The following is a 72,089-nucleotide window of genomic DNA, read 5'->3' on the forward strand; positions in this document are numbered from 1 at the left end:
TGGTTACACTGAATGCCTCCAAGAGCGGTCACATGAAGGCTTGAATGGTCCATCGCTCAAGGGTTGTACTGAGTGAAGTAAATGGATCCTGTAATTAAGACCGTCTTACCCACGTTTCCGGTAAATGTAGTGACCACAACTATCGTAATGCTATGTATTATACATTAAATTTCGTACCATATTATATGTATGTCTTCAAGAGTATCCTTTGGAAATCTGTACAAGGCAAACGCACCGGGAGAATATTACGTGATGGTATGGTTGCTACCCGTACTAGGAATTATGATATACCAAATTCGTCTGATATTATTACTTGGTAATGAAATGAAAATCCACAGACTTTTTCCAGTCACTCGACTGCGTCAGGAATTGAATGAAGCCTCCATCTAGCGGCGATTAAGAAATTTGCCGGCTGCCAAAGCCTGTCACACTCCTCTGGAGCAATAATTAATTACTGGCAGATTTATCTATTATTTTTCGTGTCAGAAGTACAAAATATGAAGCATGGAAGCATGGAATGGACACAAGTACACAAATATGTGTTGATCAATTGATTTCCAACAGTTCTCGCCCAAAAATTAGCTACTTCGATAGCACTTAAATTAGCTTGAGTCAAACCATTCATTGTACATTTGGATGGGCACAACGGACGACATACGAGATGTTGTGTTGTTTTGAAATTCGCCCCAACCTCATACAACTGTCTTGGTTGGAAAATGCCACTTATATGAGTTGTTCCTTGTCCTTGAAACTTCAGCTCGCAGTCTGTTCAGGGCCTTGGCCAGTTCTCTGTGTGGCCAGGAGGTAGGGATTCCTTCGGTTACATCCATTCAGAAAATTACTAGTTGTCTCCTTCCAAATGGCAACTGTTCCTTGTAACGGTTATAGGAAAGGTCTTTCTCGATCGTAATCTCCTTTCAGCAGGTGATATCCATAGAGTGGCTGTGAGGTCATAGTAGATGATTTTTCCTCTCATTGTTGGCAGCCATTTCTCTTCCGATACCAGATTACTGAGATGAAATGATGTTGGAGAATATTGCTGGAATGAAAGATGACAGGGAAAATCGGAGTCCCCGGAGAATGATAAGCGGAATGAATTACAGTACCTTCGACGGGTTCCTTCCTTACTAACTACTGCGTCCTACATCTGTTCTAATCTGCTTGTCATATATATACCCTGGTCTACCACTATCGTTCTTACCACCTGCACTACCCTCAAAAACCAACTGCACAAGGCATGGTTATCTTTAGATGTGCCCTATCATTCTAACTTCTTCTGGTAAAATTTAGCCAAAACGGTCTCCTCTCACCAGTTCGATTCAGTGTCTCGTCATTCGTGATTCTACCTATCCAACTCACTGCCAGAATTCTTCTGTAACACCACATTTCAAAAGCTTCCATTCTCTTTCTTTCTGTGCGAATTATCGTCCATGTTTCACTTCCATACAGTGCCACGCTCCGGACGAGGGTGTTCAGAAACATATTTCTAATTCCTACATCAATGTTTGAAGTGAGCAAATTGCTTTTGTTAAGAAAGAGATTCTTTGCTTGTGCAAGTCTACATTTTATATCCTCCTTACTTTACTATCGTTACTTATTTTACTACCCGTGCAACAATATACATCTACTTCCTTAGAGACTTTATTTCCTAATCTAATATTTTCTGCATCGCTTGAATTTCTTTGACTTTACCCCATTACTTTTGTTTTGGACTTATTTATTTTCACCTTGTACTCCTTACCCAGGACTGTCTATACAATTCACCAATTTCTCTACATCCTCTACAGTCTCAGATAAAATAACAATATCATCAACTAATCTCAGGATTTTGATTTCCTCTCTTTGGATAGTGATTCCCTTGCCAAGTTCCTCTTTGATTTCCTTTACTGCCTCTCTTATATAAACATTAAAAAGGAAAAGAAAGAAAAGCTTAGGAAAAGAACAGTAGAGAAAAATGGCAAAGCAAGGAGGCAATAAAATGTACCATACAATATAATTAAATTAATATGACCGAAATGTGAGGAGAACTAGTTAAAGACAATGCAAATTCGTGAGAAGTAAAAGTATGGGATGTGGGCAGAAGACAATATTGATTCTATGAAAGAAAAGTGCATGTGGTGATAATTTGGATTTATTGCCTTTTCCAAGGTGAATTTTCGTAATGGGACAAAAGTATGGCAGCAACACTCGATGTTTTCTTGCATTGGGGCATCAAAGTGTCTGAACAGTTCGTGATAAACGTTAGAAATGATGGTTACATTTCTGGGGAACAATTCATATAGCGCGATGTCATGTTTGTCCAACCAAATAGTGTGCGATTTGATAATAGTTATATGCTAAATATATAAATAAATATATGTTTAAGCCTTTCGGAGTTCTATGTGCAGGCAACTGTTAAAAAAATTCTCCCCGAGAGTCCTCTGTCTACAGTTAGATTAGAGATATCCTTTAGTTTAACATCTTTTAAGTTAAAATTAATTAAAAGTCTAACCCTTGTCACCCTGTTCTCACTCTTCTTATTCCCCCCTAGGTAAGCTATCCACCTCCTTTCAGCGTACATGACCCCACCACCTCAGCTAGGTCATACGCACTACTTCACCCATCGAGTTTATTCCTAAGTTAGCCTTTTCAGGTCAATATCTGAATACATGTGTTGTTTACAGTGGACTCGATATTCTGCCATGAACTAGAGGAAGTTTTTTACTTTCATAGGTCTGTCTCAGTCTCGTCTTCGGCTTTGAAAATAAGGAAATATCTGAAGGATGACCGACGGTAGTAGCGCCATTTATTTTACAGCGAGTCCCTGCCATAAGGTAAGACGGCAAAAACACCCAGCCCCTAAGCCAGAGGAATTAACTAATTGAAGTTAAGATCATCAACATATCTGGGATTGAAACACGGGTTCCGTTGTGCCTAAGGTCAGTACGCTGACCATTCAGCATGGAACTGGACAATTCGTGGTGACCGACCTGGATTTTAAGAATACCTACGACTAGATGGATCCAACCGCCTTTATCAAAATTATGAAAGAATTTGACTCGTTCAAAGGAACAAGTTATTATTAAACAGACACCAATGGGAATTTGGGGGAGAATTTAAAATTTAAAATCAGGTCGTGGGTTCAATTCTCGTGTCGAAATATTTATGAAAGGAGATCTCCACATTCAGAAGTTGACAATAGTCCTGAGGTTCACTCAACCTACACCAAAATTGAGTACCAGGTTAGCTGCTGGGTACAAAGGTGGCCGAGCGTAGAGGTGACCACATTATCCCACCAAGTACTGAGGAACCAATCAATTTCGAAATCCTCAAATTATAACAGGCATTACCACATTTACTACTACATATGCGTGAATGAAACACGGGTTCCGTTGTGCCTAAGGTCAGTACGCTGACCATTCAGCATGGAACTGGACAATTCGTGGTGACCGACCTGGATTTTAAGAATACCTACGACTAGATGGATCCAACCGCCTTTATCAAAATTATGAAAGAATTTGACTCGTTCAAAGGAACAAGTTATTATTATTACTACATATGCGTGGGCTGTTACAATGACGTTGTAGATTTTAACATCACCGATTACATATCCATGTTGTCTAGTTCTGCTTCATTTAATAAGCTAAGTGATTCCTTTCAACCCTGTACGGAGATGACTTCGCTTTCTTTTGCTTGGTTTATGTACAAACTAATTTGGTTATAAGGAAGTGTGGTGTAGCTCGTTCTTCCCTTATGAAGCGAGAGTAACATTAATTCTAGGGGTTCTGAGGAATCGTAACCCTAATGTTTATGCAAAACTCATAGCACAATCGTTGTGGAGGATAGACTATATCGTACTTCAGTAAGTTTGCATTCTATTCTATTACTGCCTAAAAATCCCGAGTCTACTCAGGCTATGTGTCATCATAATCCTCCTTTGAATGATAGGAAGTCATGATTTACGACATTCCTTACAATTATCCCAGTTAAAACGGAAATTTGAAAAAAAGGCGGAATATCTCGCTATTGCGCCGCGTGGAAGAGGCTACACAGTGGACAGCGTTTCAGTTAGAACGCTGTTCTCACAATCTTATCACGCTTCAATCTAAAACTTTTGGCCCGCGCTAGCTCGAATAACATGCGACAGGATTACTACTCGTAGATGAAATCGAACCTCTTTCCCATCCCTTTTCATTTCCTTCCCCAATCTAAATCTCACACGTACGTTGCCTCGAGTCGTGTTTGAGAGAGAACTCACTACTTCATAATTCGCACGCGCGCTCAAAGAGCTCACACGTACTTGACTGCAATGGCATCATCCAACAACATTTAAATAGCATAGGAATAACAGTAAATTTGCTGTTAGAAAGGGGCATAACTATTTGGTACTTTAATAATAATAATAATAATAATAATAATAATAATAATAATAATCGAATGCTTAGCTTTTGCGGAGCCGGCCCCGCGGTGTAGGGGTAGCGAGCCTGACTCTTACCTGGAGGCCCTGGGTTCGATTCCCGTCCAGGTCAGGGAATTTTACCTGGTGGTGTTGGTGATCTGTGGGCTGGTTCGAGGTCCAATCAGCCTACGTGATTACAACTGCAGATGTATCTGACGACGAGATAGCGCCCCCGTCCAGAAAGTCAATAATAACGGCCAAAAGGATTTGTCGTGTCCACCACATGACACCTGCTCATCTGCAGCCCTTCGTGCTGAGCAGCGGTCGCTTGGTAGATCAAGGCCCTTTGAGGCTCTTGTGCCTTGGGGTCTGGTTCTTTGTGTTAGCTTTTGCATATGATATATCAATAATGACAGCTAATTTTAAAACTGCAACAGAAGAAATGAATGTGCTGCAAGAAGTAGAAGAACAAAGAGGCTTCCCGACATCCTTTGAAAAGTTGGAAGTAACGTGAAATATCAAAGACTGCACCAACACCAAATATGGAACAATACCTTGGTGATTCAATCAAACTGAGTAGATACCAAGACGAAAGTCACCGGGCGAGTTGGCCGTGCGTAGAGGCGCACGGCTGTGAGCTTGCATCCGGGAGATAGTAGGTTCGAATCCCACTATCGGCAGCCCTGAAGATGGTTTTCCGTGGTTTCCCATTTTCACACCAGGCAAATGCTGGGGCTGTACCTTAATTAAGGCCACGGCCGATTCCTTCCAACTCCTAGGTCTTTCCTATCTCATCGTCGCCGTAAGACCTATCTGTGTCGGTGCGACGTAAAGCCCCTAGCAAAAAAAAGACCAAAGTCAAATAGAAATACATACAAAGAAAGCCTAGTCAATCAAACAAAAAAAGTGAATAAATGCTGGAATATATAATGAAATGTACCATATCCCCCACTCGGACGATCATTTTTGCTTCTCCTGTAAAACTGACAAAAATGTATATGTGACCTTTCAAATATAATCGATCCGATTAGGGGACAAGTTAAATGGTGTATAGAACTTTTAAAATCCTCTAATGTATTGCAACATGTGCTTGGGTATATAGTTAACAGTACATGTAGGTGACCAGCCAGTAAGTTGGCTCGCAATATAATAACAACAATACCGGTGAAAAATCAACCGTAAAGAAAAAACAGTTAATCGGTTTCTATTTATTTCCTCTTGTTATTCTTTTGAGACGTGACAATTGCTCTATACTATGCAATTGTTATCCTACTGGCGCTATTTGTAAAGAAGAAGAGGAGGTCAGAGAAGTCAAATACCTGGGTGAATGGATCCAATCCAACGGATTCGGTAAAGAGGCAAACAATTCAAGAGCCAGAAAATTATATCTGGTCTACAAGCAAACACAGAACAGGTATGACAATTGGACAATATCTTACAACGCCAAAATAAGATATAATTCGGTACTAAAACCGGAAGGTTTGTACACTCCGACTGTCTTATTTTAAATACAGAAGGAGAGTTGCTAGAGCTCGAGCAGAAGGTCAAGAAAATTCTGAGGAAAATTCCGGGACCGCATGAAATAAAAATGAAACGGCGTATATCTTTTAGTGCCAGGAGTGTCCGAGGACAAATTCGGTTTGCCAGGTGCAGGTCTTTCCAATTGACAACCGTAGGTCACCTGCGCGTCGTGATGAGGATGAAATGATGACGAAAACGACACATACATCTATCCCCCGTGGCAGCGGAATTAACCAATTATGGTTAAAACTCTCTACCCTGCCGGCAATAGAACCGGGGACCTCTGTGACCAAGGGCCAGCGTACTAACTATTTAACCATGGAGCCGGACCTGGGACCGAAGAAGACTACTGACAGGTCTTGGAGGAAAAAGAGAAATGAGGTGCTCAACACAAGTACACTTAAAAGATCATGGACACAATGCGGAAAGGAAGGCTGAAATTCTAAGGACACCTTATAAGAATAGATGAAAAGGGTCTGATCAAAAAGATCTTCAGATACATCATGGCTTTAAAGGTCACCTCGTAGTGGGTAGAAGAAGTTGTAATTACACATTTTTGTTTTTGGTAGTGGCTTTACGTCGCACCGACAGAGGTAGGCCTTATAGCGACGATGTAATTACACTAAAGACCGTCCACAGTAGAAGACAGTTCTAAAATCATTTAAAGAGAAACCACTAAACAGGAGACGCAAACGGATCATTTCCCAACAGGAAAGAAAGCTCAATAATAATAATAATAATAATAATAATAATAATAATAATAATAATAATAATAATAATAATAATTGCTTTGCGTCCTAATAACTACATTTACGGTTTTCGTAGACGCCGAGATGCCGGAATTTTGTCCCTCAGGAGTTCTTTTACGTATCAGTAAATCTACCGACACGAGGCTGACGTATTTAAGCACCTTCAAATACCAACGGACTGAGCCAGGATCGAACCTGCCAAGTTGGGGTCGGAAGGCCAACGTCTCAACCATCTTGTCCACTCAGCCCGGTGGGAGAGAAAGACGATAAGTGAATGAATGAGAAGAGAAGAGAAGAGAAGAGAAGAGAAGAGAAGAGAAGAGAAAAGAAATAATAATAATAATGGTATAAACACTTTAAAATAAAATTTCTCTGAAAACCGTAAAAGAGTAGTTACTGGGACGTAAACCAAATAGCATTATTATTATTATTTTTATTATTATTATTTGATTGAACTGACTACCTATCGTGCTGTTTGTTTCACCTGAATTGAGAGTTCACCGGGCGACGATGTCTCGGAAATCCATTGGAACTTTCTCCATACTGCCCTATCTGTCGTTGTTTTTACAGCGCGAGCGTTCGTTGGTTAAACCATGATATATTTACGTCTTTTTTTTAGCCAATCGTCAGCGGTGGAGTTCGATGACCCGAACAGGACTGATGGTGGTGCGGACTGTAACACATGGGCTGGCTTTAAGGGAACCTTCTACTGGATGGCTGTTCTCTGTTCCCGTCAGACTAGCGCCTTGTTTACACCCGTCTGGTGAATGCACTTAAGAGCTACTGTAATACTCCATGTCTAACCTGCTGGAATTGGAATGAATGATATATGAGGATCTTGTAAAACAGAGACCTACCTCTAAGTATCTTAGAGACGGTATTATAACAGGTATCTACTTTAGTCTTATTACTATTTAGCGACACAACAAATAAGACTACGTAGATAATGGTATGCTAACTGAACTCATTTACCGCATTCCTTCTGAAGGGTTATGTTTTAAATTGTTTTAGTGAACTTGCGTAAATCTACTTGAATGAAAAATAAATGATAATGAAGAAAGCATATATTGTATCCACTTAGACTAAAATAATAATGATAACAATAATAAAAATTATACACAAAATTACCTGGGACGAATACGACAAAAATCGATATTAACAAAGTGCTACTATACTACGACAGTACAGCACATTCTTCACAACTTTCCGCAGTGTTCTTACAGAGTGAGGGCATATGACGCTGTTGATCGTGATTCGCCCATCAGATGTGAGCTTTAAGCCTTGTTCATATCCCTTGGTGTTATTCGGCGGGAATAGGCTATGTCCGGATTGCCAATATTAGGACTTTCGGGACAAAGGCTTTGAACCACCCACTACTGTCACTGATTGTTCGGTCTTCTTCTCTATACTCATGAGCACTAGTTACTAATGACCACTCGGTTTATCGCTTATCAAAGCAAACATGTCAACAACCACCACCACCACGACTAATTAGTTCCTTACCACGACGACGGTACAATATTTCCTCGTCAGGAATACTCGTGGGTGACGAATTGGTTATAGAGATCTAAATTCATAAATATCTCCATTGTAATATCTCTTACGGTAAGCATGTATTAGGTATAAAAGAGTGAAGTGTGCTGTTTGCTCTCTGGCAGCTACCACGTGAGAGGTGGAGTACTTCAGGGATCAGCCCTGTCCCCGCTGCTCTTCACATTTTTTATGGATACCATCCCATGTGACCTGTATGAGAGTGTTCATTAGACTGTACTTTATGTCGATGACATCCTACTCGCAGCTTGATCCAAAGATGAACTTCGGGACTGTATTCAAAGATAGAGTGAACCCTTAAGCCAACCTGGGCTGCGTATAAATGTTGAGAGGATCGAGTATCTAGAAAAATACCCGAACATATTCGACGTTCCAATCTAGAGTCAAGACCCAGAGAAAACTGACTGCTTCCAATATTTAGTATCCCTCCTGAAGGAGGACGCTGCCATTAATCTGGATATACGAGTTAGGGTTAATACAGCATGGCATGGATGTAGGGGAGGCAGAGGAGTACTGTATGATAGACGTATACCAGTCCACCTCAAACAAAGGTGCACCACTCTATAGTCCGGCCAATGGGGCACTGTATGGTTCCTTTAGCTGGCTGGTCATCGAAAGCGCTGAGCGCCCTGCGCTTACCACGGAGATGGGCTCTTGGAATTTCACTGCATGAAAACATAACCAATGACACGATCCAGCAGAGGATGGGATTTGTTCCTATTCAAGACAAAATGAGGGCAGGGCGCTTGAGTTGGTACGGCCATAGCATGAGAGCAGCGAATGGTACAACCACTCATGATACATACAACTTTACTGTCGAAGGTATGTGCCCACCTGAAATGCCAAGGCAACGGTGGCAAGACACCCCCAGCTCCTAACATAAAGATAGCTCATCTGACACCGACCATCGCGGTTGGTGATTTAAATTACCGTTCGTCGATCCGAAGGGCGGACCATGCGCTTGCGGGAAACCGCTAATTTGTAGAAAAAGAAGAAAGAAAGAAAGAAAGAAAGAAAGAAAGAAAGAAAGAAAGAAAGAAAGAAAGAAAGCAAAGTTTGGAAATTAAATTGTCCACAATTACTGATTTGCTCGTGGACAGAACTAATATTTCCATAGATTCTTGGAATTTCGTAAAACCTTGAACGATTGCTAATGATCTAGGAAAAGTAAAAGGTAGGAAATTGTAATTTGCATAATTTTTGCTATGTTTAGTGTTTCGATAGAGGTAACTGTAATGAACACATTTGACATTTCCTGCTTCCTCTCTCTTGTCATTCCTACATCACTGTATAGTAATCAAATAACATATAGTCGAGTAACTCAGCACTTAAATACCGAGTTTTGAGGAATCCTGTTGTGTAGTTTTCTAGTGATGTAACAAACAAACAAAATAAATGAATGAATGAAGAAACTGACAAGCGATATAACAATCAAACAAACGTATATTCAAGCAAGTGAACAAACAGATGAACAAAAATTGGAAACATTGAACAAAAACAATCAAACGGATATCAAACATGCAAACAAACACACGAACAAAGAAACAAACGTCAAATAAATAAAAAAACGGGGAGAGGGACGACCAAACAATGTAACAGATACAGATATAAAAAATCGAACTATCTGACTGAGTAGCTCAGAGGGTACAACCCAGAACTTTTGAGCTCAAGTTGACAGGTTCGATCCTGGCTGAGTCCGGTGGTGCGTAAAGATGCTGAAATACGTCAGCCTCCTGTCAGTAGATTTACGGGGACTTGAAAAACCTCCTGCGAGAAAACGTTTTGTCATTTGAGCGTCTCCGAAAATCCCAAAACTAGTAAGTTGAATGTAAAACTCTATCGAAATTTAATTTCATTTTCGTTGACTTTTCTATACCTAGCACGAGGTAAAAACGAATAATGAGACAACATTTGAGGTATGCTAGTTGCTTTACGTCGCACCGAAACAGATAGGTCTTATGGCGACGATGAGAGAGGGAAGGGCTAGGAGTAGGAAGGAAACGGCCGTGGCCTTAATTAAGGTACAGCCCCAGCATTTGCCTGGTGTGAAAATGGGAAACCACGGAAAACCATCTTCAGGGCTGCCGACAGTGGGGATTTGAGGTATGAAGGCAACGTTTCCTTTCCATGGTCACAAAGTTCCTATATTCTCGTACAAATTTCATGACATTCGGTCTCAATTTTTCAATACTTTGCTTTAAAACAAATGCTTCCATTTAATAATAGTATTATTTGTGTATGTTATTAGACTTAAACACTCACTATGTGAGAGAATAGTATTCCTCTATGTCTGCTCTATTATCTTCTTCTCCTTATCTCGTTACATTTCCTCCCACGGGTCGGGAGTGAGATAATTCTATTGACTACATTCATGAGCTTGTACGGTGGTGTATTGACTCTGAGAAGACATTCCACAGCTACTTAATTATACCATCTGTAGTGAGAGAAACAAACAGGGCGTGTCTAAGAGCCTTATGACTGCTTTTCACAATGTGTTTCCTCCGCACACAACGAGCACCATGCAGCCATAGACCTACATCTGCCATATCACAGTTGTCTACAGGATATAATTAACGGAAGAATGAACAAGTGGTCGTCACGTAATTACTTCCTTTAAATTCGTAATATATTAAATATATAATATTAAATGACACCAGTGAAGACGATATCATCCACGTTTCCCTGTTAAACAGGTAGTTCAAGAATGTTTTTTTTAATGTTCAGAACAATTCTTTGCAATAGGGTAGGGGTCCTCATACTATGAAAAACGTAAAATTTCCTCCATTGTGCCGTAATTTGAAGAGCTACAGGGCCTGGAAAGATTCTAAATTGTAAGATTTGGGTAGTTATATCAAACTAAACAATAAATTTCGAAAATCACTTCCGGTCTAAATGCATTTCCGGAAAAACGGCCTAAAATTGCTTGTTTCTTTACTTCTTTTCTTTTCGATTCTTGCTGTAATGTGTTCCTTGCATCAGTACCCTCAAGAGTTTTCTATTTCTGAAAACTGTCCACACCTAATTTAGTTATAACGGCTTAAATGAAACTCTGCATCGACTCACATTGGCGCTCGTAGTGGCGCTCAAGTGAAACAATGCATTGACGCACATTAGCGCTCGAAGTGTTAGAAAAAGGCAAACTGATAATCTAATCGACAGGATAACTATGATTAATAAAAATATTGTAATTTTTGGGAATAAATAAAGAACATATTCTCATACTTTATTATATTTTATTTACCTAAAATTCGTAGCTCATATCCCTAGGGTGATTTCAACACTGAGTTGCTTGCGTGAAGGGCTATAACTGTGGATTTTTTTACAATTGGCTTTACGTCTCACCGACACAGATATTTCTTATTTCTAGGATTGGACAGTAAAGTGTTAAGAGTGCGAGGGAAGTGGTCATAGCCTTAATTGAGGAGTGTTTGCTCAAAAGATGTTATTTCCACTTCCAAAAATGATATTTTGTCCACATGGATTACATCAGTTGAATATTATCGATTGCATGAGCAATCCAGACCAGGAAGATATAATTCCTTAAAATTTGTGCCAAACACGTGTGTAGATATGTTCCGTGTGTGTTTTATTTTACGTTTCTTGCGTTCTCACAAGTTTCTTAAGGTGGAAATAGCTCCAGCATTAGCCTGGTTTGAAAATGGGAAACCCAGGAAAACCATCTTCAGGGCTTAGGAAAGTCGTCGAGGAAATTCGCGAGATATTAGAATACGCAACTGACCGAAACAGGCCTCACTCTCTCTCCTATACTAAAAGTATTGATTGCGTTAAGGTTTTGTATCGCAGGGTCGTTTCGTATAGTGGTCGGAGACAACAAGGGTTAATTTTCTGTCGATTGTCAAGTAATCAGTGATTCTAACCTCCAAATTCGTTATATAGTGTAAGATGGCCTGTGACATGGGGAATGCTATTAAATTTCCCTGCTAATTTTTCCCATGTGTCCTCCTCTTACACAGTCAGCCTCCCTGCATTCAATAATGATTTAGTACTTGGTGACTAATTCAATAAGAAATGTTTTCTCTAAAGCAGAAAAATTCATGCCGCTATTTCTCTTCTGAAATTCCTCCATTCTTCGGTCACTGCAATAATTTCTGTCACGATTACGAACGAATACTATCTACCACGGAAGTGAGGAAGAAAACAAAATTCCGCGCAAGAAATAAGCAAAGGAACCAAGCAAGGAGTGAGTTCATAATCTCTGATATTTAGTCACCGTCTCCTTGATCGGTACGGCAGTTGTTTCCGACGTGCATTAATACGGTATCAGTTGACCCACTGCCGAAATAGCATGGTGAAACGCGTGGCTCGTAGTCTCAAACTACGAATATAATATGCCGAGTCTACCCATCTTTCACTCTCGCACAGCAAATTTACTCTGAAAACAGACCAGTATAAGGATAATTTTGAACACATGTTTTTTCTTACAGTAAGTACGAGATCAGTACAGCATGATTCGATTTCATTTACTATACCACGATCCTGTAAGAATACACATCGTAGATATCAAAATAATCTAACTGTTCCAGTTTTATATTTCTTATATTTCAATCTATTCTCCTTGCGTTTACCCAACTGACGTTGCCCTAGTTTCAGAATGAAAATTTTATTCCCATACTCGCTTCACACAAAGGAATCATAATCTCTGATATTTAGTCACTGCCTCCTTGATCAATCTATTCTACTAGCATTTTCCCAACTGACATTGCTCTAGTTTCCGAATGAAAACTTTATTCCCATACTCGCTTCAACAGTAGTCTTGTGTCGACAATCTAGCCCAGGAATCAGTGAGAAATCCGGTATAAAATAATCAAGAATTTCAACCAATAACAGCTACTTATCGCCACAATTTTATCGTCTTAGTTTCATCATTTTATTAGTTTTCTTCAACAATACATTTGATCACAAAACACACAATCAACACGACGTAACTATATTATTCTGATGAAGCCGACAAAAGACATATTGGCAGATTGTTGCTTAATGAGTTTAGGTGGAAAAATGAAACACTTCTCTCTTTCTGAAAGCTTTGTCCTCTGGATATGTTACAGACAAATTCTGGTTTAACTAAATTAGTATCGATATATATTTTATTTTTAATATTCAATCACTTTTGTACCATTACTTATTCCTATGGCCTAGAAGTTTAGGCATCAATAAGTTAGAGTGCAATCTAATTAGGTTAACAGAAAGTGTCGCCCAGCCCGTTTATCCGGGATGTAGCGAGAGTAACATACTTTGTAGGAGTCTCAATAGGCTATACCCCTAATAATTATGAAAACCTGACATCAAAACTCTTGTATGGGCTAGAGTACACTTGCTACTCGTTTTGGTAAGTTCTTATTCCAACCTATTAATAGACGCATACCAAATGAGGGTATCAGTCATTAATCCCAGTAATGTTTCCTGGTCCTAACTCTCATTTGAATAGTTCATTTATTTTAAATATTTGTGCATTTATCCATGACAGATATTCTGTGGGTTGTCGGAGCAGTGAACCTCGGGTGACAGTTCATTTATCATTATTGTTGTAGCTGGGATAGACAAGTAATGGAGTTTGAAGAAAAAGTTCTGTTTTCATCGCATGTTTAAAAGTGGTCGGGACTAGCTCAGGGAGAAATTGACGAGGGACTTGAAAATTCGGACTGTGAATTTAGTTGTAAATTGCATGAAAGTTCATCCTGTAAAACTGAATATATCGTTTAACCCGCCGTTGGTCGAGCCTAATGGACGAACGCGGATGGTCGAGGGTGAGCGCGGTGTTCACCTATCGTCCTTCGTGAGATTTTCTTAACTTTTGTAGACTATTTTTACTTTGTTACTTTTTGGGAAGATTTATCTATTCTATTATTCTATTCTTAAGCTGCATACCGCTTTCTTACTATTTGTTTAGCGTCGCACCGACACAGATAGCTCTTATGGCGACGATGGGGTAGGAAATGCCTAGGAATGTGAAAGAAGCTGTCGTGGCCTTAATTAAGGTACACCCTCAGTATTTGCCTGGTGTGTAAGTGGGAAACCACGGAAAACCATCTCCAGGACTGCGGACAATTGGGCTCGAGCCCACTATCTCCTGGATGCAAGTTCACAGCTGCGCGCCCCTAACCTCACAACCAACTCGCCCGGTAGACCGCTTTCTAGATCGTTATATGAGGCTCTTGTGTCTTTATAAGCTCTAGACCGAAGTTTTTAAGGAATTTTCTTCTTGAAAGCTTTTCTCCAGTATTGCAGTTCATAATGATTTTTGAATTTATTCCACCAATGTAAAGAAAATATTCTCAAAGTAAAGGACACTAAATAATAAATAAAAAGCATCTGTACCTCATAACCAAATTAAATATTTCAGGTTCAGTTGCGTCATTTGCCCAAACATCTAATATGCTTACGTGGGAAGATTTCATCACCCCAGCCAGATAAAGCCATCCCATAAGGGCTTTAATTTCTTCTAGGTTTTATCAACCACATCTGATATATGCATGTGCGTTACTCTAAATTTCTCATCCGTACATTCGTATGGTAAGTTATTTCTTCAAGAACCGACTGGATAAAAGTGGTTACATACTTCGGTAATTGTCTTTGAATTCTTGGCCTTCTCTGTCACTCCTGGAAGGTGAAATACGATGCTCCCCCTTGGTCTGCGTCTGCACAGATATGGTACATGGATTATCCACTGTGTCGTCTTGTCATGGTCAGTGTAATAAGGCCCAAAAGTAACGGCAATTCCTTCCTCTTTATCTTCTTCAGCATGTTGTTCACTTCGCTATTGTGGTCAATATTTCCAACTTCACCTACGTCGGAGAATCATCAGAAGAACTGTTACCGTTCTGAAACATATTCTCTTCATGGTCCGGTTCCTCTTCAAGCCAATTGGTCATTTGATATTCATCATTTACAATGTAAGAAATGTAAGAATGTAAGAAATACTGAATCTGAAATATGTAATTTGGTTATGAGGTACAGATGCTTTTATTTATTACTTAGTGTCCTTCACTTTTAGAATATTTTCTTTACATTGATGGTAGGTTAGGGTTCTTCTGCCCGAAGGCAGATCCGAACCTCCGCAGAGGTGTTCCTGAGCCGGAGTTTACGTGCGGTAGGGTGGCCAGTTCCTTTCCGCTCCTCCATTTCCTTACCCCCACCAACAGCGCGTGGCAACCCATCCAACTCCTGACCACGCCCAATGTTGCTTAACTTAGGAGAACATTCATCATCATCATCATCATCAACTGTTTACCCTCCAGGTTCGGTTTTTCCCTCGGACTCAGCGAGGGATATCACCTCTACCGCCTCAAGGGCAGTGTCCTGGAGCTTCAGACTCTTGGTCGGGGATACAACTGGGGAGAATGACCAGTACCTCGCCCAGGCGGCCTCACCTGCTATGATGAACAGGGGCCTTGCGGGGGATGGGGAAGATTGGAAGGGATAGACAAGGAAGAGGGAAGGAAGCGGCCGTGGCCTTAAGTTAGGTACCATCCCGGCATTTGCCTGGAGGAGAAGTGGGAAACCACGGAAAACCACTTCCAGGATGGCTGAGGTGGGAATCGAACCCACCTCTACTCAGTTGACCTCCCGAGGCTGAGTGGACCCTGTTCCAGCCCTCGTACCACTTTTCAAATTTCGTGGCAGAGCCGGGAATCGAACCCGGACCTCCGGGGGTGGCAGCTAATCACGCTAACCACTACACCACAGAGGCGGACTAGGAGAACATTGATGGAATAAATTCAAAAATTAGTATGAAATGCAATATTGGAGAAAAGTTTTCAGAAGAAAATTCCTTAAAACCTTTGGTCTAGAGCTTATAAAGTCCCAAGAGCCTCATATAACTACATATAAAACTGGACAAATAATTAGAACTGGGTAATTAATCTAAATAATTGTAAGATTTTGACAAGCTAAACACAAAATACGAAAATCGATAATCAAACAAAATCAGTAAAAATGTATAACGCGGATGGTCTGCGCTCACTGGCACGTAGTAGTGTACAGTTCAGTGGCACTGAAGTCACTGAAGATGATTCAGTTAGGTAGTGACAAATCTCCCTCACTCAGATATTCCAACGAATAGCTACTCATAGTTACACGTCACTACCTGCAGTTACGGCCTTTTACGGGAAAATTAATTTGAAAGTGAGCACCGCCTTCACCCGCCGGATTAAGAAGCCCCTACTGGAGAGGTAAACTAGTGAATCCGAAAAACTGATGAATGCACGGAAATTTTCCTTATTCCTTGAATGATTTTTAACAGTGTTTACAACTTTTTGGAAATCACACAAGTTTTAAGGTATAAAACATGTGTTATAGCCTTTTGGTAGAAAAATGGAATTTCCTAGATTCGTAGCCACCCCGTAACACTAGAACAAAATAATTTTGATACTGTCTTCCTACTTTATTGATCACATGTTATGAAAACCTAACAGAAAAAGAGAAACGCTGAATTCGCTACAGCCCCGAAGGGCTATGGCCTACAAAGCGACCGCTGCATGAAGGCCTGCAGATTATGAGGTGTCGTGTGGTCAGCACGACGAATCCTCTTGTCCGTTATTCTTGGCTTCCTAGACAACGGCCGAAATCTCACCGTCAGATTGCTCCTCAACTATAATCACGTAGGCTGAGCGGACCTCGAACCAGCCATCAGATCCAGGTAAATATTCCTGACCTGGCTGGGAATTAAACACGGGGCCTTCGTATGAGAGACAGGCATGCCAACCCTACACCTAGAGACCGGTACGTTGAATTTCCAGATCATGAACATTCAAAATAATGCTCAGCTTGTTTGGTTGAACGTAAGAAAAATGCATGAAAATCGTGAGGTCAGTTGTTGACCCCCGCCATTGGTGTTTATGATGTAACACTTCGCATTGGTAAGGTACTCTTAATACATAAACACCGGGGGTCTGCATATTTCACATTAGAATTACTCAATAAGTAATGAAAAATAGAAAACAACTTCAGCTCCTGATAAATTCTGGATGTCTCGTCATATTACTACAAAAGAATCTATCACTCTATAGAGCTGAGTATTGTATTAGTAGCATCAGATCTTGATCTACTAGAAAGAACAGACGAATTGCTCAAGTGATCGGGTTCTGCCATTCATTTAGGATTCATGCAGCTAATCCAGAATGAATCCTCATGTCTCGTTTAGTAAATCCTTAACGCAGCTCGTTATCTCTGCACAGCGTGCAGCTAACGAACTGCCCCAGGCAGCACGACAACCCGCCATCCCAATTACAAACACTCTCGTGTCATCAATAATTACAGCCCGAAAAATTCCGCTGCACTCTTTCATATTTCATGTGCTGTTATCAGTCACATCCAGCGTAAAATTTAGAAGGGAATGATTGCTGTTTCTATGATGCCTAGTCTATGACAGATAACAACTCGGATGTATATTCTTAAGTATTCATTTTTGACAATTACAGAAGCCTGCCTTCGGCAGTCAAAATTACTACGTATACAGTCAGTGGAAATTATAAATGGACTATTAATATATCTTCTGAATAAACCTTACACTTTCCGAGTTTTATATGGCATTCGAATGCAATCAAAACATATATTGTAGTATTTCCTTACATATCATACTGAGTGCTCTTGCTGCTCGGAGCTGTCCTTTGACGTCTATGGATTTGTGTACTCTTGATAAAGCTACATACAACTGTCCAAAACGAATCGCTATCAACAGCGTCAAATACCCTCACTCCATATGAGCTCTGCGAAGACATTGGGAATTTAATCCAGCCTTTCGGCACGCATTCTAGTGATTAGAAATTGCATACCATCACCTACCCTCCCCTGCCGGCAAACATTCTGATGGTAAAAATATTTTCAACGAACGGGATTCGAACCGGCTATGTTTGGTGTCAGATCATACAAACTTGACGCGTTAACGCGTTAACACCAGGTGCGCCGCTATATCTGACGTTTATCGATAGAGATGAACCCCAGAATGGAAATAAAAAATTAATTTCGTTGAAAGATCGTATTTTTCACTTAACAGTTAAAGTAAGATCGTCATCATTGCATTGTTCTTGTAACAGATAACTGGTACCATTTTAAGTCTCTCAAATATATATGTGGAAGGCAACAGAAGCCCAGATGTTCGTCATAACGATAGATATGCGACAACGACTTACCTGTGAAAAACGGATTCTTCGTTCTTCATTGTAATGTATTGTATTGTATTCTTGTAAAGAAGACATAACAATCTATAATTGGTACAAATGTCATCTATTGGAACCTTCTCGTTTTCTCAATATCGTGAATGGCAGACAGAATTAGGGATGTTATATATACGAGGGTCGAGTCACAAGTCATGGCAACTATTATTTTTCTCGCGAACAGTAGACAACACGGAAAATCTAAGATATGCATTTGGAAATATAGGGCATGTACTTATGCATAGTGCCTGAAGACACTTTCTGACTTCAGGATATTCTCGTTGGAAAGTGGCAAATTGGTAAACATTGTTTTATTATGGTTGTTGTTGTTTAAATCGTTAGTCCATAGACTGGTTTGATGCAGTTCTCCATGCTACCCTATTCTGTGCTAAACTTTTCATTTCTACCTAACTTCTGCATCCTATATCTGCTCTAATTTGCTTGTCATATTCATACCTTGGTCTACCCCTACCGTTCTTACCACCTACACTTCCTTCAAAAACCAACTGAACAAGTCCTGGGTGTCTTAAGATGTGTCCTATCATTCTATCTCTTCTTCTCGTCAAATTTAGCCAAATCGATCTCCTCTCGCCAATTCGATTCAGTATCTCTTCATTTGTGATTCGTTCTATCCATCTCACCTTCAGCATTCTTCTGTAACACCACATTTCAAAAGCTTCTATTCTTTTTCCTTCTGAGCTAGTTATCGTCCATGTTTCACTTTCATACAATGCCACTCTCCACGCGAAAGTCTTCAAAAACATCTTTCTAATACCTATATCAATGTTTGAAGTGAGCAAATTTCTTTTCTTAAGAAAGCTCTTCCTTGCTTGTGCTAATCTGCATTTTATGTCCTCCTTACTTCTGCCATCGTTGGTTATTTTACTACCCAAGTAACAATATTTATCTACTTCTTTTAAGACTTCATTTCCTAATATAATATTTCCTGCATCACCTGCCTTCGTTCTACTGTACCCCATTACTTTTGTTTTGGACTTATTTATTTTCATCTTGTAGTCCTTACCAAGACTTCGTCCATACCATTCAGCAGCTTCTCGAGATCTTCTGCAGTCTCAGATAAAATAACAATATCATCGGCAAATGGTGCAGACAGCAAATACACAAGACTGCATACAAAGGACAGTCTCCACTGGTTACTGACCTTCGAAATAACAACTCAAGGTTTCCACTGAGTCCATGGACACTGGACGGCCTGGACTAGGCAAATCGGCAGTTTATATTCTACCCCGTTTGAACGTCTCCATCCACCTCGCCACTGTTCTATAGGACATGGTATGCACACCTAATGCTTCCCGCAGCTCTGCATGGCATTGGTGTGCATTTCTACCGCGGAGAACTGATATTTTAATATACGATCTTTGCTCCTGCTTGTTGACTTCCATTTTGTGACGCTCTCACTCACACACTGAACGTGGGGGCATGTTTAGACCCACACTGTTGTTTACATACACCATCTAGTGGCATTATACGCAAGTACATACCGTACGTCTCCAAATGCATATCTTAGATTTTCCGTGTTGTTTCCTATTCGCGAGAAAAAAAAATAGTTATGACTCTACCTACGTATATACTGTATATAGATGTGTATAAATACTGAAAGTAAAATTCCATAAGATACAGAAATATATAATGTGGTGGGCTGTGATTAAGCCACGGATGCACGTATTCAGGGCGTAAAAACGTCACGTGTGTGATGGATGGCTGTTACAAATGAGGAAATGCGCTGCTACTGAGCATGCGCGTGACGTCAACACTGTCGCCTGTGCAACTCAAGACAAGTGCTCCTCTCTTATCAGCCATACTATACAGATGTAGAAGGTCTTATGCTCCTATTTACATATCACCAGGGATGTTAAGAGATCAATATAGATTCAAACGATAATTACGATGGCTATCGTGCATATATAAGGTGTATCAGAACTATGCCGACAAAAAATCAGGGATGTCCTTCATGTTATGTTAATAGGGAATACTTTCTCTGACATAGGGTGGGAGTCAGGGAGGGCATTCGGCCATTGGGGCATACCGCTATCAGCGCCAACCAAAGGAATTTAGCTACAGGTCACGAAGAAGGATAGTAAGACAACAAGGTAACAACGTGTGATTCCGGAAATGAAAAGCGACAATTTGTTGACATTTTCGTGAAATGAACATTTTGTAAAATTCTTATACAGCAAAGGGTAAAAAAAAAAAATCTATCAATGTATGTTCTTTCATCCAATTTTCCTACTTCTTTCCTCCACCTGGTTTTATACCTCCCATGTGGTTTCTTCCTCTCTGGAAGTATTTGCGTTTCTACCGTTTGTTTTCAAGAATTCTCGTATTCTGAAGTCGCAACGGATCCATTGAATTCTCAGCTTCTAATTTGAAAATCAGGTTGTTGAATTGCCATACATCAGTCGGAAAATTAGAGTCCCTGTGGGCAGATAGTTACGCACAGTCCATATCATTAGACAGCCTCGAAAACTGACACAAAGCACGATAGTGTTGAGGAGGGATAGTAAAAATAATTGCAGAAGTCTATGAGCAGGTAAGAGTTATTTCATTTCTGCGAGGAATCGATTCTTAATTTGTTTTCTGTTCTATGTGACATTTTAGAAGAACTCGCAGAGGCAGAAGCTTTGCATATACTCTAAGCTTTAGCTAATGTATTCTTTTGAGGACTGTATGTTAAACATATCCTCCTAATTCTCTACGTTTTCCATTTTCCCTTCCATTTCCCACTGAGATGATGATAATAATCCCCGACCGTTCGAGCACAAAGGCCTACTTTAAATGCTCTCTCCACTTTCTCTACTTAAGCTTGTAATAATGTCTGTTACACAGAGCTGGGGTTATTTCTTTATTCTTAGTGATTGCTCATTTCCATGCATAGACGTTTATTTATTAGGTTTACAGAATTCTTTCACACAATTGATTAATTTAATGTGAAATTTCAAGCTTAATTAATATTGTGACAACTTGTATTTTCATAACAATTTTTTGTTGCTAGTTGCTTTACGTCGCATTAACACAGATAGGTCTTATGGCCACGATGGGACAGGAAGGGGCTAGGAGTGGGAAGGAAGCGGCCGTGGCCTGAATTAAGGTACAGCCCCAGCATTAGCCTGGCGTGAAAATGGGAAACCACGGTAAACCATTTTCAGGGCTGCCGACAGTAGAATTCGAACCTACTATCTCACGAATACTGGATACTTGCCGCACTTAAGCGACTGCAGCTATCGAGCTCTGTTTATAACAAATTATCAAGAATAAATGTAACTAACATTACAAATTTTCCCGTATCCACTTTTTAAAAGTTCCCTTCGTAAAAGGTCCTTCTTAGTTCACAAGACGCAGCGCCTGTATCATACATGTTGCAGAGTTGCGCAGGTCCAATAAGAATTCCTCTTCCTCTTCCCATTCGTGCCGGCGCCCAAAAAAGTTCAGCCCTCTCGCCCTTACTCTTCATACTTTGTTTTTGTTGTTGTTTTGGTCATCAGAGCATAGTCTTGCTTGATGCAGCTCTCCATGTCATGCTACACTGTGCTAACCCTTCGATTTTTTACGTAGCTACTACATCCTACATCTAGAAAAGCAAAGTCACCATCGTACAGGCCATGAAAGCCCTTGGAGGAGTGGAAGGTAAAGGATTCCACCATCGTTAACCTCGGCACGTGATAGGGGTAGAATGGTTAGCTCTACGCCCGGCCGCCTTTGCCCCCAGGAATTAACCTGATAATCATTTTTGGTGTAGGCTGAGTGAACCTCAGGGCCATATGCACCTCCGGAAGTAGAAAACTCGTTTCTTAAATTTTACAGCTTCCTGACGGGGATTCGACCCCACGTCCTTTTGGGCGAACCGAGCACACCTTTACCGCCTCATATCCTACATCTACTCTAATATATTTGTCGTATTCATTGCTTAATGTACACCTACCGGTTTTACTCCCTCCCTACATCGCCCCAAAAAACTGACTGAAAAATTCCTCAATGTCTAAAAATGTCTTCTATCTGTCTTTTGGTATCGAAAAAATTCGCCAAATTGCTCTCTCTCCTCTCATCAGTTCGATCCAGTACCTATTCGTGATACCATCTACACATCTCACCTTCAGAATTCTTATGCAACACCGCATTTTAAAAGATCCCATTATAATTCTTTCTTAACTACTTATTGTCACATTTCACTTACATATAATGCAATGTTCCGAATGAGCAAATTTCTCTTCGTAAAAAGGGTCTTCCTTGCTGTAGCTAGTCTGCACTTTATGTCCTCTTTACTTCCGCCATCATCGGGTGATATGGCTGTGCGATTAAGGCCGCTCCACTGTGAGTTAGCATCCGGGAGATAGTGGGTTCGAACCCCACTAGATGGTTTTCCATGGTTTCCCATTTTCACACCAGGCAAATGCTGGGGCTGTAATTTAATAAAGACCACGGCTGTTTCCTTCACACTCCTAGAATTTTCCTATCCCATCGTCGCTATAAGACCTATCTGTATGGGTGAGACTTAAAGCAAGTTGTAAAAAAAAATTCTGCCATCGTTAGTCATTATACTATCCAAGTAACAATATTCATCTAATTAATACAAAACATTTTCTAATCTAAAATTTGCTGCATTAACTGATTTCATTCGACTGTATTCCATTACTTTCGTATTGGATTTATTTTCATCTTGCACTGCTTCTCAGAGACTCTATTCAAACCATTCAGCAAATTCTCCAGATCTTCTGTGAACTCAGATAGAACAACGATATCGTCGGCAAACCTCATAGTGTATATTTCCTTTTCTTCGACTTGGATTCCCTCACCGAATTTCTTTCTTATTTCCTTTACTGCCTGTTCTGTATAAACACTGGAAAGGTGAGGGGGAGAAGAAACTGCAGTTTTGCGTCTCACAATCCTGTATTTATGCTTCTTTTTCAAAGCCCGCGATTCCTATCACTTCAGACTGATTATTTTAGGGATTATTAGATAATCTGATTCCAATCAAATTCAGAAAGTCTAATAACTTGATACAATCCACATTAATGAAGGGATTTTCTATCTATGTGAATGCCATATACGTGGACCTTTCCTCTTAATTTTGATCCTGTAATGTCCCGAATTGCTCCACGCGTTTCTAAATTTCGCCAATTTGATCTTTTTCAACTCAACTTCAACTTGTCGTTCCATTCAGTTGTAAACAAAAACATACATGGTAATTTTGACACCGCTGATATCCTAACCCCACATTCACTGACACTCCTATATGTTCATGACGTCTTTCTGACCAAGGAAGACGGTAAACTCTTGAGGAACATGATCAAGATAAAGTGAACTGTGGCTAAACGCCATGAAAACCGAACGCATGGAGTGTAGATCGTGGACACCCGGGACTATCCCTGCGGGCAACCTCGTTATCAATTGCGTTTACCAATACAGAATACTTAGCTCTCTGATCTGTTCAGAAGTTGTCACGCTGCTTGACGCCGGCTCATGTCTCAGCACGAGCTGGCTGAATTGCACGCATATGTATGGAGTCCTGTTTGTTCGCTATATACCTATCTACCTGAAGGACAAGGTTTACAGGAGCATCGTGCGGTCAGTCTTCCCGCATGGTTCTGAATGCTAGCCAGCTCTGTTAAACATGAACAAGCTCTACACACTAGGAAAACGCACATTCTGCGGTCGGCACTTGGCTTCGCATAAAGTGAACAATAACATCCAAGTTTGAATTTCGCCCATTGTGGAAATGATGTGTGAGGCTCGTTTAAGCTGGTACCATCATATCTTACGTAGTAACGAACTATTAGTCGCCAAGACCGTCCAGTACCTCAATCCGATGAATATCGATCCTGCAGGACCAAGTATGAACACCGTCGTTTAAATGAAATAGTGTGACACCCTGCCGTATAGGCAAATCGTCAAACGCTTCTGTGAAGCAGTATTGTATACTTCAACGAAGTCTGAAGGGTCTGGTCGAGTATGTTCGGCAGTTTCTGTCTGTGTTAACTCTGTCCCTTCAGGTAATTCCTATGTTTGCCTTAAAATCATTGCACCACCACCAGTTTTAAATCTTATTGTGGGTGAGGAAATGAAAATATGTTTTTGAAATATTATTATTATTAAACTGCACTCGTACAGTTGTCGTCCGTCCTGTAGCACTATACGGGGAGAAATGCTGGCCAGGATGTCAGAGCGGAATTTGGGGCGGCTCTAATTATTGACAAAATGCAGGAGGATCGTCTTAGATGGAGTATCCGTGGTTCCGGCGGCAGCGCGCCGGCCTCTCACCGCTGGGCTCCGTGGTTTAAATCCCGGTCACTCCATGTGAGATTTGTGCTGGACAAAACGGAGGCAGGGCAGGTTTTTCTCCGGGTACTCCGGTTTTCACTGTCATACTTCATACACTCTGCAGTATCATTTCATTTCATCTGTCGTTCATTAGTCATTACCCCAGGGGAGTGCGACAGGCTTCGGCAGTCGGCACAATTCCTATCCTCGGCGCTAGAAGGGGGATTCATTCATTCCATTCCTGACCCGGTCGAATGAATGGAAACAGGCTGTGGACTTTCATCGTCTGAGATGGTAAGGTTACGTACTGCAGAAGTATTACCTCAGTTTCAAAGATGGCACTAGATTTGAACCCTGAACACTGTCGACCACGGGGACAGCCAAGGAAGAGATGGCTTGACGCACTAAGGGAGGACGTGTGATATGCGGGCGTTGCTCCATTTAACGCCAAGGATCGGAAGCGATGGAAGAGCAACTGCTGATAAGCGGACCCTGCAATTATGCGGGATAAACCCTAGGGAGAGGAAAAAGAGTCATACACTAGCCTCCTAATATTTCAATACTGGTGGATCCAAAGATGAAATAAAACGAAGGATCGAAATACCAAAGATAGCAATGATCTATTTGTGAAAAATTTGGAGAGATGATAACATCACCATCATACAAAATAGAAGCTCGTTGAATATCTATTCGTCTCATTTTTATTTTATGGTGCAGCAACGTGGACCATCCTGCAACTTGATCGTGGATCAATAGAAAGTTTCAAACTGTGGTACTTGAGGAAAATTGTGAGGATTTTTTGGGACAAATCATCGCACGCACCTGTCAATTATGAACCAACTTCAGATAAACGTTCGTCTATCACGCAACATCCCTCCGTGGATCATGCGCTATTTTGTTAATATAACACGTCAAGCAGTTAGTCTTCAAACGTTGATTGTTAAGGGCCAAATTCGAGGAACCAGACCATCAGGACGACTACGAAAGCGATGGATCGACATCAGAGTTCAATCGGATTTACCACGCCGATAAAGAAGATTGGTGGAGTATGGTTCATCACATAGATGGTTGAACTGTGATTGTCAAAATTCTTCAATTCATTTGTTATCACAATGAGAATAGAAGAAATGCATTATTTAAACCATTTAAACAATAACAGATCCCCAGGTTGACATTAATGTTGGACTAACAAGTTAGGAACGGTAATATCCTATTAAGTAAATCTATATCGTCTCCTAGAACCAATGTTACGTAAGAACAAAATTATAATCTTACGGCAGAAGAAATGGAATGGCGTATGACTTTTTACGATTTGCTTTACGTCGCAGTGACTCAGATAGGTCTTATAGCGACGATGGGACAGGAAAGGGCTAGGAGTGAGAAGGAAGCGACCGTGGCCTTAATTAAGGTACAGCTCCAGCATTTACCTGGTTTGAAAATTGTAAACCACGGAAAACCTACTTCAGGGCTGCCGACAGTGGGGTTCGAACCCGCTATCTCCCTAATACTGGATACTGGCCGCACTTAAGCAACTGCAGCTATCGAGCTCGATCGTATGACTTTCAGTGCCGGGAGTGTCCGAGGACAAGTTCGGCTTGCCAAATGTAGGTCTTTTGATTTGACTCCAGTAGGCGACCTGCACAACGTGATGAGGATGAAATGATGATGAAGACGACACATACACCCAGTCCCCGTGCCAGTGATATTATCCAATTAAGGTTAAAATTCTCTACCCTGCTGGAATCCTGGAATCGAGCCCGGGACCCCTTTGACCAAAGATGAGCACGTTAACCAGAGGAAAGTAAACATATAACTGTAAGAAGTGTTCAGAAGGCTCAGAATTTCGTCGTTTATGACAAAATAGCTCAACTAATTTGTACGTAAGAAAAACAGAAACAGAACCGCAGCATTTGGCAGTATTCCGTTAGCTATGATATGTTGTTTCATAAGCGCATTGGGAAAGACTGGTCAGCTATGAAATGATTCTTCGAGTACAATCGTCGCAGTATGTTCGCTGATCGGTTGAATTCGAACTGAATCTAAACCGTTCATGTATGCCTCTAATCGGTCCCATGGGCGACCTAAGAAGCAGTAGCCTGATCGGTTAAAGGAAGACATGCGGTATTCCAATGTCTCCTCGTGATGCCCCTGATAGCAACTAACACGGAAAACAGCAGACATTTCCACACATCGGAATAATCGCTAATGAGTAGGAGGAGGAAAACTAGAATGGGAAGAAAAACGCTTAAACGGTCACAGACCGCGTGCATCCATTAAACCACGAGCATTTTTTTGTAAATTAAATTCATTTTACCACTCCTCCCCTCTATAATCAGAATTATTTCGCTCGCGAACAATGAAAGAGCGGAGCACATAGAAGCTTTCTGTTGTTCCTGGTCTTATTTGTGCTGCGAAGTAAGAAATATGGCTCATTTGGAAGGTGTGTGTAAAAATACAATTTTTGACCGTGTTGAAGGAGAACGCTACAGTCATATTGAAAACTCTAACATAAGTGTTCAGTGACTGTACGATGGTGTGATCAAAGGTTTCCGACTTTTTAAAGAAGACTTGGTATCTCGCCTCCTGGACGATCTGCCACAGTGACACAGCATATTTAACTGAATAGACGTGTTGACACTGACAGTATCGATAACACTACTCAGATATTAAAACTATGACAACTTGCCTGTACGTTGGTCTGAGACAAACTCAGAATGTTTCGCCTGACTTGAAATTGCTGTGCCTCATCACCGCACCGATTCAACTGACTTCGCCTCATGTGACCTATTCCGCTTTGCATCGATGAGGAAATATCTGAAGGGACTTCATTCTGCATTAGCAAATGAAGAAATGGCAGCTCCTCTGGGAGTAATATAGAAGTTACAAAAGATTGTTTCGAGCACTGCTTCCACAAGCCTTGCCAACTCCGTCAAAGTTGCGTAACAGTAGCCCGAGGATATTACATTTAAAGTCATTGTACAGGTGTTTCAAAGTATTCACGATAAGGGACTATACGCTGACTCTCTGAAGTCCTATATCTTATATGAGATTATTTTATTGCTCTAAGAATATTTTCATCATCATCTGTTTACCCTCCAGGTTCGGTTTTTCCCTCGGACTGAGCGAGGGATCCCACCTCTACCGCCTCAAGGGCAGTGTCCTGGAGCTTCAGACTCTTGGTCGGGGGATACAACTGGGGAGTATGACCAGTACCTCGCCCAGGCGACCTCACCTGCCATGCTGAACAGGGGCCTTGTGGAGGGATGGGAAGATTGGAAGGGATAGGCAAGGAAGAGGGAAGGAAGCGGCCGTGGCCTTAAGTTAGGTACCATCCCGGCATTCGCCTGGAGGAGAAGTGGGAAACCACGGAAAACCACTTCCAGGATGGCTGAGGTGGGAATCGAAACCACCTCTACTCAGTTGACCTCCCGAGGCTGAGTGGACCCCGTTCCAGCCCTCGTACCACTTTTCAAATTTCGTGGCAGAGCCGGGAATCGAATCCGGACCTCCGGGGGTGGCAGCTAATCACGCTAACCACTACACCACAGAGGCGGACAGAATATTTTCAAACATTTGTAAAATAACCACACTATAAAATTATATTTTTTTATCACTGTATATCTTATCATCAATGAGAGAGCTACCTCTGTGCATCAGTGGTAGAGTGTCGGCTTCCGAATCCCAAGATAGTGGGTTCAAACCCGGCAGAGGTAGTCGGATTTTTGAAGGGCGGAAAAATTTCCATTCGACACTCCATGTCGTACGATGTCAGCAGGTAAAAGATCTCTGGTGACACATTTGTTGTTTACCCGACAAAATTCATTAAATCTCAGCCATAGATGCCCAATAGAGTTCCGGTTTACTCGGTCTGCCATCTAGTAGGCCTAGAGTAAAACGGAACGTCGAAATTGACGAGCAGAAAGCCAGATGGCGTCAAATTAAAATGTCTGCACACGGTAGCTGAGGCCATACGATTATTATTATTATTATTATTATTATTATTATTATTATTATTATTATTATTATTATTATTATTATTAGTAGTAGTAGTAGTAGTAGTATCACATGAGAGATATGGTTTTACATAATAAGAACTAAGGTGGTACCATTGTACGCTTAAGTTGTCCAAAAACGCAATTTCATTGGCTATTCTCATTGCTTTTATCTTTGGGCCGATGACCTTAGATGTTAGGCCCCTTTAAACAACAAGCATCATCATCATCATCATCATCATCATCATCATCATCATCAGCGTGTATCTTTAGACTTCGAAAATATCTGACTTATGAGTGTAGCATGAATGTTTCATACAAAATAATTTACCTAGTATGGACATAACCGTTCTGCCTGACACATGTCATGTATGGTTAATATCTAACAGCATACTACGTCCTTTTTGGAATTGGCCACTCAATTGATGCTATAATCATAATTATTATTTTTCACTTATTCTGGCACGTAACAGGATTTTAGAAACCAGGAGGTTCTTTGAAGACATCTCATCAATCATACAACAGTAAAATGTACTGATATATTTGCTGCAATTTGTGTAGCGTAATTTGACAAATATTTCCATTTATCCAAAAATCAATCATTCTTGTCAAAACAAATAAACCTTTATTCTTCTGACTTGAAATTAAGCTAAATCACTTGTACATTTATCTTTATCTCTCCGAAGAAATACATGTACAAATGCAATGTTAATAATACATTTTAACAAATGGGCATTTTTTAATTATATATAGAAAATGAACAGCTCGGTTCATTAAACTAAGCATAATTAACAAGAATATTACGCATATGTTTATACCAATTTATTGAATCATTCTGGAAGCTTAGTCCGGCTTCATGGCTAAATGGTTAGCGTGCTGGCCTTTGGTCATAGGGGTCCCGGGTTCGTTTCCCGGCAGGGTCGGAAATTTTAACCATAATTGGTTATTTTCGCTGGCACGGGGACTGGGTGTATGTGTCGTCTTCATCATCATTTCATCCTCATCAGGACGCTCAGGTCGCCTACGGGCGTCAAATCAAAAGACCTGCATCTTGCGAGCTGAACTTGTCCTCAGACACTCTCGGCATTAAAAGCCATACGCCATTTCATTCATTTTTTTCTGGCAGCTTAAATTATGGGAGTTACACAGATGTCTACGAGTAAAGTGCCTATAATAATTGATACAGATACACACTTCTTCAATATTTAATAAATAAAAAAAAATATATAAATATCCCTTAAGGAAATTTTGTACACTGGATATGTAAAGTAGTTTTCAATGAAATGGAGCTACATTGAGATAATTCTAAGATTGCAAGCAGTTTTTGAATATTCTCTCATAATATTTCTGATCGTTGTGATTAGGCTAACAGTATTATTCAAAACAAAACATCTTGTAACTATAGGTTCCTCTAGCAATCAGACGTAAGCGTGAGTAACAAGCATATTAAACGCGAGGAAACCGTAAGCTTGGCTTTGAACTGTCACAATTACAACCCTCTCCTTTAAATGGTCTTCAGATGAATATCTCTCCGCATTAGGTAAAGGCAAGTGGACTTTCAAAGCCACTAACAGAACGAACTGTCAGGCGGTGCGACGCTGTATTCCAGGGGCTCCAGCAAGATAGACTGTTATAGCTCCTGCGTGGTTTCTGTCACTTAAGGTTGTTAACGACAAACTGGGTGACCCGGAGTGAGTTTAATACCACGCCACTCCAATGTTACAATGCTCTTGTGTTCTTGTGGCCATTTAGAAGCTGGAATAAACCATATAAATAGAAACAATAATTACTACTTACTCCTCTTCTTCTACATTATCTTATTCTACCACTTCTCCCTACACCTGTGGCGTTGCGGATGAAAACCATGTACCGCACATGTGGATATGGCCCTGTTTTGGGGCCAGATGCCCATCCTGATGCCAACCGAATGTCGAGAGACGTGATGATTATTTCGTGTTTCTGTGGCGGTTGGTAGTGTGTGAGTCCTCTGAATATATGCGTGAGAGTGTGTTGGAACAAACACAAGTACCCATTCCCCAAGCCAGAAAAATTAATCAGACGCATGTCCGTGGCCTTATTTAAGGGACAGCTCCAACATTTGCCCGGTGTAAAAGTGGGAAACCGCGGAAAACCATCTTCAGGACTGCCGACAGTGGGTTTCGAACCCACTATCTTTCGAATTCACCGCGCAGCCACTTGCTCATTCCTACCATACTAGTGAACGTTCGTGTTTACCTTGTGTCACCCATGGTACTCCGTCGAGGACACCCGAGACCCTCAGGGTCTCCTTTCAAGCGATGACGGTGTTGTAATGACACTAGTAGACGAATAAGCTTGATAGGAGATTTCAAAAGTACGAAAGATGAAAATTAAGTTGGATTTGAAGAATACAAATTGCGGAAATATTCATTTATAGGACGAGGAGTGAGGGAATGGACTAATTTATCGAGAGAAAAATCTGTATAAATTTCCTCTTCGGAAACGTTTAAGAAAACGTTAGGTAAGCAACTGATAGAGAATCACCTACCTGGGCAACAGTCCTAAATGTAGATTGATTGATTGATTGATTGATTGATTGATTGATTGATTGATTGATTGATTGATTGATTGATTGATTGATTGATTGATTGATTGATTGATTGATTGATTGATTGATTGATTGATTGATTGATTGATTGATTGATTGATTGATTGATTGATTGATTGATTGATTGATTGATTGATTGATTGATTGATTGATTGATTGATTGATTGATTGATTGATTGATTGATTGATTGATTGATTGATTGATTGATTGATTGATTGATTGATTGATTGATTGATTGATTGATTGATTGATTGATTGATTGATTGATTGATTGATTGATTGATTGATTGATTGATTGATTGATTGATTGATTGATTGATTGATTGATTGATTGATTGATTGATTGATTGATTGATTGATTGATTGATTGATTGATTGATTGATTGATTGATTGATTGATTGATTGATTGATTGATTGATTGATTGATTGATTGATTGATTGATTGATTGATTGATTGATTGATTGATTGATTGATTGATTGATTGATTGATTGATTGATTGATTGATTGATTGATTGATTGATTGATTGATTGATTGATTGATTGATTGATTGATTGATTGATTGATTGATTGATTGATTGATTGATTGATTGATTGATTGATTGATTGATTGATTGAGAAAACATCGACAGCCAATAGGTTCAGTCTTGAACGACTTTTGCTCGCATCAAATGGTGCAGTTGGATGAACATTTCCTATTAAGTATCAACATATGACGCCTGATCGAAATGTCTGGAATACCCCTCATAATGCTACACAGGCCAGACAGACTAACATCAATCCTTCGTCTAATATGCAACGTATTAGTTATAAATAAATTTCACTCGTACTATCTATAATGATATCAAGTGCTCCACGATCTGACTTCGACGCCACAGGAACATTTTAGTAACGGGCATTACACAAAGTGGCGAATGTAGCTTTTTTTTTCACCGACAGCCCTCTCTTAGGATGAATCACGATTTCACAACTACAGCGCTAAGTAATATCCGACACAATGGAAATTTTCAGGGTCATATTAAAATTCCTGTTGTAATGGATGGCTCTCCAATCGACTACTGCAGAGAATGTACACTGCATTACATAAAAAGTAAAGCACCCAGCAGGAATGGTTGAAAGTGAATGAACCTGCATATGGTGAAAGGCCGTGTGCCTCTATTGAACTGATTGCAATATGGAATGAAAATGACAAAACCGTTCGCAGTTACGGGCGGAATGTTGGCGCCAGGTCAGTAAGGTGTCGCACCCCTCACCCCTGGCCGCAATGAATGTCCTTATGCGGTTCGGAATGGTGACAAACAGCCCTAGGATCATCTCGTGTGGCAAGTTTGTCCACAGTTGTGCAGCTGTACCTCGAGATACCGCAGGTTGATACATAGACGGAGTCCCCTTCTAATGTCATCCCACACGTGTTCAAAGATGGAGAGGTGCGGTGATCTTGCTAGCCACAGGTCGTCTTCATCATGCTCTAGGCAGTCCATGGACACACGTGATGTATGTGGACGTGCATTATCTTGTTGGAAAACTGTCCCAGACTTCTGTGCCATAAGGAGTGGGACGTGTGGACACAGAACGTCTGTGACGTATCGCTGTGCTCTCAAAGTCTGCTGAAGCACTATTAGAGGTCACCCGAACGAATATCCTATGGATCCCCACAGCATGATGCCAGTGATTACGCCTGGGCAGGATATTCCCTCTGCTCTCGACGCCGCCAAACCTGCACACGATGGTCATCGGAGGTTATGGGGAAGCGAGACTCATCAATGAACATGAACATGAACGCCAGTCGTCTTCTGTCCATGCCCGCGGGGCAAGCCACAACTCCAAACGCAGATGTTGTTGTTCTGGTGTCAATGGCAACCGACGCATGGGGCGGTAGTCCACATCCGGCGGGTACGTGTCGTCGACACACTGTGCGAGAACTCACAGGATAATGTTTAAAACACTTTACGTCCTCCCGTCACAGAGGGGTCTTACGGTGACGCCGGGATAGCAAGCGGCCATGGCTTTAATTAAGGTACATCCCCAGCATTTGCCTTGTGTGAAAACGGGAAACCACGGAAATCCATCTTCAGAGCTGCCGACAGTGAGGCTCGAACTCACTATGTCCCGAATGTAAACTCCCAGCTGCGTGCCCGCTACCGCACGGCCAACTCGCTTGGTCACAGGATGTTGTAGAGTCTCCAGCACATATTCGCTGATGGCGGGTGTCGAAGTTATGGAATCCCACAATGCTTGGCGCACCATACGACAGTCCTTCCTCGGGGTGGTGTTCCTTGGTCGACCCAAACCTGCACGACGTGATTGGATGCGCTTTTATAGTCCTGCCACTCTTGAAGCAGCCAGTCCCTGTTACGAATGATGTGAAAATTTCGCTCAATGGACCTGTTAGTGCGTTCATGTCAGTGAACTTGGCAGACGGATAAGTCTCACTCTGTGAGGGAAGCAACGGGAAGCTACCTCAATCCCCATTTGCCTACCACTTCTCTGCTATACAGCTAATGGTGGAGCTGTTGAGGACCCAACCTGCCTTCGGTCTGAGTAATCTATATACATATACTGCATATGACATATCGTCCTTGCGCTTTCGAAAGCCGATATGTGTTATTTTGGAGAAATACTGACCCGCAACACATATATTATGGAGAGCGAGAATCTCTTCGCTTTATTCACACAATATTGAACCTTATCGGCCAAAGTTCTAAGCTGAAATATTTCCCATGCTGATTTTTGCAGTCACAAAACGATATATTGGATCCGAGTTTTGGGATGATTGGTCAGAATACTGGCCTTAAATACAGCGGGTACCGGATTCGATTCCCAGCCACGTTGTGGATTATACGAAAGTTGGAACTTAAATAGTGGCAACTATTTATTTACAACAGATACAAAAGAGTTACATGTTAGCAACCTTTACTGTCCTTCAATTTAGTCACCAGCGTTGTGTATAACCCGTTGCCACGGATGTGGAAGTCGTAGTATACTTTTACCAGAGCCTGTTCTGTTGATGGGTCGAATGGAGCGGTCCACTGCCTGTCGAATCTCTGCAACAGTTCTGAAGCGAATGCCACGAAGTGGTTCCTTCATCTTCGAAATCAAATCGAAGTCACGCGCCTTAGCAGCGTCGTAACGCAACCATTTGTGAATTTCCATCAAATTATGCGGAACCCATTGTGATGCAATTTTTCGCATGCCCAGACGTTCCTGTAGGATGTAAAGCACAGCCGTATGTGCTAATCCGGTTTCTTGGGCGAACTCACGAATCGTCTGGTTCCGATCAATGTCCAGTAACACTGTTCACTGACGCTGGTAGGACGACCTGCCCGATGAATGTCCGCCGCAGTTTGCCGACCATCGTTGAAGGCTTTTATCCAACGTGCCACTGTTCTGCAAGGCAAAGCAGATTCCCCGCAAGCCTCTTGAAGACCTTGATGATACTGTTGTGCTGTACGTCCTCTGCCACATTCAATCTTGATCCATCTCCGTTGTTTCTCTTTGTAAAACATAGTGACAACGTTACGTTACGTTACGTTACGTTAGACCGCTAGCTCACAAGTGTCTGTGTTTCTCTCGCTTGTGCGCACGCAGGTGATGTGGGAAGGGCGAGTCCATTTGCTCTGAGGTAAGGTAGGTATGTAAACATCGTGTGCTATCAGCGACAATATTAGATTCCGTTGCATAGCGTCTCCACAGCCACTATTTAAGTTCCAACCCTCGTACTTACGTCTGATTAATTATTTCAGCACGGGGATTATGTGTTTGTGTTCGTTTTAATACACAACTCTTGATTTACATGCCTCACTACCACTCAGAATGAACTTTTGGGGAACTTGATTCCAGATTTACCATCCGGAACTATTCCCGTTCAGGTCATCAGACGAACAAGTAGCTTACAGTGTTACATTCTTACTTCAAGATTTTGTAGATTCAAGAATACAATTATGTATCTTGACTAATTGTGGACATAAAGACTAGAGGAACTACAAAACAGATTGAGGAGATCTTAATTGTATCTCCATAGCCAAGACATTATATACGAGTAGTTTAATGGCTTTACGCACAAAGTGATGTGGAATGTACAGTAAAAGTTTCATCCCTTCATTAAAATACTCGGTGAATCCACTAGTCATAAATATGAATCTGCACTATCTCATAATAATAATTCTTTATTAAAATAACAGGTTTCTTGAAAATGGGAGTAGAAAACAATTTTAAATGATGAATGTATACTGGTTATAACATAACGACTCCTAAAACAACGCATAAGGCGTGAAATACTTCACTGCGACACTGAAGACAAAGGCATCTGAATAGTAACTATTCATTACATAACCTGATTTACTTGGTTAAGTATGGCCTGAATATGTTTCATGCGGAATGAGAAAGTTCGTATGGAATTGGTCGCTTTATTGGACACTTCCTCACGGATAGCTGGTAAATTGCTACATGAATTTAAACGTCATTTGTCTATAGGATGTGAAATAATATTGTTAAGGTGAAAGTACCTAGAAGTAAACAAAATTAAAATTTTTAAGGGATTCGTGGTATGCTAGGGTAATCGGGGCTTCGCTTATCTGGATCTGATCCTCGGCAATACTAGCTCCTCTCGCCGCCAACTACAATGCACGCATCCTCGGACTGCATGGATGGAACATTCCTCCGCCATTTGAACTTCCAGAAATGGATCTCTGAACGTCATTATTTTAATTTTAAAAGGTTTTTCAATATTTATAGATTTTTGTCCAAGATAGGAGGAGCCGATCTGTAAAATGTAGAAGGGGCATCGGATTTAATGAGGCAAATTTTCTTCCCTTTAGTTAATGTCATCTGGTGAGACCAGTTTGAACTCGGTCCAGACATCATTGCCATTGGTTCTGTTACTCACCCTGGGAACAGCCTTACTTTTATACATCGACTGGTGTCGTCATTTAGGAGCGAATACTTGAACAGTGAATGAAATGTTGCTTCACTGCTAAGGATGTTGATTCTAATTGCAACAATGATGGTGAGAAAACCAAAATAGTCCACAGTTCTATCCCTTCAGGCAAGCAACTCATGAGCGATATGAGCTACACATTTTAGGAAATAAAATGCAATAAAGCATGAGAATATATTCTTTATTTATTCCTAAAAGTTACAATGCTTTTCTTAAGCATTGTTATCCGGTCGATTAGATTAGCAGTGTGCCTTTTTCTAAAGAGAGTCAATGCATAGTTTCACTTGAGCCCTTATAAGTACATTCGGCGTGGACATTTTTCAAAAAGTCAAAATATCCTGAGGGTATAGAACCAAGAGACATTTTACAGAAAGGATTATGTAAATGTAATCATTTGGTTAGCATTTGAATTAAAAAGAAAACAAGTAAAGAAATAAGCGATTTTAGACAGTATTTCCCGAACTTAATTTAGGCCGAGAGTGATTTTCGAAATTTTAATTTTAATTTAATGTAGCTATCCAAGACTCACAATTTGAAACCTTTCTGGGCCCTTTAGCCCTTCAACGTTCGGCACAATTGAATAAATTGCTTAATTTTACATTTTTCCGTAGTATGTGGGCCGATACTTTGTTAAGAAGTGTTTTCAACATTAAAAATATTTCCTTCTGGAGAGACTCTTACGTGACAGGTAGTTTTCTAGTCATGAAAACTGAATTACAGTATCAGTCAATCCTGCTTCCAAGAGAGTTTCTAATGAACATAAATAGGTATCTATTTTTCTCCATATTTATGAATGTCTTCTACAAAAGTCATATTTTTTAAAAAAGCTATAATTTTCAACCGTGCAATGACACGATATGTGTATTGAGATTCCACGTGGAAAATATTGGCAGAAGTACAATTCGCACATCTTCGTATTAGCTCTATGTAAAGAATCACTCTCACCAGTACACAGGTAGTTGGGATTACAATAATTGAAGTTAAGAGGGTTCCTCCTATTCAATACAAAGATATTTATTAACGTGAATGAATCATATATCGTTCACATGAGGTACTAGTTTCGGCACCAAACTATGTGCCATCATCAGGCAACAAGTCAAATCGGGCAAACACAATATAACCTTAAAACAACTTTAAATACACTATAGACCGAGCTCGATAGCTGTAGTCGCTTAAGTGCGGCCAGTATCCAGTATTCGGGAGATAGTAGGTTCGAACCCCACTGTCGGCAGCCCTAAAAATTGTTTTCCGTGGTTTCCCATTTTCACATCAGGCAAATGCTGGGGCTGTACCTTAATTAAGGCCATGGCCGATTCCTTCCCACTCCTAGCCCTTCCCGGTCCCATCGTCGTCATAAGACCTATCTGTGTCGGTGCGACGTAAAGCAACTAGCAAAAAAAAAAAAAAATACACTATAACACCTGCATGGATGAATATGAAATAAAATGCAACACCATCATGTATTTTATTTCATATTCATCTGTGCAAGTGTTAGTGTGTTTTAAAGTTATACTTCTTATTCATCCATGCAGGCGTTATAGTGTATTTAAAGTTGTTTTAAGGTTATGTTGTGTTTGTCCGATTTGACTTGTTGGCTGATGATGGCACATATTTGGTGCCGAAACTAGTACCTCATGTGAACGATATGTGATTAATTCACGTTAATAAATATATTTGTATTGAACGGGAGGAACCCTCTTCACTTCAATTATTGTAATCCTACTTCAATACGGGTCATGAAATTTCTAAATATTAATAGTTGACATTACATATTATGGACAGCATAGTGCAATCAGTTCACGCCAACATCAAACAGGAATGCCCAGATATATCCAATTGTTATCAAATTGGAACAATAAGTTTAAAAATATGACTGACCTTTTGTGTAGCTTCTTCTGTCCTGGAAAACAAAATCTCTTGTATTACAGCCCTCAAGGGCATTGACTACCAAGCGACTGCTGCTCAGCCCAATGTCCTGGAGATTACGAGGTGACGCTGGTCGTGTTACGGATCTTCTCGATTGTTATTCTTGGCTTTTTGAACGGGACCTCTATCTCAACGTCAATAGGTTATCAATTGTAATCAGGTGGGCTCAAACTAGCCCGCAGATTCAGGTAAAATCTCTGACCTGGCCGGGAATAGAAACCGGATTTAATTTGTCACTATATTTCCTATATTTCATTTTGGAGAGGCAATTGATTACAACGAGAATTCGTGATGGTTTTTTCTTGACTTGTGTGAATTCAACTTTGTAATGATTTAAAAATGCATTTTAGTTAGCATTTAAGAAAAAGGAAATTTCATTCCTATTGTTGTTTGTACTTCAGCTAACATATTAACTGTATATTTGAAACCTGTGGTATTTTTGTTCTGCACATTGCTGCTCAGTATAACAGAGGTATTAGGACGAGACAACCTGTTAAAGGTTTCACGATGCCACACATCATTGAAGCAATTTCGAAAGCTAGAAGTCATGAAACAAATTACTGTATTATTGTAATGTTAAGAGGCATGTGATTACCTCAGTCACTAAGCTGCTGGCTTTTACCTAGGAAGGCTAAGGTTTTAATCCCGTTCGATATTGGTTGAGATTTTCATACAAAATGTTCGTGGCATCAGGAAAGGCATACGGCCTTAAACATTTTCTCCTCCTTTTCCAGGTTATTTTTTCCAATTTCATTTTTTGGCCTTTTTGTTAATGTAGCCCAAATTTTACTGCGGGCTGCTCTTCCCGACGCAAATCCCACGAGGATGGATGATGTTTTCTATCTGGTTGGTAGTGTGATGTCCTGGGTGTACATGAAGAGATGTGTTTATAGGCGAACAGAAACATCTTGTCCTCAAACCATAGGGATTTAACCGTACGCAGTAAAAATTCATGACCCTGGCGGGAATTGCACCCGAGACCCTGTGAACCAAAGACCGGTACTCTGACCATTAAGGTAAGCAGTAACATAAGAAATTAAACCCTTGGCCAAAACCAAAATTAGCCTGCTAGGCTCCAGCAATCCCAGAAATAATTGGAATGAGCTGAAAATGTTATTGTTTTATTGAAACATTACATTCGAAATGATTGTAATATCCTCTCAAATGTTCATTAAATGTAAATATTCACAAGGTAAAATACCGGGCGAGTTGGTAGTGCGGTTAGGAGCGCGCAGCTGTGAGCTTGTATCCGGGAGATAGTGGGTTCGAATCCCACTGTCGGCAGCCCTGAAGATTGTTTTCCGTGGTTTTCCATTTTCACACCAGGAAAATGCTGGAGCTGTACCTTAATTAATACCAAGGCTGCTTCCTTCCCATTCCTAGGCCTTTCCTATCCCATCGTCGCTATAAGACCTATCTGTGTCAGTCCGAAGTAAAGCAATGTAGCAAAAAAACAGTACTAAAATTATTAATACCGTTGCTGGCGGCTGTAGATGGGTTAGTAATTTTAAAACTAGAAAACATATTAGTAATTTGTTATAGAATGTCACATTTTCGTATGTCGCGTTGTCTTACAAGGAAGAATCTAGACCACTCTTACAGAGAAAAGGTGATGGAGTCATTTGTCTCCCACTGAAACAAGAATTTTCCCTCGGTAGTAATCAAGAACTTCTCCCTTAACACTTCACCCTCGTTCTTCCGCATTTCCTCATCCATTCTTTCTCTGTAACCCTCGTGCCCCTGCTATTCTTTTATCTCTACAGCGCCACCTTGGAATAGTCTGCCACGCATTTTCCTCTTCGCTTCCCGCCCTCTCTCCTAACTCATTTTCTTTTCCTTCATTTCACAAAATGTTAATCATCCCAGGGCAGGCAGGCAATTTCAGTACGCCGGATCTCAATCACAACTCAACTTAATTAAGGAGGAAATGAATGGAATATTTTCCTTCCCTTCCTCCACGCCCACATCTTCTGATTCTCCTGCTTCTCCTTCTTCTTAAAAAAAAGAGTGTACTCCTTTGGATATGGAACATCTTATTTACCAGATTAAAAATACACACAGCATTTCCGGCAGATAATTTAATTATTTTGGCTCTTAATACACTCATCACTACTGTGCTGTGCGGTATAGCACACGAAATTGTAGACGCTAACCATTTCCATTTCAGTGTTGTGTTTATTTTTGCAAGTCTCTCTTTAAAAGGTCTTATTTCCACTATTCACTATTTCGTCCACATACATTACAGTAGCCGAATGCTGTCGAATGCTATCAGCAATACAGACCAAAACATGTTGTTTAATTCCTTAAAAGGTTGTACCATACCCAATCATGGGTATGTTCCATGCACCTTTTATTACAATTTTTTGTTTTATGGTGGAAATGAAACTCGTCAATTATGGTTCTCAAAATAGTGGAGAAATTATTTATCATGGAAAATTGTTTCTGGTCATATGGAGTGGGGCATCCAATCTACTGTGGGTGGGGGGGTAGATAAACACCCGCGGTATCCCCTGCCTGTCGTAAGAGGCGACCAAAAGGAGCCTCAGGGGCTCTGTACCTTGGAGCGTGGGTTGGCAACCACAGGGCCCTTGGCTGAGTCATGTCATTGCTTCCACTTACTTGTGTCAGGCTCCTCACTTTCGTCTATCCTAACCGGCCTCCGTTGGTTCATCTCTTGTTCTTTTCGGACCCCGACGGTATTAGAGCACTCGAGGCCTAGGGAGTCTTTCTTTTCGCGCCCTTCATAGTCCTTGTCATCCTTTTTGGCAGACACTTTTATTTCTCGAAGTGTAGGAAACCTTCCATTTTTCACTCTGATTAGTGTTATGTAGAGGATGGATGGTTGCCTAGTTGCACTTCCTCTAAAAGCAATAATCACCACCACCACCACCTGGGGCATCCGAATGGGCCGAGTTTGCTTCACATTTGATAAGAAGCTGCGATTGGGAATAAGAACTGGGCGAGGGATGGCACAAAAATTTATATACAACAAGGTGTACCCCGGTTTGAGGGATATAGCCGCTGGGGGAGGGAGGGGGGGTTACATCAAAATTGAAATAAAAGCTATAAAATGGTAATGTAATAACATTTCAGTGTCGTTTGTTTTGGTGCGTACAGTACTATCATCTACATAAACAAAACGTGCATATTCTTCTTCTTATTATTGTTATTATTATTATTAATATTCAGAGTTATTTTAGAAATATGGCTACATTTTGCACTCAGAAATAAGGCCCTCACCTTTCTCAGTTGGTGCGTGGACGTTAAAACCTCATCCAGTCTTTTGATGGTGATTTAATTGGAAATGGGGAGGAGATCAATTAGTTCATGGAACAAATGAGATTGAGTCCAGTTTATAAATCACCGACGCGCTCTATAATCCATGAAAGAGACTTCATAATTGACTTTAAAGGGTAGTCATTGTTAAAGTGGTCGTTATCTAAGATTAAATAGGTTACGCCCCCGGGACTTGAACCCTAATTCTTCACTCTAGAGGCAGCTAAGTTGATCGTCTCCCCAAGGACAATTTAGGCCTACACATCAGTAACTCGAATTCAGTCATTTGACTAGACGTGATAGCTACGCGGTTTAGGTCTCATATCTGTCAACTTGCATTCGGGAGATATTGGGTTCGAATCGCACTATAAGCAGCACTGAAGATGGATTTCAATTTTTTTTTCACGCCAGAAAAATGTTGGATAGGTATCTCAATTAATACCGCCGTCAGTTCAGTACAATACAATACAATACAATACAATACAATATCACCACTCATCTTCAGTTAAGGCAGTAGGTCAGGTGGTAGATTCCCTATCTGTCCTTTACTAATCTTTTCTTAAATAAATGCAAATTATTCGGGAATTTATCCAACACCACCCTTGGTAAATTATTCTAATCCCTAAGTCTTCTTCCTATAAACGAATATTTGCCCTAATTTGTTCTCTTGAATTGCAATTTTATCTTCAAATTATGATATTTCCCCTCTCTTGCGAACCATCCGACCTTGCCGCGGTTGGGAGGCTTGCCTGTCCAAATGAAGCAGATAGCCGAGCCGCAGGTGCAACCATATCGGATGGGTTTCTGTTGAGAGACCAGACTAAGGAATGGTTCATCGAGAGGGGGGTAGCAGCCTTTCGGAAGTGTCAAGGGCGGCAGTCTAGATGATTGACTGATATGGACTTGTTATAATACTCAACATGGCTTAGCTGTGTTGATACTGCTTCACGGCTGAAAGCAACGGGAAATTACAGTCGTAACTAACTCCCGAGGACATGCAGCTCTCTCTGTATGAATGATCTACAGATGATAGCTTCCGTCCGGGTAAAATATTCCGGAGGTAAACTAGTCCCCCATTCGCATCTCCGGGCGGGGACTACACGAGAGGGTGCGATCATCAGGAAGATGGATACTGACATTCTGCGAGTCGGAGCGTGGAATGTTAGAAGTTTGAATCGTTGTGATAGATTAGATAATATGAAAAGGGAGATGGAGAGACTAAAGTTAGATGTAGTTGGTATAAGTGAAGTGCGTTGGCAGATAGAACAGGATTTTTGGTCTGGCGACTACCGAATTATCAACACAAAATCAAACAGAGGAAATGCAGGAGTTGGTTTAATAATGAATAAGAAAATAGGGCCGCGGATAAGCTACAATGACCAGCATAGTGCAAGAACTCTTGCCGTCAACAGAGACACCAAACCAATGCCCACCACATTAGTGCAGGTCTATATGCCTACTAGGTCAACGAACGATGAGGAAATCGAAAGAACATATGAAGAGATAGAAGATTTAATACAATATGTAAAAGGTGACGAGAATCTAATTGCGATGGGAGACTGGACTGCAGTGGTAGGCCAAGGAAGAGAAGGTAATACAGTAGGAGAATTTGGATTGGGACAAAGGAATTAAAGAGGAAGTCGGCTGGTTGAATTCTGCACTGATCATAATTTAGTCCTTGCCAATACTTGGTTCAAACACCACAAACGACGGCTTTATACGTGGACGAGACCTGGAGACACTGGAAGGTTTCAAATAGACTTCGTTATGATTAGGCAGAGATTCAGAAACCAGGTGTTGGATTGCAAAACCTTCCCAGGAGCAGACGTGGACTCTGACCACAACTTGTTGGTCATGAAATGCCGTCTGAAGCTGAAGAAATTGAAGAAAGGAAAGAATGCAAAAAGATGAGATCTAGACAAGTTGGAAGAAAATAGCGCGAGGGATTGTTTCAAGGAACATGTTGCAAAAGGACTAAATGTAAAGGCTGAAGGAAACACAATAGAGGAAGTGTGGATAGTCATGAAAAATGAAGTCAGCAGGGCTGCTGAAGAAATGTTAGGAAGGAAGAAATGATCAACTAAGAACCAGTGGATAACTCAGGAGATACTAGACCTGATTGATGAACGAGGAAAGTACAAGAATGCTAGAAATGAAGAGGGTAGAAAATAATATAGGCGATTAAAGAATGAAATGGATAGAAAGTGCAAGGTAGCTAAGGAAGACAGGCTGGAGGAGAATTGCAAGGATGTAGAAGGTTGTATGGTCCTAGGAAAGGTAGATGCTGCATACAGGAAAATCAAGGAAACCTTTGGAGAAAGGAAATCTAGGTGTATGAATATTAAGAGCTCAGATGGTAAGCCACTTCTAGGGAAAGAAGACAAAGCAGAAAGATGGCAGGAACATATCCAACAGTTGTATCAATGTGAACATGTAGATAATTTGGTTCTGAAACAAGAAGAGGCTGTTGATGCTGATGAAATGGGAGACCCAATTTTGAGGTCAGAGTTTGACAGAGCTTTGAGCGACCTAAATAGGGACAAGGCACCTGGAATTGATGACATTCCCTCTGAATTACTGACTGCCTTAAGAGAAAGCAGTATGGCAAGGCTATTCCATTTAGTGTGTAAGATGTATGAGACAGGAGAAATTCCATCCGATTTTCGGCAGAATGTTGTTATACCTATTCCCAAGAAATCCGGTGCTGACAGGTGTGAAAACTATCGCACCATTAGTTTAGTATCTCATTCCTGCAAAATTTGAACACTTATTATTTACAGAAGAATGGAAAAACAAGTTGAAGCTGAGTTGCATTTGCTGGTTACAGGTTTTTACGGTATTTCTTTCTTTTATTAATGCTATTGTTAGTTTTATAATTATTTATTCATTTATATTGTCACCTTGTACATTCCATAATTTATTTCTATTATTACTATGTCCATATTTGCTATTATTACTAGTACAGTATACATATACCAGGTGGCCCACGACCGCCGTGCTTCCTATCTATAAATGTCGCGCATCCACGAATGATGAATTGGATGTCTACTAACTAATTTTCACAGGAGAACTACTACCAGCAGGAAGGTTACGTCAGAATATGAAGAGATAACAACCGGACGGACCCTCACAGCATGTTCCTCAACGCTACCCGGCTACTGCGAATCCTTGCATTAGTATACCTCGTTTCTGACCGCATAGTACTAGGCTGGTTTATGGTAGAGCAGCACTACATTTGCTGTCTGCATATCGGTAATGGCTAGTGTGTTCAGCAACGGCGAATACACAGACATCATTTTAATCTATCAACCGAAGCTCGCAGACGGAATGCACAGGACTTCCCAAACAGACGTCTGCCTTCTACACATGTATTTCGCCGAAGAGTGTTGTTTCGCACAAACAACTCTTTCATGGATTTTGCGTCGGTTGATCTACCAATTGAGATATGGTGGCCTAGGTCATACTTGTTCTGCTGGTAAGGACCTAAGCTGCAGGTCTGGTACTACTGCCATCACACCGTAGAGTGCGTACAAGTCGCCCGTTGAGGGCCAAGTCAATGAATATTGAATTTTCACGACAGCATTGTAACCGAAACCGACTTTCAACCTATTAGCTCGTGTTACGTACATTTAGTACGTGCAGAAGAGATGCTAAGTACAGAAAAAAAATGTTGTGGGTTCGGATCCCACTGGTGTCCAGTTGGCCATTTTTGTCCTGTACTTAATGTCTCTTCTGCACGTACTAAAAGTACGTAACACGAGCTAATAGGTTTAAAGTCGATTTCGATTACAATGCGGTCGTGAAAATTCAATATCAGATGACTGCTATTTGTTTCACAACATCCGAAATACAACATGTTGTAGCGCTCCTACGAAAACAAGTGATTAGGCACCCACTGCATCATCAGAACAAGCGGGATATATGTAAGTAAAAAGTTCGGCGCTTGCGGGCCACCTGGTATATATTTAATGATTTGTTGTATTTTTAAAACACATTTCTTAAATGTTGTAGTTAAATGCAATAGAGGCCCTTGACCCCTAACTTCGCCACAAATAAAGACAAATTGCTTACTTGCTTACTTACTTACTTATTTACTTATTTATTTATTTACTTATTTACTTACAAGTGAGAGAATTATCTTCAATTCTTGGATGTTAAACTGAATGTCTATGAAGGCAATTTACTGCAAGAAACATCTTAATTTGAGGATACTTAATGACAAAGTAGTGCGCTCTGGCAGTCATATTAGGAAATCACAACACTTAAAATCTTAGAAATATCTTTGGGGTTATTGTATTGTATGTATTTTAGTATTCATAACTAGAGAAAGACTTTTAAGCACTAATTGTTTACAATACAAACGTATTTGAACAAGGTGCAAGTATAATCTACCTGCTCTACAGTTATGTAGGTGAGGTGCATACAATTTAGGGTTTCTGATCGTTCAGATTGCCAATATTTATGCAAATCTCACTACAGAACAGTTGTGCCGGTAGTATATGTTTGCGCCTTGGTCACATACGTTTGCATTCTAACATATTAGTGTCTAAAGTTACTTTACCTATATCATAACCATCAAACATATTGCTACGTTATGTCTTTCTTTCAAATTATTTTCTTTCATTCCACCTTGGAATTAGATTTAGGCTTACTGTTCTAATTTCTCTTGTATTTTCTTAGACTTTACCAAGCTACGAACTTCGCTATACTTGCTGAGCCTAACAGGACAATGGCTTATTGTACCCTCGTTAATGTTAACACAGCTCTTGTACGAAATTTTCTAAAATACAGCCTTAGTATCCACATAACTGGGAGTTTCCCTATTACCCACCATCGTTAATAATGATGTATGGCTGTTAATATGTATGGTAATTGAATTTGGTGAAGCAGTAAATGAAGCTTTATTTCATACGTCCCGGCCCTCTTAATCATCACATTGTCCCCCACGTGCGTTAACAGCACATTTCAGCACACACTCGCCGTTATTCAATTGTCGCTAAGGAAACACTACTCAAACCACTGTAGGGAGGAACAGGATAGACTAGTGTTGTCGTTTTGAAAATTAAGAACCAGGGGTTTAGCACACTCTTAAGTGTGAAACCGGGGGAGAATTTATATTGAGTGGTTTATTTCACATATTTCTCGTTAGCCTGGATTTTATTTTTAGAAAATCCGGTTTTGAGACAGTGTTTTCATAGTACAGCACTCGTATAAAATGTTTAATGTTATATTAGTAACTATTTTACATTTTCAGCTATCAGCTTACTTCGCTCGTCTGTCCGCTGAAACTTTATAAGACAAAATCATCTCTCTACAGCTGAGTTATGTGCAGGTATGGCATAGTACATGTAGTTCTGTACCACTCTTAACAAATCGAGACAATCAACACTACTGGATATGTAGTTGTGCCACCACCTTGCAACATTATTTTTGCATTTAGGTTTCACAGCTCATATTATAGTAAGTTCTTAAAGCACTTATTTAATCAAGAAGTACATAGTCATCAATAATAACATTAATACTCTTTATTATTACCACACTTTCTTCCACTGCTTGCCAGTATAACTCGTTTTTCAAAACTTAATCATTGAAATACAAACAAAATATTAGTGTCACATTCAGTGCTGCCAATTTTAAACTGAGTTCTGATAATACTCGCTGGAGGACAGACATGAGAGAAAATATACTGAAATCCATAAAAATATAACAGAATAAAGTACAAAATGTGAATAGTAAGCCAGAATGCTAATGACCGAAGGTAGTTGTATTCCTCTGTATTGATTGCCAGCGATCAGAATAAATTAAAATGACAAATGTCATGTTACATACTTTGATGGTAAACGAAAACATCGGGCCATCTAGCAAAATTGAACGAGGTTTCGCGGGAAGGGTTTCGGAAAAGGGTGGTCCTCGATAAAGACGGGTAATATGGTAACCCTAGAATAGACATCTGTACCTTGTCTCCCTCTCTCTCGCTGAGGTATAATTTCAGGTATAATTTACTATTTTTTTATTTATTATTAGTTACCATATGTTTTCTTTTACAGGTAATTTATAAATGTATTCACTCCAAGTTATTTTAGGAAGACTGAAGAACCTAACAGTTATAAATTCACTGAGTCCAAGGTGAAAGGAGATGGCTTCAGATATGACAAAGAATTATCAAAGTGCATTCAGTTTTCTGATGACTGCTGTGAAATTTATGACATTCATATCGAAGTTTTTAGAGTTTCAGTTTTGAAAATATTCCAATGCATCCCTTTTCATTGAATATTTCTTAAACTGCACACGTATTCACAGAAATACTTAGTAAACTAATGCATTTATTTTGTCTGAACATAATAGAAGTGCTAAAATGAATTTCCATATGCACTTATGGAAGTATTTTCCTCTCTACTGTAAAATTTTACGTGTTTATTTGGTATCTTTTGGAAATACGTTTCACGTATTATATCCAGGGGTTAGACAAGGCTATAATCTTTCACCTTTGCTGTTCGTAGTGTACATGGATCATCTGCTAAAAAGCTATAAAATGGCAGGGAGGGATTCAGTTAGGTGGAAATGTAGTAAGCAGTTTGGCCTATGCTGACGACTTGGTCTTAATGGCAGACTGTGCCGAAAGCCTGCAGTCTAATATCTTGGAACTTGAAAATAGGTGCAATTAGTATGGTATGAAAATTAGCCTCTCGAAGACTAAATTGATGTCAGTAGGTAAGAAATTCAACAGAATTGAATGTCAGCTTGGGGATACAAAGCTAGAACAGGTAGATAATTTCAAGTATTTAGGTTGTGTGTTCTCCCAGGATGGTAATATAGTAAGTGAGATTGAATCAAGGTGTCGTAAAGCTAATGCAGTGAGCTCGCAGTTGCGATCAGCAGTATTCTGTAAGAAGGAAGTCAGCTCCCAGACGAAAATATTTTTATATCGGTCTGTTTTCAGACCAACTTTGCTTTACGGGAGCGAAAGCTGGGTGGACTCAGGATATCTTATTCATACGTTATAAGTAACAGACATGAAAGTAGCAAAAATGATTGCTGGTACAAACAGGTGGGAACAATGGCAGGAGGATACTCGGAATGAGGAGATAAAGGCTAATTTAGGAATGAACTCGATGGATGAAGCTGTACGCATAAACCGGCTTCGGTGGTGGGGTCATGTGAGGCGAATGGAGGAGGATAGGTTACCTAGGAGAGTAATGGACTGCCATGGAGGGTAAGAGAAGTAGAGGTAGACCAAGGCGACGGTGGTTAGACTCAGTTTCTAACGATTTAAAGATAAGAGGTATAGAACTAAATGAGGCCAAAACACTAGTTGCAAATCGAAGATTGTGGCGACGTTTAATAAATTCACAGAGGCTTGCAGACTGAACGCTGAAAAGCATAACAGTCTATAACGAAAATGTATGTATGTATCTGGAGCTTTGCGAACATTGTAATGATGAGGCATACTCCCCCACTTTCCTCGTGCAGCACAAGCGTATGAACACAAAATATTAGAAATTATAGTTGGTGCAAGATAATTACGTGCCGTTTTGTGATATATTTAATATTAACGGAGAAATTGAACATACCTCATTTGGCCCCTTAATATTGCCCTAACACGATATCTAATCAAATAGTATACAGCCTAAGGCATTCTGGATATTCATGAACTTGAATACAGGGATTCCAGACATTCTGTCAAGCTATTTCCCCGCGATGTTGTACGAAACAAGTAAACAAAGAAATAGAGATATAGACAGAGAGAGAGAAATTGAACTGAGCCAACTCTCTACCCTTGTGCACCTGATCCGAAGAAATGAGGCAAAAGTTTGAAGTGTACACAGAAAATTATAATTCAATTTATATACGCAGGCCATCCAGAAACCAAGAATCTCTATTTCCATTCTTGCAAACGTATTAAGACTGGAAATATGAGCACGCGTGACACACTATGACGTGGCAATCATATACTGGCCTGACAAGTCCCGTCTGGTGTCAGTAGCGCAGCAGCAGTGACTCTTGTTCTTTCTCCCGCCTCATGCGAGGTTCGGTCTGTGTTAAAGTTTCTACGGAAATTGCGATGGACGATTCAAAACAAGATGAGTGGAATGCTCAGTGAAGTGTTGTATCAATCCATGGCAATCTCCGCCCACGTAGAGTTCGGCGCTCAGCAACTGTTCTGCAGGAGTTTCCCTGGGAGGTGTTTGATCATCCACCGTATAGTCTTGATCTTGCTCCCAGTGATTTTCACCTTTTATTTTACCTCAGTAAATTGTTATCCTGCTGTCAGCGTTTTCTCACGAGCGAAGAGCTGAAGACGAATGTCACCCGCTGGTTCCATTCCCTAGCTACAGATTTCTAAGACACCGGCATATAAAAGTTGATCACACGATATGAGAAGTGTCTCAATCGTGGTGGTGATTATGTCGGAAAAATAGCTCCAACATTGCTGTACCGGATGGTAATAAAGTTTTCATGTAACTTTTGAAAAACATGGAATCTTTAATTTCTGGATGGCCCTCGTAGATAAGCACTAGACTACCTCAGATTGTAGCTGTCTCTACATGGTATAGTTGACATACGGAATCAATGTCAGATGATCACAATCAACAATAGTGAATACCACGAAATTCCGATTTAGAAATGTATTGCGCTCATATTAATTAGACTGTTGGTAAGGTCACTTGACTAAGTCTATGGATACAATGTATATCAGGTACAAGTATGCTGTGTGATTAAGGTGATTACTGGTTGTTCTATATTTTATTACAATTTTATACATAATATATGAACATTGTGGAGTGTGATTAAATGAACTATTGTGTTTCTCTGCGTAGTTAACAGAATGTTAACCTAAACCCTCTTTCTCTCTTCTATCCATAACTCCTGTATCAGATATGGTGTTCATTTATACTCTATTTTTTTCTCCATCATAACCTGTCACTAACGTGCATGATTATTTCATGCATTGTGGCTAATGCGCATTGTTGGAGCTCTTTCCCTTGGCCCCCATCCATTATTTTTCCTTGGATGATCGCTGTTACATATTTTGTGGACCTCTCTTCGTATGGCCGAAGTATTAACTCTGATGCAGCCCTACCTGGCTTAGAGAGTCCTTTCAACTTTAAGCTCTTTTAGGATGGAGTTAGTTGTGCAGTGATCAATGAATGGAATTCTCAAAATCAATCAATCAATCAATCAATCAATCAATCAATCAATCAATCAATCAATCAATCAATCAATCAATCAATCAATCAATCAATCAATCAATCAATCAATCAAACCGAATCGAATCGAATAGCATCGCATCGCATCGCATCGCATCAATACGGTTGTGCATTTACGGCCCTCACCCAGGTGACACTTTCCCTACCAAGAGTTTTGCTATTATTTTCTTAAATTATTTCAAAGAAATTGAGAATCTGTCGAAAATTATTCCATTTCTTAATTCCACTTCCTATACAATAATATTTCCCCCAATTTGTTACCTTTAAATTCAAATTTATCTTCATATTACGATCTTTCCGACCTTTGAAAACTCCACGCAAGTTTTTTCATCTACAGTACTAATGAAACTCGATGCCGTCTCTCCACTCTCAACTCGGAACCTACCGCTTAATAGAACAGCTCGTCTATTCACACCCAAGTCTTCCCAGTTAAAAATTAGAATATTTTCGTAATACTGCCCTTTTGTCAGAAATCACCCTTCTGCAGTAGGCTTACATCGACCTTGATCATATCATTTTTCATTGTCCACGATTCCCGTTCATACATTATCTTATGAAATATCAGAGAGTTAACCAAAGTAAGCAAGGTGTTAATGTGGGAGGAAAGAAAACTGAATGCATCAGATTTGCTGATGACATGGTGGTTCCAGCAGAAACTGAGAAAATTATGAATATCATGCTATAAAAATTGAGCGGATCGTGTGAAAACTTTGGTATGAAAAATTATCAGAAAGAAGTCAAAGGCAATAATCATGAATAAGAATAAGGATGTAACAGCAAAGATAGTCCTCTCAGGTGAAGAAATATAACAAGTATCTGCATATAGATATTTAGGAAACACGATCAGATGTGATCTATATTGTTAGGATGAGGTCAAAAGTAGGATCGCAATGAGCGAGGAAGCACACATGAAGCAGAGGGTACTGATGAGTGCGTCACTAAGTATGGACCTTAAGAAGACCTTAATGAAGAGCTTTATGGGTGTAAGACACGGACTTTCAGAAGGGAGAAACTAATAAGTTTCGACTATGTTGAAATGAGTGTATGGGAAGAAATGGAGATCAACTGGCAAGATAAATGAAGAAATGAATTATTATTGGAAAGGGTAGGTGACGTAAGGAGGAAAATACTGGAAACCATTCAAATGAGAAGGAAGAGTTATTTAGGTCACTGTTTACGAAGGAAATCTGTATTAACCCAGGCATTGGAAGGACAACTTGCAGGGAGAAGTTTGAGAGGATGAAGGAGGCATCAATGTCAAAATTAATGAAAGATAAAGGAAGAGAAAAGTATGACAGATGACCAGATCGGCTTGGAAAATGTATGCGAAAATCTGCTGATAGACAGAGAACCGATGATGATGATGACGATCATCAGTCTCTTCGAAATCTGTTGTCAATCCAAAATCTTACTATCTTTTCACTATCACCTTAGCCAGGTTGCAACATTTTTTAAAATCTCTTCTTCAAATAACCCGGAATTTGTCGTCAGAGATCCAAGATAAATGTATTCATTGACAACTTCACAGTGATCTATCCAGTCTGCACATTAATAGTGAGAAAAATACAGAGGAAATGGGTTTCTATTTATTTATTTAGTGTATGGCTATAAGTTACACATACAGTATATCTAAAGCTGTATACATATGTACACAAACAAGAAACATGAATCTTGCAGCATTGTGCTGGAGTTTAATATCAACATCTCTGATCCGCTGTTGAACTTCAGATGTTGGTTTCAGAAACGGAAATGATCAGGAAATGTGGCAGATCTAAATAGATCACGTCTCTCTGACCGTCTGACTTCAAAGAGGAACATCAAGTAAAGGTGAAAGGACATGAAATAACAGAGGAAGGAAAGGCTTTAATGATGTGTAATGGGGTAAAATTTATCAGAATCGTACAGTGGCATGTTTCATGCCACAAATAGAGAATTATTGGCGACACAGCAGCTGCCACTGATGTAATATACCTATTATGAATCACGCCCGTGACTACCATCAATGTTTCAACGGTCTAATTAGGCAGATGGCTCTTATTAATAAAATAGAACATAATTACTGAGGTTACTCATATTGTCATCAAATTTCTATTACAATTGTAATTTTGTTTGGAAAATTTAATGTCGCTTTTCCCAGTTATATTAGTGCATGACGCCTTTGCTGGCGGGACCTAGTGTTTACAGTGCACTATGTCTTCTGGTATGGGCTAGAGCAATTTTGTTACTTTCATTGAGCTGTCTCAGCTTTATCCTTGGCTTTGACAAAATGAAAGTGACTGAGTTATGAGCGATTCTAGTAATGCCATTCCTTCTGCAGCCAGTCCCTGCTATGAATGGTGTGAAAATATTGCTCATAGGGTCAGTTGGTGCATGCATTTCAGTGGGCTTGGCAGACTGATATGTAATAGCAACTTCTGGCTCGGTGAGGAAAGCAACGGGAAACTACCTCACTCCTCATTTCCCTAGTACACCTCTTCAGTGATGCCTAGGCCATCTATGACAGCTGATGGTGGAACTGTTGAGGATTCAACCAGCCTTCGGGCTGAGGACTAAACATACACATTAGTGCATGAGAGATGTGTTTTCAGGATGAATGGTCAATATTCAGTGATATGACAGGAACGATCATTTGATGCGAAAGAACTTCGCATGAACATATTATGCACTATTGTGAATGGTTTCCGAAATAGAAAACATTTCATGTGAGTTACATTTGTTTTTGGGCTAGTGGCGTGCACGTTTGTGTCTTATCCACCGAAGCTCCTTGACGTTTTGAAATGGTCAAAAGTTCCCCACATGTAATGTTCGCCGTACAAGTGTTCGTGCGACAAAGATACAGTACGTGTGCTGGTAGTAGGACTACGATGCACCATTTCCAAAATGTGTTGTTGTCACTGCACAGTTTGTTGAACTACACGTTTCGAAGTAATATTGGAACTTATAAGAATGGGCCTAAGTTACATGTTTCACGCAAATGTGTTGAAAACTCTGGTAAACGCTCTACGGTGCGGAATTTGACGTGTAGGGAAGCGCCGATGGTATTCCTAGATAGCAGCAGGAGCACCACCATCGCAGAAGCCGTAAACACACAATATATCAGCATATTGTTCATTAGTGTAGATGTGTGGCATTTTAGTCAGCGCGTGTACAAAGACAGGTAAGCGATGCTTCTCTCTGATACACACCCAGTCCCTCGCACTAATTCACTCACAACACACCGTGGATAACTGCGAGTTCAGCGGGCTATCTTAATGGCAGAAAGACAACACGAGCAAAATGATTGAAAGCAGCGAGGTAGGCTGGGTTGGAATAAAATGTCAAAGAGGTTGCGTGGGTAAGAAACTACCCTGAAAAAAAAAGATTAAATGTGATCTATCTCTGCAAACATTCGGAATAAAGCATATGTCCATATGAAGAGTTCGCATTAAATGATCTTTCCTCTCCTATCCTCCTGTTGATGTCCATGCTGAGAGTGAGAAAAATACATGCACATTTCTCCGCTTGACGGGAAACCATAGAATCATGAATATGTTTTCAGATTAGAAGGCGATAAGATGAGAAGATTCTTTTGTTGTTCGCTTCTTGGTAGCCACTTAGGACGATGATTCTTTCACTCCACCCACACCGAAATAGAGGAATTCGGATAAATCAAAATAAATCTGTAGCATTGAAATCTACGTCCAACAATATGGCAGCTGATCTAGCATAAAATATTCCCATGTCACAAGATAGCCGCACCTATTAACATCTACGTCCAACAAAACGGTCACTGATTTAATAAACAATTTTATGGAAAAAAATATTCGCAAGATACGTATTATGAGAAAAATGTAGCCACCATCTGTGACGTAACTGTATGTAAGCTATCTTTGCTGCGATCTTGAGGAAACACCAGTCAAGACAGTGGAAACTCGTTTTAAAAAAGCACCATTTGTACCTACTGTATATAGAAGGCAGTGTTCTGGCACACGGAAATACCGTAAGGAAGACGATGACGAACACTGATTGCCTTGTTACCACCGTGTCGGTTTTGTCCTTACATTAAACTGCTGAAGATAACTTATGCAGCTGACTGTGTGGACACATGTGGACACAGCGTTATAGTCATCCTGAGATGCAATATATCCGCGCAGTACGGAGTCAGTAGGTCCCTGGATCACATCCTGAGCAATTGTGGCCCATGTATGCTGCATCGCATCCACAGTTTGGAAGTGGCAGACGTATGTCCCACACATGTTCTTAGGTCCACATACTTTGCTGTTACTGTCTTCGAAGTTTCGCTTGAGATGTCCACAATGCCTGAGTGGGCACTATCATGCTAAAGCAACCCATTTGTAATAATTAGCTTCAGAGGTACAAACCATTGGATCGATAACCCTATCCATATACTGTTGACCAGATATTTTGTTCCCTCAACAGTTAGTAAGGTTAACTTCACAAGCACGCTAACAGCTCTCCAGACACTAATGCCTCGGATTGATCCCGTATACCTCTCGATAATAAAATTAGTACGGATCCTTGAACAAGATTGCTACAACCATTGCAACCAAGAAAAAAGAGCGATTCATTACTGCACTATGGTATTCGACAGCCGAGCATGACTGTTCCCAACTCCAGGACACCTTCTACACACGAGTCTATATTGTAGAGTCGGCGGAAAACTTACTGCAGAGACAAAGGGTCGAACGTCAGCTACATGTAAACATTTCCCAAAAGTTTTTGTGTAATTTATGGTGCCAAAGTAACTCGTATTCCAGCTGTTGTTTCTCGGGGGAGCCTCTTTGTATCATTCGAATGATGCGGTGATCCTCCACACTTTTCTCCGTAGGATTAGTCATTTTCCATTTCTGCGAGCATGTGTCACATTAATTTGAGCGCTGCTGCCGTACACGCTGTACTTTAAGTCCCATAAAATTCCAGTTCATTTAAAATCCCAGGTAGCAGAGTCCCTCGATCTCCCCTACGGGACCTGCCTCTTCGTCTGTTCCCGGGAGAAGGCTTGTTCCTTCCTATCCTCATAACATTGCCACTCATTCTTAGTCTTGACTCCTGGATCTTGTCATTAACTCTAGTCATCTTTACTCAGTCCTGTATAGTTTCATTTCTGATTCTATATTACCTTGACCCGCGGCATGCACATAGCGGCATTTCTGTTTCTGCCTCGTCCAGTTTTCTTTCAGAGACTTTTGTCATTTTCAATGTTTCCCAAACTTTCGTTAGAACAGAAAGGAACATACCCTTGCAAATTTTAGTTCGAGGTTCGATGGTATCATCTAGTCATGCAGGACTCCCGTAGCTGTTTTACATTGATTCAAGCCACACTGGATTCTTCTGCTGATCTCAACTCCTGTTTCACCATCATTCTTTACCACTGAACCCATATATATTCTGCGTTTATGTTAAATTTGATTTATTTGTTAAAAAGTAAATGTCAGATTGACAGGTTCAGGATTTGTACTACCTTGTGTCTTCGAACATTTGTTTCAAATTTAATTCTCAGGTACTTGAAAATTTTGCAACCCTGTATTATTGCAAGACTTACTTATCTATTTGTCCATTTTAAACACCGTTAGCATGAATAATAGTTGTAAGTTGTATATTAGAATAAAATACTAATTTAAATATCGTCGTTCTAAGTATTTATGTAATACTAGCTGATGTACCCGTGCTTCGTTACGGTATTCTATCTTGTATACGAAGTTCTACGTTAGTTACTGCACACGCCATGGTCACCGGTAGGTTCGTTGTCTGTCTGTCGGACACTCACTCTTAGCAGTACGCGATAAACAAAACGGGGAGGACCCATACGTTGTTTCCGATGTAAGCTGCACGTTGGGGAAATTTACATGATAATGGCGGGCCATATTTCCTCTTGTAGATCCTTCCAAATTGAAAGGCGACTGTGCTTTCTGTTTTGTGATACAAGTTACCGTTTAGCCACCAATTACCCCGAAAAGAAGTTCTGCACCGTCATTGAAACTGTCTCCATATTTCGATATGTTTCGGGACCAAACTGTTATACATTTGAACAACTTGGAATTTTACCTCAAAGGAAAGAGTGTCGAGGTTTCTGGATTAGCACTCGCATACATACGGAGAGATTAAGGAAGAAAGTTGAAATTAACAGAAAATAGGATTAAAACTGAGGACAGCCGGATAGGACGAACATGTAAATACCAAGTAGATGTATTGTTAAATGTAACGTCCCTCACTAAATTGTGATCAGGTGAGTTACGGATATAAGAAGGCAGTAACAGAGGAGAAATTTAGGTGAAATGATTCTTACGTAAACAGACAAGAGTGGTGTTATTACTTAAGCCTAACGAGGCAAGACAGAAGCAAGAAATGAAAGCGAAAAATAGGAGTAGAAGAGAAATACATTAAAATGGATAGCAAATGACAGAATTCACCTTACGGTGTGAAATCATGGGCTATACTTCTCGGTAATGTTCAAGTATCAATAGCCCCTTTAGAGCTATTCGAAAACGATTGTAACCTCCAACGGTATTCCACAAATATCGCGCAGAATGGCAGCATGACGTCTCTCTCGCATTCTACGCAAGGAACAACAAACGTTGACAGGAATGTTGACGAAAATGGCATTATCCTATGTTTATTTCCTGCTGGTAAGCAGCCGGAGACGTTGCTATGGTCACCGGTAGGTTCGTTGTCTGTCTGTCGGCCACTCAATGCAGAGCATAAAACCCGCAGAAATCAGTAATAATAACAACAATAATAATAATAATAATAATAATAATCATTGTATGGCCTCAGCTAACGTGTGCAGACATTTCAATTTGACGCCATCTGGCTGTTTGCTCGTCAATTTCGACGTTCCGTTTTACTCTAGGCCCACTAGATGGCAGACCGAGTAAACCGAAACTCTCTTGGGCGTTTACGGCTGAGATTTAATTAATTTTGTCGAGTTAACTCCAAATGTGTCACCAGAGATCTTTTAAATGCTGGTATCGTGAGTGTCGAAAGGATTTTTCTCTGCCCTTCAAAAATCCGACTACCTCTGTCGGGTTTGAACCCGCTATCTTGGGATCCGGAGGCCGACACTGTACCACTGATTCAAAGAGGCAGTAATTCTCTCCGTCTTTTGAAGAGTAAACGAAATTATACTCATAACAAAAGTTGTTTAAAAAATGGAACGTTTCACATTTAGTCCAAGGATTTTACAGAAAAACAGTAGTATAAGAGAATATGGAAGAAAACTGTTGTGGTTTCTTAATAAACCCCAGTCTATTCAGAGATTTATAAATCATACGTATATCTAAAACTATCGCTGGATGATTATAAACCATCTATAAAGTTTGGTCGAGATCTATCCAGCCGTTTCGCCGCGATAGTGAAACAGACAGACAAACAGACAAGAAAGCTAAAAACCACTAATACGGTTTTGAGATGACCTAAATCGGATAAAAATCTGAAAAATGAGCAAGAATAGCGAAATTACAGACAGCGGAACCCCTAGAACTTAATTTATATAGATTAATAAAATAACGGTCCGCCTCTGTGGTGTAGTGATTAGCGTGATTAGCTGCCACCCCCGGAGGCCCGGGTTCGATTCCCGGCTCTGCCACGAAATTTGAAAAGTGGTATGAGGGCTGGAACGGGGTCCACTCAGCCTCGGGAGGTCAACTGAGTAGAGGTGGGTTCGATTCCCACCTCAGCCATCCTGGAAGTGGTTTTCCGTGATTTCCCACTTCTCCTCCAGGCGAATGCCGGGATGGTACCTAACATAAAGCCACGGCCGCTTCCTTCCCTCTTCCTTGCCTATCCCTTCCAATCTTCCCCTCCCTCCACAAGGCCCCTGTTCAGCATAGCAGGTGAGGCCGCCTGGGCGAGGTACTGGTCATTCTCAGCAGTTGTATCCCCGACAAAGAGTCTGAAGCTCCAGGACACTGCCCTTGAGGCGGTAGAGGTGGGATGCCTCGCTGTATCCGAGGGAAAAGCCGACCCTGGAGGGTAAACAGATGATGACGATGATGAATAAAATAACGACCAAGCTTTATACATAGGAAGTGGGTAAATTCGGATAATATAATGCTGTAAATTAATATTTGCATTATATCTTTGTGTCCTCTCATTATTATGAAAACGTTTTGAAATTTTTTCATGGAAACAGATTTTTAATAAATTATTAAGCGTCACAAGTTATACAAATATATAAATTGTTCTAATAAGGAAAAGTGTTGCGAAATTTTGGATCGTTAAATTGGTTTATTTCCCTTGGCACGGGCAATTTTGTGAAAAATTCTGAATGTTATCATTATATATGATTGTCCCAGCGCAATATGAACTTAACTTTTCTTAAAAATCACGAACATCTCCAGCGCCAAATTTTGACAAAAATGATGATGATGATGATGATGGTAGTTTTAAGGAACCTAACATGGAAGGTCATCGGCCCCTATGACAAAAATGTAAGGTATCGATTGATAGTCTGACATCGTTACCTAGCAACCGTGCAGGCTGTGTCTTACGCCTGGTTGCTATCTGAAATTAGCAGCCTTTGATGTATGGCCATGACCCGGATATTTGATCTTCGCAAAGCTAAAAGTGGTTTCTTTTGTCAATAGGTTTGAATAAACTAGTCTTACAAACCCGCACTCAAACCTTACTTGTAATTAAAATGCTTCGTGCATATCTAGAACTGGCTGTTCATCTGTTACCTGTCAATTGCGGAAACTTCCAGAGCTTGCAGCTTTCACCCTCATATTTAATCCATTTAAACCACACGAGAGTATAGAACTGGGACCAGCACCACTTTATGGAACAATTGAAATTCATTGTCGTGAAATGCAAACTTGTTCAGTGCAGTGTATGTAGAAAATCTAGCGAAGGTAAAGGACAGGTTCAAAGAACTGTATAGAAAGTCAAGTTGAAATAGGAATTGAAGACTTGTAAGTGGTTTAAAGAAAATTAAACACTGCAGGTGAAACCTGCTATTATCACGGGAAATACTCCTCATGTGTATTTGTGGAGTGAGTTGTGCGCAGGAGGCAACGTTATGTCAGAGAATGGATGGCAGGGAGTGCAAACAATGTGGCCTCGTATACACACATAGACTACGAGCACAGGTGATACACTACACAAAGCAAGTTATTGTGATATCTCTCAGGGTTATGCAGCCAGTGACAAGCTCCAGAGAACATTATTACGTATTATACACCCAAAACCCTAAGGCTGTAACTCGTTTTAATAATCATAATAATCGAATAGCTTTGCCGATGACATATCCATTCTGCCAAACGACGTATAAACTGCCAGGATTCAAATCGAAGTGTTGAAATTAACCGCCTAAAAAACAAGCCTGCGCAAATCGTTTGAAATACAGAAGTGTTGACACATAACAGACACTCCATCAAAACTTCTGACGAAATACGGAGACATCAGCCGTGAAGAAAATAAATTACTTTAATTACCTTGATGAGATAAACATGAAAAATGGACTGTACAAGAAAGTACAGTACTTAGGGAACGAATACGCAAACATGAAATAGCCTACCATACGTCCCACAAGATCCACACCAAAGAATGGCATACCCAAAACACTAAGATACGTCTCTATGAGACGGTACCGAAGCCAGCAGTTATTGATTCAGCCGAAAACCTATCCACAAATGCCAATAAAGGACTCCTAGAAAAACTGGAGAAAGTGGAGCGCAAAATGATTATTAGAGGAATCATGGAATCCAATTACAAAAATAGCATCCACCGAAATGAGATATAACAAGGAAGTCTGTAGCAAAATAGAGAAAATTACGAACACAATCCTCAAAAACGGACACGATATTATAGTTCCCTCAAACGAACGGACGAAATCAAGCTAACGAACGAATATTTCCACTTTTTAATTTAAAATCTAAAACCACGATGTGTTGGTTTAGAAACACTAAAGAAGATTTTCAGATGCTATAAATCAAACCCGAACACGTCTCCGACAGAGATCTCTACCGATAAAAGGTAGTGATGACGGGCTAAACAGAGGCGAACAGTCGAAAAGGAAAGAAGGTATCCCGTGGATAGAGAAACATGAGTAGGTCCACTCAGAAAGAATGAGGGAATGCTGGGTTCAAAAGAAAGCAAAGTTCACTGCCAAATGTACTCTGTGGACCCAGCGAATTAATAATAATCATACAGTCAGAGCCATAACTTCTATACCACTTGTTCTAAAAACCTATAGATATACGAAGAAGAGCACTATGTTGCCGACGGAGGTAGCAGTCAAAGAATCGATATAATTGTTTTAAACAGGCGGAAGAACGAAGCCAAAATTATTGATCCCACCATCAGATCGACTCTTCAGAATATCAGCCAGCAGACGTTGACCTGGAGAATAAGAGGATATGCGAACCAACCGTCCCTTCTTTTATGCAGTTGTACACTCTGGAGTGAGCATCACATGATCTATGTAGCACTCACGTTCCAAGCAGGAACTACCGACCATGTTTAAATCCTATTGAATTTAACGATTCCGTTTTGGTAAATTTGTTGTGTTCAAATGTGTTACTTTAGGGAAAATCTGTATTCTGGGTCAGTTATAATAATAATAATAATAATAATAATAATAATAATAATAATAATAATAATAATAATAATTGTACCGGAGGTACACCCTCCCCGTTCATTTTAATTAGGCGCCTTCTATGCCATCTAAAATATAAAACTTGCAACAACTAGTGCTAGAAGTTCGAACATTTCTCAACAGATGTCGCTACTACAAACTTATGTCATGCCATCTGGTGTAAAGTTGAACTATTAAAATTCCAGTGTAATTTTTCATGTTAGGGTTTCCTAAACTGAATTGTGTATACTTTGTTTTTGGTGTGTTAAAATTTACAACACTTCTATCTCCTCGCGGCAACTTAAGACGGTGGCCTAAAGAAAATGTTGTGTAATTATTCTTCATCCAATGAAAATATTCTGGTATTTATTTCATTATCCAATCAGAATTGGGGGTGTGTCGGGCCTTAGCCCAGAGTTTTCAGGAACTTTCCCCTCGGCTATTAAAGCTGGCATTTCCTTCGGACCAGGTTGTCTTATTGATCGCTACAGTCTAGAGTGTGTGTTTATAAAAGAGGCGGGACTCCTCATCTATCTCCGAGAGTCCACCAGCTCAAGGTAATGGCAGTTCTGGCTTAACTATGTGATATTCTTTAAAAGCTAGCTCGACAGGAAGGTTTCACATCTTTAGCCTCTGTAACGCCGGGCCTTAAGCCCTAACAGGGTTTTATACATGTAATGCAAATTTGTAGGGGTGCAAGGCTTCGCCTCCTTTCCATTTTGGTTTTCCGGGCTGAGTGGCTCAGACGGTTAAGGCGCCGGCCTTCTGACCCCATCTTGGCAGGTTCGATCCTGGCTCAGTCCGGTGGTATTTGAAGGTGCTCAAATACGTCAGCCTCGTGTCGGTAGATTTACTGGCACGTAAAAGAACTCCTGCGGGACTAAATTCCGGCCTCGGCGTCTCCGGAAACCGTAAAAGAGTAGTTAGTGGGACGTAAAAAAATAACATTTATTATTATTATTATTATTACCATTTTGGTTTTAGGCCCAGTGATTAACCTTTTGTTTTTTTTTCCGAAGGCCTTGTAGAATCGGTACGCTCTACGCCTGTTAAACTCTATGTAATTCTTTTGATGGTAAAGATATCAGACTGTTGAGTGTTTTAGACAGTAAATACTGTTTGATTTTTTAAAATGTAGGATGTGCCTTTGGTAGGCCTGGAAATTTTGGAAAATAGATTCCTAAGTGTGAATTGATAGAGAAATAACGCTCTTCCTATTAATGTAATGGTGTTTTTGTACAGGTTGAATGGTGCCTTTGGAAGGCTGGAATGCTATAATGTTTGGAGAGTAGTCTGTTAGATAATTTCCTGGAGCAAAGGTGCTCTTGTCATCTATTATATTACTTCTGTATCTTATTGTTATACCTGAAATCTAGTTTTTCGCTTAGCGAATTGTTTTGTTAAAATTAAACATCTGAAAAAATCAAAAAAAGGAGAAAGAAATATATCTTTAATTTTAAAGTTTTAAATTAATATTCCTCTGTAAACCACGGTATCCCCATAGTAATAATAATAATAATAATAATAATAATAATAATAATAATAATAATAATAATAATAATAATCATCATCATAATATACAGTCGAATGGATTGCCAGTTAACGGTCGTTATAGGCGATAGTCCCAGAAACCGCTTGTTTGTATTTGATGTTGTTGCTAAAAATGTCATACTTGGAACTTTTAGGCTGAGCACGTATACGGTTAATTAACAAAATAAATTTAAAACAAAAAAACATGACTGAAGTATCTGTGTAGTGTAATTGCGAGGAATCCTTCTTCCAATGTTTACACAGTACGTACAGCAATAATATGACATCAAAATATAAAATAATAAGTGAGGAAAGAAGCAGCTACTTTGTAACCTAAGTAATAATGCACACGGTCTTTGCTAATAAATGAGGTATTCCCTCTGTCCTTCCAAAATTTTAGAAATCGTTGAGTGTTACATCCAATTCCTACGCGACTCTGACATTTGTCTCCCCATTTTGTAATCGTCGTATTATTTGCGACTTTTCTTCAATATTAAAATTATTTTCCTTTTTATCACACGATGTTTGCTTCGACTATTTGACAGACAGACTTATTTGAAATCTACAATATTGACAACCAGAGTTTGATAATAAGCTTTACATTGTTGTCAGTAATCCCCAAACGCGTAACAAACAAAAATCAACATTCGACGCTATAGCCGATACATTTATCCTAAAATGTGATAAGTAGAGCCCGGAATTTTATGCACTAATAGGTTAGAATGCAAACTTACTGAAGAGAGAAGCAAGTATAGTCTACATTCACAACGATTGTGCTATGGGGTTTACATAAACATTAGGGGTACGGCCCATCAGAACCCCTATAATTTATGTTACTCTTTCTACATTATGGAAGAGCGGGTGACCGGCATTTCCTCCTAACCAAATTAGTTTGCAATCTAACCTATCACCGCATGACAATCCGGGCTTACGCCGTTTTACACAACGTGTCGTAATAAGAGATTTAAAAAAATACCTTGTTTATATAGGATTTAGAGCCTCCGTGGTTCAGGCAGCAGCACGCCGACCTCTCACAGCTGGGTTCCGTGGTTCATATCCCGGTCACTCCATGTGAGATTTGTGCTGGACAAAGCGGAGGCAGGACAGGTTTTTCTTCGGGTACTTCGGTTTTCTCTGTCATATTTCATTCAAGCAACACACTACAATATCATTTCATTTCATCTATCGTTCATTAATCATTGCCCCAGAGGAGTGCGACAGGCTTCGCCAGCCGTCACAATTCCTATCCTCACCGCTAGATGGGGCTTCATTCATTCCATTCCTGACCCGGTCGAATGACTGGAAACAGGCCGTGGATTTTATATTCATATAGGATTTAGGCGGGACCCGTTATCTTTTCCCGTTATATCCAATTCGTCGTTAAAAGCGATGTCGCAATAAACGTATTCGACTGTAATAATAATAATGATAATAATAATAATAAGACAAACACAAAGACAAAGACAATGTCACCTCTGTACAGGCCATGAAGGCCCTTGGAGGAGTGGAAGGTAAAGGCTTCCACCATTGTTAACCGCGGCACGTGATGGGGTAGAGTGATTAGCTCTATGCCCGGCCGCCTTTGCCTCCAGGAATTAACCTGGTACTCATTCTTGGTATAGGCTGAGTGAACCTCAGGGCCATAATACACCTCCGGAAGTGGAAATCTCGTTTCTTAAATTTTACAACTTCCTGACGGGAATTCGAACCCACGTCCTTACGGGCGAACCGAGCACGCCTTTACCGCCTCGGCCAGGCAGCCCCTAATAATAATAATAATAATAATAATAATAATAATAATAATAATAATAACGATAATAATAGATATAAATATTTCTCTATTTGCTATTCTTACCTTTTTACCACTTCGTTCTCTTTGCCGCTGCAGTGCTAGATTTGAATGAGGTTTTATGACAGTGGGTCTTTAAGAATCACAAGTAATGCCGCTTTTTTGGGAGAGCAAGCTCCCCAGCCATCCCCCCCCTCCCCCATCGCTCGCAGGAAAATCTCCAGGTTGACCTACAATGGCGCTTGGGCCAGACTTTATCCGCAGTTCGTACAGTGCGTAAACATATGTTCTTCCATATAGATTAATGTTTTATTTTTGTCCTGGTTTCACTGGAAATCCCAAACCACAACTGCTCCGGCCAGGCTGAAAACAGTGCGGGGTGCACAAATACGATACGTCTCAGACATATCTGAAGAAACACGCTACTTGGATGCTGCTTGCAAATTTCTCGGTGTAATAGTTTTCCAGTCTCGGAGTATCGTTTAGTTAACTGTGTAGTTGGAAATGGCCGTGCGTCATCGAATATTTACTCAAAAGGAAATTATTTACATTCTAAACAACCTATCCGAAGAATAATCTCAGACGAGGCCCACGGGAAGTTTCACCAGAAGTAGAATCACAGATGCTAACTTCAGATGCTGTCAAGTCTAACTAAGTATACAGTTAAACCAGTTGCTGGTAAACTGCAATGTTTGTAAGAAATATATTTGCAGCAATGGCACAGCCAAAGAATATTATGTGTGCAAGTCATCTAACATATGAAAAAGTTCTCTGTGCGTTAAATTGCAAATAAATTAGTAGTATACTTAACAGTCTATTAGTTAATCACTCCATTCATTCATTCATTCATTCATTCATTCATTCATTCATTAAAAACACAAACGAAAGGAGAGGTCGGATAATCATATGACCACTACTCAAATGAACGACAGTAAGGACACTTTTAGCGATGAACTTTTTCCTCGTCATATTGCAGATCATTAAGTGAGTTGTTGGTTAGGTCTAGAATGGTTTTAAAAATGAAACACAATACTATTGATATATTCTTTTCCTTGCCATAATTTGGTATTCTTACAATTAACCAATCTCGTGCTTATCTGTCGATGTGAGTTTTGCAAATCAATTATTCTTTATCAATATATAACTATATAATTCTTTGAATTCAATTTATTTCGAATTGTACTTCAGAAATAACAAATACTTAAATGATAAAGAAATTCAGTCCATTAGGCAAATATTAGAGAAGACAATCCCTCGCATTATCGCCTGGTACTGAAAATTATTACTGTGAAATCTTGAGGGATTCAGAATCATCATCATCATCTGTTTTCCCTCCAGGTTCGGTTTTTCCCTCGGACTCGGCGAAGGATCTCACCTATACCGCCTGAAGGGCAGTGTCCTGGAGCTTCAGACTCTTGGTCGGGGGATACAACTGTGGAGAATGACCAGTACCTCGCCCAGGCGGCCTCACCTGCTATGCTGAACAGGGGCCTTGTGGAGGGATGGAAGTTTGGATGGGACAGGCAAGGAAGAGCGAAGGAAGCGGCCGTGGCCTTAAGTTAGGTACCATCCCGGCATTTGCCTGGAGGAGAAGTGGGAAACCACGGAAAACCACTTCCAGGATGGCTGAGGTGGGAATCGAACCCACCTCTACTTAGTTGACCTCCCGAGGCTGAGTGGACCTCGTTCCAGCCCTCATACCACTTTTCAAATTTCGTGACAGAGCCAGGAATCGAACCCGGACCTCCGGGGGTGGCAGTTAATCATGCTAACCACTACACCAGAGGCGGACGGGATTCATAATAATGTTCAAAATTTATCATTTTGAAAATATTTGCCCATATTCCATAACAGGTCGAATTTGTTAAAGAATCAAAAGTCTTCAAATGCAGAACATTTTGGCGGCCTTTCTGTACTGCAGGACATAAAGTCGAAATTGTTACCTCTACTACAGGGGTAACACCAAACAAGGCGCAGACAGAGTTATAAGGGGAAGGTAAGGGCAAACTACACAATATAAGAAAACACTACACACTCGGAAAAACAATAGCTGGCATTACTCAACAAAACATGTACGAAATATCAGTAGGGCCAACTAGTGAACAACAAACCGGGAAGATGAAAGGGCTGGGAACCTACCAAAGGCATGGACATGGCTTAGATAGCGGATTCCGAAATGAATCACCGTGATCATTAGTTTTTAAAAAAATTATTTACAAGATAATTTTACAAATACATTCCAAGTTATGAGTTATAAGTTCAGTGATATACATAGGTTATTCGTAGCAGTGTAAATTCAAATTTCAAATCAACTGTACATCCAATTACCAATGCAGTAGTACAATGCAATTTACAGGTTATCCAAAACCTAGCGTACCTCAAGTGATACAGAACTACCAGAGGCAATAAATGGGAATGCCTCGGAAACGAACAGGTAAGTCCAGCTGAAAACTAAGGCGTCATAAGTAACTAATTTGGTGAATCTAGGCGAGGTTAAGGCAGACTCCTGTATGAAAAGCAAATCGGAACATTACGGAAATTTTAGCAGGAAAGGAATTCAAGAATGCTTACCCGAGGAGTGTGCCATCCCGGAAACCGGGGGGCGTCGCAGACAGATAAACCGAGACCGACAGAATTCAGGATACAGAATTAATTCGAACACTGCCTCGCTCACTATATATAGGAATTACTGGCCTTGGAGGCAGCCAATCAGCGTGCACGTGTTCCCCATCGCCACCTAGACTCACCAATCACACCCTTACTTTCGATCGCGAACTTTGACTAACATTCTAGAATACGCATGATCGCGAAAGTCGTATTTTTCCAGAATAGACAGAACACACTTTCTAGAACACATACCAACAAAGTAACACACCCTGTACAAAAGTTATGTAACTTTCTGGACCTTTCCAGGAACTATAGACAGAATTCTACTGTTTACAAATGCCTATGTTACAACATTATACAGTACAGGTTAGGTCAATAAAAATAAAACATCATATCATAATTTACAAACAAAGTCTTAAAAAAGAAATACATTCCACTCGCATTACATATTTCACTTGCAACAGAAATACTGGACATATTCGTAAAACCGAACGAGCTGGCCACGCGTTTAGGTTCGCGCAGTTGTGATGTTACATTCGGAAGGTAGTAAGTTCGAACCCCACTGTCAGCAGCCTTGAAGATTGTATTCCATGGCACCCATTTTCACACGAAGCAAGTGCTGAGTCTGTACCATAATTAAGGACAAGGCTGCTTCCTCCCCACTCCTAGCCCTTTCCTATCCCATCATCGCCATGAGTCCTATCTATGTCGGTGCAACGAAAAGCCAATTGTGAATTGTGTGTAAAATTTAGGACGTCTGGTCACGCTACATGTGATCCATGATCCACGGCGGTTCTACTGCGTTAACGTTGTGGTAATCCGTGTAGGTTTCCGGGTACGATATCATAAAATCAGAATACACGTGTCCTATCATTTTCTGGATATTAAAATGCAAAAACACAGAAAACCTTCCTCTAGACTGCAAAAGGTGATATTTGAATGCATTACCCCATGAGTGCAAAGGTCGGCTGCACAACCCACACCGCGTATCATTGGATCACTTTGATGCAATCTGATTCATTGGTACTGGATGCTCCCCATAATAATTAGAGAGCAGTGCTAACTGAATCAATTACACTCCATTGAAGAGCCATAGCTTTTCATGTTTTTAACATAATTCAGCCTTCATAACTGAAACGCAGAAATCATTGTAACTGATTCATTGGTGTTGTTTCGAGTGATTGTAATTACTGCAACCAACAGCATATATTACGCAGGCCATGATGTGACTAGAGTGCAAACTAAATTCTGTTAAATAATTTAAACATGTCAAAATTAAATTAGAACTAGTATCACTAGTGTAGCTGGTCTGCTCATTTGGACGTGTCATTAGTGGGGCACACGTTTGCAGTATCAGTTTACCATGACACTGAAAAATAAAAAGGGTAGGTATTTTTATATCTTCTGCCGAGTTACCACATATGGTGTACATTAATGTTCCTGTTGTCACAGGTTGTGCATCAATTTATTTTCGGAGAAAGTAATGTTTTCATCAATAATCTGCTGTTAATTGACGTAGAGATTCACGCAACCTCTTCAGCTTAAGGGAAAAAAGTTCTATTTTTATTCTTTTATTTCTTTAAAGTTCCAAATAATTATTAATATTTTTAAATGGGCAGAGGTTGTGTCATAGTCAAGGGTACAAGCCTTTTGGACATAAAAATAAGTCATATCGTTGTTTGGTGGGTGTTAGAAGTAAGTGAATGAGGATAATTTACCCCCACTCCATGGCACTATATGCCTGAAGGGCTTTGGCCTACCTAGCGACTGATGCTCAGCCCGAAGCCCCGCAGATGATGAGGTGTCGTGTGGTCAGCACGACGAATCCTCTCGGCCATAATTCTTGACATTATAGACAGGGACCGCTAACTCACCGTCAGATAGCTCCTCAATTGTAATCACGTAGACTGAATGGATCACGAACCAAGCCTCAGATCCAGGTAAAACTCGCTGACATGGCCGTGAATATAACCCGGGACTTCCGAGTAAGATTCACGCACGCTACCCTACCAGGGGCCGGCAGGATAATTTAGCTTTAGAATGATAATTTATTTTACGTGGGCTCTTCAAATGTTATCAGATCACACTATTTCCAGTCTCCGTCTCCTATTGAATATCTTCGGCCTTATTCACCTACATAGGCTAGACGGAAGCAGTAAACATACTCGGTTGCGATCTGCGGCGTTTGGTGGCCTCGATTTTGTCACATTTTATGCAGGCTTTCTTACAATCATTCTTGGATATTTTAGGTTTGTTCAGTTTTCTTTGATTCATTAACTTATTTCTTCTATTTTCCATTTGCACTGCTTTGAATAATTCTGAAAAATATCATAAATTTCACGATTATTCCACGAATTTTCATGAACTTCACCAATTTTTTATAAAAAATGATATTACCGACATCAAAGAGATCTAAAAGAAAAATCAAATAACAGCTCATGAGACGTGCTGTCACCCAACTCAAAAGTTGAAGGGGAGAAAACTGAGGGTCACCACTCGTGCTCCCTTACGTTAATTGTTCCCCAGTAGGGAATAGGAATAGAGTCCGAAGATTCAAGCTCCTAAATCACCACGAAATGGCGGATTTGGGTGTCATTCACTGCCATACCATCTGACCCAGGAAGCAAAATGTGTAGACACTTTGGAACTTCTTCCTTCAAAATCATAAGTTCGCAAGCTCTTATTGTTGTAAAATTATTGAAGGAAGCCTGCGCGATGCACAGTAGAAAAGGTATGATAGCAACGGGATGAAAAGTCAGGTTGTACGTTTCATATAAGTGAATATTAATGTCAGTTCAAATTTGATGATGTGAAAGCCTATCACGGGAATCATTGTAAGCGTCTGGGTGTTATATAAGGAAAGATCATAAATGGGGTAATCACCTAAATGTGACTGCAAACATAGGTTAAAAATATTTTCATACGGTTATGAGGGTTATTGAGCATGTACAGGAAGGGGCGTATAAATCACTGCTAAGACCACAATCAGTGTATGGTACCAGTGCTAGGGACCAAAGCCAGGATTACTTGGATGGACAATTAAAAATGGAAAGAAAAACGGCTTGATTTTTTCCGGGTGATTTTCGAAAATAAAATAATATTACGAAAATGTTGCAAACTTTGGTGAGGAAAGACTTCGGAGAAAGGAGACGAGCCAATCGACTAAGCGAGATGTTGCGATATGTCAGTGAAGAAATGGCATGGAATGACATTAGTAGACGACAAGGTTGAGTGGTGTTTTAAAAATACAAACTTCACAATATCAAGACAATATTCTATGAATTATCCAAACATGTTTTCTACAATTTGAACGAGAAGTTATTTTGTCTTAGTTATACTAATAGGTCATCCACAAGGTGTAGCGATACCGATCCTCCTCTTACCCGGAGGCCCCGGGCTCAAATCCTAGCTCACTCACTTTTTTTAATATTATGGTGAACCTCTCAGACTCATGAGACTAACTGAGGAGGTGCCTTAAATGGAAGGCAATGGAGTTATGACCTCACTGCTAAACAATATACGAAGTATGTGACGACATGCCAATCCAATATATGCAGGGCAACAGTCATCTCGCGAGGCCTAGGCTTGTGCCTCGGATTCAAAGTGTAGCCATTTGGTTATTATTATTATTATTATTATTATTATTATTATTATTATTATTATTATTATTATTATTATTATTATTTAGTTCCCTGGCTGAAAGGTTAGCGTGCTGGTCTTTAGTTCAGCGGGTCCTGGGTTTGATTCCCGGCCGGGTTGGAGATCTGAAACATCGTTGGTCAATTCCTATCATCATAGATGCGCAGGTCGCCGAAACGGCGTCAGCTCGAAATACCTACACCAGACCTTTTCGGAAGAAATGGGAAACCTCTGATAAAATAGTCAGGGACGCAGACTGCAAAATTCTAACCCATCTTATTCCAAAGTCGAGCCTGCAGCTACACTACCCATTCTATTGTACTCTCGGCTATAATATTTTTGAATCATTTTGTCCAAAACATTCAAAATAATCTCTGAGAAAAAATTGTTATTTAGATTCAAAATAATCTCTGAGAAAAAATTGTTGTTATTTAGATAGTTCATAACGTAAAATGTCAGTATACTCTGTAAGGGCAGGGAAAGTTAATTACAATATCCAAAGGTAAGATGTCATTGACTCTACTAGTATATTTCCTGTACACAGGTTTAAAATTGTAAATTAGGTCTACATTCGCTGAGAAACGTTGCACTTCGCAACTGTCCATGTTCTGAGGTTCTGCTCTGCTGGTTTGTATGTCTGTGTATAATCTGTCGATGTGTATACAAAATATCGGGTGCCAATTTAATCAATCAGTCAATCAATCAATCAATCAATCAATCAATCAATCAATCAATCAATCAATCAATCAATCAATCAATCAATCAATCAATCAATCAATCAATCAATCAATCAATCAAGGAGTCATCACTGATCTGTATTTAGGACAGTCGCACAGATGGCACGTTCGTAATAAGTTGTTTACCAAGTCTCTTCTTCAATAATTTCTAAGAAATGTAGCTAACACCTCACTTGGTAAATTAATAATAATAATAATAATAATAATGTTATTTGCTTTACGTCCCACTAACTACTTTCACGGTCTTTGGAGACGCCGAGGTGCCGGAATTTAGTCCCGCAGGAGTTCTTTTACGTGCCAGTAAAACTACCGACACGAGGCTGTCGTATTTGAGCACCTTCAAATACCACCGGACTGAGCCAGGATCGAACCTGCCAAGTTGGTGTTAGAAGGCCAGCGCGTTAACCGTCTGAGCCACTCAGCTCGGCACTTCGTAAATTATACCAAACACTAACTTCTATTCCTACATAAGCTGAAGTGAGTTCTTTACATTTCTGTGGTAGAGGACTCACTTACTCAATAACCCTCGTAATACTAAAAACAGAAGATTAATAACTAATTTTCGATTGTTTGTGTTGCCAATATTCGACAATGCCTACAAGACAGGTATTCTTCTATTTTTATGTGAATATAACCTGA

The sequence above is a fragment of the Anabrus simplex genome, chromosome 9 (genome assembly GCF_040414725.1).
Source record: "Anabrus simplex isolate iqAnaSimp1 chromosome 9, ASM4041472v1, whole genome shotgun sequence".
NCBI lineage: Eukaryota > Metazoa > Arthropoda > Insecta > Orthoptera > Tettigoniidae > Anabrus > Anabrus simplex.